Source organism: Cryptotermes secundus, unplaced genomic scaffold (assembly GCF_002891405.2).
Source record: "Cryptotermes secundus unplaced genomic scaffold, Csec_1.0 scaffold1051, whole genome shotgun sequence".
Taxonomy (NCBI): domain Eukaryota; kingdom Metazoa; phylum Arthropoda; class Insecta; order Blattodea; family Kalotermitidae; genus Cryptotermes; species Cryptotermes secundus.
Window position 1 is genome coordinate 35497 of NW_019729908.1, and position 71914 is coordinate 107410.

The 71914-nt window shown below is 40.4% G+C and overlaps 4 protein-coding genes and 1 long non-coding RNA gene across 7 annotated transcripts in view; 3 read left to right on the forward strand and 2 right to left on the reverse strand.

The window, feature by feature from the left end:
* Positions 1-7298: 7298 nt before the first annotated feature.
* LOC111865826 (glycoprotein endo-alpha-1,2-mannosidase) lies at positions 7299-14263 on the reverse strand. 2 transcript variants are annotated; one of them, XM_023854163.2, is made up of 4 exons: positions 14185-14263; positions 9991-10718; positions 8985-9110; positions 7299-8436 (listed from the first exon to the last, which is right to left on the reverse strand). In XM_023854163.2, exons 2-4 carry the CDS (start codon positions 10610-10612, stop codon positions 8030-8032), a joined length of 1155 nt encoding a protein of 384 aa, XP_023709931.1. In that variant the 5' UTR covers positions 10613-10718; positions 14185-14263; the 3' UTR covers positions 7299-8029. The 2 variants fall into 2 exon arrangements, with proteins under 2 accessions (XP_023709931.1, XP_023709930.1); XM_023854162.2 differs by having other exon boundaries at positions 8985-9392.
* Positions 14264-14343: 80 nt separating this feature from the next.
* Positions 14344-49330, forward strand: LOC111865825 (SR-related and CTD-associated factor 4). Its single transcript, XM_023854161.2, has 19 exons — positions 14344-14509; positions 15087-15215; positions 17074-17235; positions 17824-18195; positions 18983-19197; positions 20926-21094; positions 23413-23681; positions 24884-25075; positions 25856-25983; positions 26690-26898; positions 29126-29297; positions 30065-30418; positions 32877-33041; positions 33530-33754; positions 35049-35154; positions 36096-36887; positions 45392-45645; positions 47447-48121; positions 49269-49330. The coding sequence occupies exons 1-19, from the start codon at positions 14480-14482 to the stop codon at positions 49328-49330; spliced, it is 4680 nt and encodes a 1559-aa protein (XP_023709929.1). The 5' UTR covers positions 14344-14479.
* Positions 49312-59016, forward strand: LOC111865823 (basic salivary proline-rich protein 4-like). Its single transcript, XM_023854158.2, has 2 exons — positions 49312-49399; positions 57651-59016. The coding sequence occupies exons 1-2, from the start codon at positions 49339-49341 to the stop codon at positions 58319-58321; spliced, it is 732 nt and encodes a 243-aa protein (XP_023709926.1). The 5' UTR covers positions 49312-49338; the 3' UTR covers positions 58322-59016.
* Positions 59017-61869: 2853 nt separating this feature from the next.
* LOC111865827 lies at positions 61870-64325 on the reverse strand. Its single transcript, XR_002843048.2, has 2 exons — positions 63782-64325; positions 61870-62174 (listed from the first exon to the last, which is right to left on the reverse strand). It is a non-coding gene; the product is annotated as an uncharacterized LOC111865827 (long non-coding RNA).
* Positions 64326-65475: 1150 nt separating this feature from the next.
* Positions 65476-71914, forward strand: part of LOC111865828 — a 7577-nt gene continuing 1138 nt past the window's right edge. The window contains exons 1-4 of one of the 2 annotated variants that reach the window (XM_023854164.2): positions 65476-65739; positions 67685-67789; positions 68250-68370; positions 70317-71914. The exon at positions 70317-71914 is cut by the window's right edge and continues 1138 nt beyond it. In XM_023854164.2, the coding sequence (XP_023709932.1) occupies positions 65548-65739; positions 67685-67789; positions 68250-68370; positions 70317-71914 (2016 nt within the window). In that variant the 5' untranslated portion in view covers positions 65476-65547. Of the gene's footprint in view, positions 65740-67684; positions 67790-68249; positions 68371-68918; positions 69035-70316 lie in introns of those variants that run through there. The other variant, XM_033751980.1, reaches the window with a different exon arrangement.

Sequence of the window (71914 nt, forward strand, 5' to 3'; positions counted from 1 at the left end):
GCCCTCTACTGGCATTGGTACCCGATAACTTCCCCATCTACCTGAGGCATTGGAAACTACTTGGGCGGGAAACATTTTGCCTAATTTTGCTCAGAGGTCTCCTAGAAACATGAGGATCTTATACGTGCCGTAAATCTACAACACGGGACCCATGGCTTAAAGTCCCTCCCGGAGGACTTGTTCCCTGAATTTTTCTGCCCTTAAAAATTCCATGACCTCCGCCGGGTTTGAACCCGTGTACCTTGAGTCATGAGGTGGGAACGTTACCCCTAGACTACGGAGGCCGCTTTCCAGACAGGTAAATATAGACTTTGTAAATTAAATGGTAAGAACACGTTCCATACAGATGAAAATCCAAATCGTCAACATTTTTCAGTATAGCTCTACCTTAATTACATTAAATTTGACTGATTTTATGAAGACTACCACTGCGGACATCTTAAAAAAAATAACTATCATATGCAATACCCAGTTGTTTGTCTACACATGTCCAGTTGATACAGAATCTAATTTTACATATAATTTTGTATGATGGGTGTAAAAGTCTCTCATACTAAAGGAATAACATAAATGAGGAGGGCTGTAGGGTGTGCACTGGATTCGTCTGGTTCAGGGTAGGGTCCAGTGGTGGGTTCTTGTGAACACAGAGATGAATGTTTGGTCTTCATAAATTCCTGGGAATTTCTTTGAGTATGTGGGAGACTATCACCTTCCCAAGAAGGACTCTGCTGCATGAGGGTATGTCCAGTGGATCTAAGAAAGGTCATGCATGTGATAACACAATGTGGAGAACAAGTACACAGACAATACTGTGAAATTTGAGGTTCCTGTGGTTTGTGAATATGAATATTACTGTTTTCTGGGATGTAATGTCATGTAGTCTGCCAGAAGAGTACTGATGTTTTGGAGGAAGCTGCTATGTCCAAGCTCAGTAAAAAGGTGGCTGAGCTTTGTAAAAAAAGGCATGATTATAGGGCTGGAGAGGGCAGGTCCAGGACCCTGGTAAGAAGAAGGGTGTAAAAATACTGGCCATTTAAGGGGTACTTTTCAACATGCAGAGTGAATGCAAGAAATCTTGGCTCTAAGTGAACTAGTAGGAGGCAGAGGGAAGTCAGGAGAGAGAGAATAAAGAAAAATGGCCAGTTTTCAAAGGCAAAGTAAATGAGAGAAAAGATAAAACACTAACAAGGGCTGGTTCAGAGGGCCAAGTAAGAGGGGAATGAAGTGAGAGGAGCAGAAATATAATAAATAAAAAAATATGAGATCTGGGTCAAGCAATAGGAGGTGAAGGAAAGCAAGGAAAACATTGGCTTACATTTTGCCCTGAAAATGGAAGCAGCAGGTTCCTCTCAAACATTGGTTCAATCCAGCTGACCTCACAGGATCATGACCATGAGAACCTCAGATACAGCATACTGCACATTGTCCGTTCATTATTCTGGTATTTTAATGTGATGTTTCTGGGATGAGATACACTTCTGTGTACAGATAATTTGCAGTCTATTTAATGATGTCAGTAACTCAGGCTACAATGATGGCAAGATATTGGATAATGAACTGGAAGGATGTGGAAAGAAATGGGCATGGCCTCCTGTGAAGCATTATTTTGGAATTTGCCAGGATGGTTTGAGGAAACTATGAAAAACCTCAGCCATAGTAATTGGTAACCCAGTCTGTGTGCAGATAATTAATTTTCTTTATATTTACAAATAATGTTATTTAGTTTATCTAATTTCTTACAGTAGTACTGAGCAAGTTAACAAATGTGGTACATGTATTGCTGAACTATTTCCTACCCATTTCTGTGTATATCATCTTCTAACCCCATTCAGTGCTGAATCACCACTGTTGCTTATATAGCATCACTACATAATGCATGTAGCAGTCAGTTCAATTCCTCATATCTCAGAAGGCAGTAATCTTCATATCCACTGCCATGAGAACATCAGATCTAACAAGACAGAATAAAGTTCAAAACCAAGGTACATATTTTGAGGCTACCAGAATCGTGGCTGTTCACACTGTTGTATTCTGGGTTGTGACCACATGTCTTGTAGGTGATACATTTGTCTTCGCAGTTTAAGTGTGTACAACAAGAATTTGGTTCATTAGAAGTGGTCACACTAAGTCACAAGAAAATGAAGCCTAATCTGGGGTAATGGGAGCAGTATGTACATGTGATATACTGCATCCCTGGAAAAGGCCAGCCTTTCTCACAGTTCCTTTCATTTCCTTCCTATGATAAAAAACAATATGGTGCTCCTGAAAAGGTCTATTTTCCCTAACTACTATTCCCATTGGCCCTGTTCATGCTCCATTCTTGACAATTTGCCATGGGTTTCAGTACCCAGATTTCGTTACAACCTGCCCAAATATCGAAGCCTGCTGCTTAACCTACATACCTCAGCCCCCCAAAATGGAGGCAGTATGTGGCTTCAAAACTCGGTATCTGGCTATAATACCTCAATGTGTCTCAGTCAATTCTGAATCAGATACTAGGCAAAATGTGATTGGAACACTTCAAGAAAGACTGCAGTAATGAGATAATGGTATGGATGATAATGGGATTCTCTTCAGACCTGAAAAATTGTAATAATCATACCATACCATATCTCAGTCAATTCTGTGTGACCTCAGCATCAGAAAATATAGTCTTGTAACAAAAACCAGAATCAAAGCCGAAGCCGATGAATATCCCATTCAGACTGTGAACCACAATTGCGATGACCTGATTACTTAAGAAGAATAAAAGGAGCAGAACAAGATGAAGTAGAAAAGGGAGAAGATAACAGAAATGAGGGGAACAGAAGGAGAAGAGTTAGTGGGTTGCTTTATGATGTCATGAGAACCTCAGACTATATAACATGGAATGGCAGTATAACCTATGTATTGGATTCAGAAGGAACTGATCATAGTTTATTCAAGGGACTCAGGTTGTGTCCCAGCTGAGATTCTTACAGAGCACCTCCCAAGAGCAGTGTTGCTATGTCAACCCTCTCAGTAAATGGTGGGATGGAAAACGAGGAAGAGGTGACAATTTTTTTTGGGGGGGGGGGAGGAATGGAAACTAAACGAAAGGAGATGAAAAGCACTGCTTCATACATTATCTCATTTACTGCACTGTTCAGAAAACCATCACTCCACTAAATACATATATGGGTCTGAAAGGAATACTATCTTCTATCAGAATTGCTAGACCATGAAATAAATAGTCAGTACAATGACAGCTAGTCTCAATGTATCAAAACAACAGGTAATGTCAAGACATAACTGTCTTGGGTACAATGCAACATCCCACATCAACCTAGCAACACTACATTTCATGTAAGTGGTCAGATATAAATCCACAACTGCTAACACTGTTACCCAGATCAGTTCTAAAAGGTTTGAACAATAGTATATTATACTCATGATTACAAGTTTCATGAATCTGCCCATTGTCTGGCATTCCAAACAGATGACTGACAGAGTTTAGAAACTTAGTAATGATATTATTCAGAGTTGTAACTTATAATTCTAAGTTAGAACTGTACACAAAACATTTGCACAGTGCTTACTCCTCAAAACATTTCTCTTTAAAAATAATGCAAAATAAAATGGACGCACATGTTTAGTTGGTACCAGTGTTTATTGTCATAAACTGTGTGAGAGATTATTTCTTGTTATTATTAGAACAGTCTCTACTAAATTCTCGTCAAGTGTCAAGATTACTATCTTCTGGGATGTGATGTGATGTACGTGTATGTTGGTAGATGGGTAACACTGTTTCAAAAGGGTAAGGTAAGAAGGCAACAGAGTTCTCCAATCATTTATATCCACCTACTAAACTACATACCTTCATACCCCAGAGGATTGTAATCTTGTCATTCACTGCTACAAGAACTTCTGATCTCATGTTAAAGAGTTCAGTGTGTTCAGACAATTTGGTAATACTTGAATATGCCTTTTAAGGAATTAACTCAGAGACCCTCCAACCCTTTTCATGTTAAGTTTTGTTTATTAAAAATACCTTCTCTGTTTGTGCGTATCCATGGCAACCTACACATACTTTTAGTAATAAGATGACAGAACTAAACAGCTTGAATTCTCAAGAAAAATTCATGAAAGATATATTTCCATCAGTATTAGCCAAGACAGCTCGGTGAATATAGTGGCTGGCAATGAGCTGGAGGGGCAGGTTTTGATTCCCAGGAGAGAATTTTCTCTTTGCCCTGTGTCCAGCTCAGTTCTGAGTCTTACCCAGCCATCTATGCAAATGGTACCAGGGATAAAGTGGCATGACAGTGAAGCTAACCCCATGCTGGATTTAAGGCAGAGTGACTAGGGCAGTCGGCCCAGGGCCTCCACAAGGCAAAAATAGAATCCATAATTTGAGAAATTTGCTTATAAAAAAATATTAAAAAGTTAGTTTTGTATTTTTTGTTACTATAGGGAATAAGAACAGCAAAAAAATTCTCAAAACATAAATATTTGTTATTGATGGGGGCCCCCAAAACTGTAAATCTTGCCTGGAGCTTGTATTTTGTTTCCACCTAATGTCAGGGTTAAAAAAACTGTACATACAGATATACATCTACTTCAAAAGGTAATGCTTAATTCACTATTATTAGTTATTTTAAGCAAATGTGGCAGGTGCATTTTAGTAAGAGAAACTATTCATAACACAGAAAGGGTCAAAAACTGGTAAATAGATAACCATATGCAGAAGATACAAAAACATTATCATGGTTTGTGATCAGAATGTGGGAGAAAATCAAAGTGGTTAAAATACTTTAAAAAATGTGCAGAAGTTCATGTAATTAGCTACTATTCTGCTGTTATGACCCAAAAGTTGAACGAACACCCTAGAACCAAAATCTGCAGTTAGAGTCAATGTTGAGACAGCTCAATCCATTCTACATTACTTTAATTTACTCTGTGAGACTTGAGGTTCTCACAGAGGTTGCTATGAAGGGGATGTGATGCCATGTAGTCTGGTGGATCATTCCAGTGTTTTGCAGATGCTGAGGCCTGGACTGAACCAATAGAAGAAAGGAGAACAGTGCCACCAATAACATCTTCCCTCTTCCAAAATCCACACATTTAGACTTACCCTCCTATAATGTCGAAGCAGAGAGCAGCTTGGTTTCCCCATAACACTGGAACCCCTCTGCTAGACTACAGGGTTTCGCACCGCAGATGACAAGGACAGTCACTACCATGGCAACATCAAGGCTTACAGCTTGTAATTACTAATCATCCTCCGGCATAAAAAAAAAAATAATTTTCTAACCACATAAACAGGAAATATTTTTAGAACTATTGGGTTATTTCTTCCTAAAATATGTTATACATGAATCACACTGGTGGTTCAAAAAGATTACTGGCTCAAATTAAACACCTAATAAATTAATCTTTTTGGGATTTTTATATTTATAAATACCAACAAAAAATAAATACATTTATATACATGAATTTAAAAAAGTATTATAAAATTGTAAACAACAATAATACATCAGTCCAGCTTAAAACAGCCATGCACATGTGCTGACATCTATGTGAAGCTCACTGACAATCAAATATATCATTATATATATCTAAGAAGAAACTGGCCTACTTATCAGCCACATAAGATTGGTAACTTTAGAATATATGTATGTACATATGGTCTTCCAGGGTAGCTCACAGCGACAACGGTTGTGAATCACAATTATTACCATTCCTGGAATGGTTAGTGGCGGAAACCATTTCATGTTTAACCCTCTCCCAGCATAAATTATAAGCATCATCCAGGATTTGAGCATGTGAGTGCACTTATTTGCCATGCTATACATTCTGCAGTGACATACGGTGAAATCTTTCAGTAGCAGGGCTAAATGAACTGTATTATTATTATTCACCTTCTTCTGTAATGTCAAGGTTTAGTGTGCTAAGGCCTGCTCCAAGTCTTACTGCTGTTCCAACCACCTTCTACAAGGTCTGCCAACATGTCTTCTTCTCTGAGCCCCTAACTGTATTGCTTTTATAGGCAGTCTGTTATCTGTCATCCTTTCCATGCAGGCTGTCGACTGCCTTCTGCATTCCTCTGCATCCTCCACTATGTTAGCTACACAAAGTTGCTGAGTGTTTCATGTGGCCTCTTCATGTACGTATCAGCAGCTTGCCTCAGAAATCTCATTTGCTGTGCCTTCAGTGTCTTCTTGTCCTTACTTTTCAGAATTCACATTTCAGATACAAGCAACAGGCCAGGTTTCGTTCTTTCTGTGAAATCTTAGCTGAACATACCATGACATATTACTACCAAAGTTTCTTTGGATTGATACATTTAATTTTTTTTATTAAATAATTAAAGACTGGGCAATGCAGAACTTAATTACAATTAAAACTAGTTGAATAACTCATGATTAATTTTTTCTAAACCTAATATACTATGTAAATTAAAACTAATTCACTTCCACTGAATTACTTAGTACTTTAACATTTAACTAGTTTGAACGGTTTCTTTTTTTTATTCACCTTCTGTTTGAGTCGTCTAATGATATTGTTCACATTGCAAAGTCTGGACGCTTCACTGTTGACATGGTTTTGGAGTTTCTTTTCATGAGAGGTGGCGGACTTGGTGATGATATCTGTAACCGTCTTGATCCCAAGGTCACGATGGAGGTCACTGTTACAAACGTACCATGATGCGTTGACAATACACTTTAGCACTTTGTTCTGATAGAGTTGAATCACTTGAATATTGGATTCACTGGCACAGCCCCAGAGCTGGATACCATAACTCAAAACTGGATGTAGAGTTTGTATAATGTAAGTTTATTGTGGATTGATAGCTCAGAATTGTGTCCAAGCAACCAATACATTTTTCTGAACTTACTGTTGAGCTCATCGTGTTTCTTCTTGATATGCTCTTTCCACCGTAACTTGGCGTCTAGAGTTATTCCAAGATATTTCGCTGTGTTGGCGTATGGAACTTGAGTGCCACTGATGAAGATTGATTGTATTTATTTTAATAAATATACAATAATAAATAATGTGGTAATAATACTAATTTCTATAGATAAATAATTATGTTTTGAGTAGTACAGTATTCTTAGCATTACAATGAATGACAAGTCTGACTAGAAGCATCTTGCAACATCAGTCTTATAGCCATGTCTCTCTCCATGTGACATCTCAACACTCATTTTTCATCTTGTTTGATTGCAGCTCTAGTGGCATCTGTTGAATAGTTAACCAACAATGTTCACATGAACATACAATACGAAGTCTATTATCCGAGCAAACAGAGAGGAGAGAACATGAATAAAGAGAATGGATAATTCAAAGTTATGTAATTTTCAATTTATAAAGTGGTCATATCCTCCAGTAATAAGTCATAGGATTTAAAAGATAACAAAACATGACTGGTAGAAACACACAATGTTCCTGTAACATCACATTATTTGTAATAATCTTAAATTAAACAAACAATGGCACCTGAAAATGAACTTGTAAAAGAATAATTCATAATATGAATATAAATAATCAGAGGTAACACTGCATTTCTTGGAACCTGGGCCATGAACACTGGGCATCATGCAGTACTGCATGATAGATGAAATATCTCTACTTCAATACTGGTTTAGCATAAAAACAAAACAGTTTTAACATTTTGTAGCACAGATAAACTAGTCAGCCATCACTCCTGTAACGAAGTTTATGGTTTTCTGCGATGGGGTGCCATGTAGTCTGACATATATGTATCAACATATCAGAGGAACATGTTGCCTACATCTTTACAGAAGTGATCCGAAAGGAAAAAATTGTACGATATATGGAATTCCAGCTACAAGTTAGAGGCAACGGGAAATGCTCTGAAAATGTACCTGTGTAGTAGACTTCACAGTGTCATATCGCAGAAGCCAGTAATGTCAGTGATGTGAAAACCTCAAATCTCACTTCTATGTTTACACATCTTCAGTAAGCTGACACTTAAAATATACATATTTAATGCTTTATGGAATGTAAATTAAGACCGTAAGAGTACAGCATCAGTTGCTGTTTAAATTTACTGTCCCTCCTGTTTCTTGCTAAACTCACTGACCCACCACTTGGTGAGGTTAAGATAAAAATCAGGACCTTCTGGTTCATAGTCGAAATATGTAAATGATTCAGTGGCTCTTGGGACAGCCGGTTCAATCTGTGTTCCTTCATGCCACTCATTAAATGAAGTGATGGAGATGAGCTGGGCCTGTGCTGACTGAGCACTGCGCCACCCCACCTCATAATATTTGCCATGGCGACGGTGTCGAACGTTAGCCACATTCCAGGGACGGATCTGTGCGTCAATGTACCCAGGACCCACGGACGGTACGAACAGGAGAGAGTTTTGTCTTGCAAACTTATTGAGGCTCCGCCAGTTCTTCCATGATGACCCATATGTGAAGCCATTAGTCGCGAAGTAGGTGTAGAAGCCTGAAACGAGACATTCATTACTATCACTATGTATTCACACATTCAAACAAAGTTCCAATTTCATTTTACTGTGCTCATTTCTTAGTATATATGAGATTTGAGGTTCTAATGGCAATGAATGTTAAAATTATGATTTTCTGGGGGGTGATGTGTAGTTAGGAGTCAGAGTAGAAGAACGATTTATTTCTTAGCCCACTTTGTTTCCTTAAGGAAAAAAAATAGGCTTGCGAGAATATAAAGTGTGCTTGTATGTGTCTGTGTCTCAGTTTCAGTGTATGAACTGACCAATTTTCAATAAATTTTGTATGAACGTTATGCCATTGGAGGTTACCCCAACCTTACAATTTTAATACCCTACAGTCAGTAATAAGAAGATGGCAAACACAAGAATCTGTTAATATGGGAGTGACATTAATGCCACTAAAGTAAACTAAGAATAAGTAAATGAAACAGTACTTCAAGTTGACCTGAGATTCTTGAAATCACCCTTAAATAACCACAAATAAATAACCATTGGTCACTGAGCCTGTATAGCATCAGACACATACCATCAAAGTGTGACTTCTTGATGTCATATTTATGTTGCATGTCCACAAGAAGTCCCAAGAAAATTCCATCTAGATGAGTTCCTCTCACACTTAGGTTCCCTTTGGCACTCAGCAACTCTTTCCAAGCTGCAGCAGGAGTTAGGTATGAATCATAGACATAGAACACAGGAAGACTCCTGCCCCTAAGCCGCATCCGATAGAATGCTGGGTGTGCTCCATACTGGCTGATAACGTAGCGGAGATGTTCTAAGAGATTGATAGGATTGCGATCCCTGTAAGGTTCAATGTGCGCAGCCACTCGGAGGTCATGGCGCTGTGCAGAATCTAGCAGCAATGGCAGGATCAAGTCTGGAGAGCTACCTTGAGAGTCAGACATGCCTGGTGGGTACCAGGACACGACCACAACCCCTGCATTACAACAGTAACGTTCACATGCCTTAGGTATGATTATTTACTTTAACCAGTGTTCTGAATATATCGCTTACTTTTTTATGCATCAACTCATTATATAAAAGGTAAAGCTGTGGCTGTGTTTAATTTAGCATGTCGTACAGGCACACAGGAAAATGCAAATATAGTTTGGACATTCTTAATTTCAACACTAGATGGAGATGGGTGGTCAGCTAGGTATCCAAACTACTTCAAACCCTGGGAAAGAGCCCCTGATAACCACTGGATAGGAGGCTGGGCCCAAGCCAGTCTAGACACAGTGAAGAAAAGAAAAATATCTTGCTCTTGATGACTGTTAAGCTGACAACCTGACTGCTATTTGACTCAATTACTAGCAAGCTTGGGGTCCACACTGAGAAGTGTAAGCATTATACCATCACCCTAACATGCTGGCCTTTCCCAGAGCAGAAATATCATATTTTGTGGGCCCCAGTTGACAGTTAGGCCCCCAGTACTCGTCACTTTGTTCTGGAAGCAGGACAGGTCATGGTGCAAAGGTTGGTCATGCCCATTGTTCTTAATTTATTCTTTTATACAGTGTTTTCCAAATACATACCTACTTTTGTATTTCTCAACTGTCTCATGTGGTTATCAATAACAGTAGGATCTCTGGAACTGTAGCAACCTAGAAGAGGGTAAAAATTGGAACTGATGTCTCCAGGGGGCTCGTGCATTCCTGTGGGATAGATCTTCCTGTCTTCCTTCTTCCAGTTAGGAAGATATTCATGATTCCAGTGCTTCCACTGTCCATCCACAGCGACATTCCCATACCAGGCATAATAAAATATATGGACATTGTAATTGGGGTGTGTAATAGATCCTTCCTGCTCTACCAGCTTGACAGGTTGGGAACGCCTTACTTTCTGAGAAATTTTCTCAACTTTTTGACGTAACCACTTCAGTCTGAGTTCAGACTTGTTTGCAAATTTCTGTGATATAAGCTCCCTGGCAGTAAACTGCTGCAGTTTAATGTCCATTGTTTTGGACAAGACAGGACTGCCGAATGTTGTGGTCAGTGGTTCAGCGTTCAGTTTTGTCAAGCAGTCCAATTTGACATCTAACTCTGTCCATTTATATAGTAAGATGCTCAGAGCTGATGTGAAACACACAATCAAGATGATGGACAGTGTCAGGTAGCGCCTGATGCAAATCACACACCATCGTACTGGTATTAGCATGCTGTTGGGTTTAATATGATGGCTGTCGCATCTGAGTCTTGTTGGTGCTCAAATGTTGGCAGTTGACAGGCAGAGCTGTGATGCCAAAATCCATTTTTTTAAATTTCTGGAACAAGATTGGTATTTCATGACTTAAATAATTATATAATCAACTTCCCCTTAAGAAGGATGACATTAGTGAGATAGAAGTGAGAAGATGCTGTAAGGTTTCGGTTCCAGAATTTTAAGGTACAAGACCATTTAGGAGACATGGCATTAATCGGAAGATAATTCTAAAACTGGCATTAGATAAACAAGCTGCAAAGAACTGGACTGAAAAGGCCCAAGACACCATTCGATGGCAGACTTGTATAAACACAGGTAGAATATCAGAAGGGAATTTATTAACCAGCTAAATTACTGCTCAAAAAAGTCCCTGTGTTAGTTGCTGGCATACAGCTATGCAATACAGACACCAGCAGCGCTGTAAAATAAAATACTAGGCATAAAAATATTAGATCCAAAAAGTTGCAGAATTTGTCAGGGAAATGTTTATTTTCATAGCACAAAGCATGCAAGGTTTCAAAGTTTGGCTGTTGATTCACACACCTTTACATAATTTATAGTTCCTAAAACATTAAGAAGAAGAAGAAGGAGGAGGAGGAGGAGGAGTTCTTTTGCGTTATTTCGACCACAGGTTGTCTAAATTGCATTTTTTATTGTTTAAAATATTCTTTTATCCATAATTCATTATAAATGCACAGACATTGATCATTTGAATTTCTTTTAAATGACTGAATTAAAGTCAGATTCCAGTGCTCCCAGAACAAAAGTCTGGACTCTAAAGCCAAAGACCTTAGGCTTGAAATTGGCTAGTGTGGTCAGCTCTAAAGAGTTCTGAAGATGATGTATAATACTCAGCATTACTGAGTTTTTGGACTTTGTCCATCATCTGAGATGCCAATGAATGAACTGTTTTGGAAACTGGACCTGTTTTTGTTCTCAGGTTAGGGGGCAGAAAACGCCTATTCTATTCTGTCCATTTGGAAAGAGCAAATCTCACTCACTGCAGCCTAGCTTAGCTAGAGGTTAGCTCTTTCTCATGAACCCAACAGAGTAGGTACCTTCCACCTTTTCACCGGAGGATGAGAACAATCCAGTTTCCAAAACATTATGTTCATTAGAATACCAGACAGTGTGCAAAGTCCAAAAACCCAATAATCCCAAGCAGCTAGTGTAGATATTTCCATATGCTTTTCTGTTCTTCATATCTAACAAAGTCCAACCTTTGTGAATGTGGGGAACACTGTGTCCCATTTTAAATGGTAGGTCCTCTCCACTGCCTAATGTATTCATCATAGCTCAGTCGCTGGAAGGTAAATCGTACCCTCTGGACACTGAGTATTCAGCAGTGGCAGATGAAAACCAGATAAAGCAAAATACCATAATTGTAGACATTGGGGCTATTCACCCAGCCCTCTCTGAGATGAGAAACATGCTCATACAGTAATAAACCTATATGAAGAAGTTTTCCTGGCAAAATTCAGGCTAATGGCTATGCAGATAGGTAAAAAAGGTAAAGCTGTCCCTGTGCATACGCCATGAAGGTGTATGGGAGAGTGGGTGTATAGATCCACATTTTCTTGACCTCAGCACTTGCTGGAGGTGAATGGTCAGCTTCACGTCCCTGCTGCTTTACCCTGGGTAGAGACGCATGTACCCACTGGATAGGAGGCTGGGTGAACCTCAAGTCAGTCTGCATGACATGCAGAAAAGAAAATTCTTCACCCTACCAGGGCTTGAACTCCGACCCCTCGGTCGTCCAACCTGTAGCCAGTCACTATACTGATTATGCTATCCTAGCTCCTAATGGCTATGCAGATACAAAGTTTATCTAGGTAGCACAGTTGGTTGAGGCATTATGCTACAAACTGGAATGTCACTGTATTTTTCAATTTCCAGCGGCGTTATGGCCCTGGCATCAGCTTAGCCACTAACAGAAATGAGTACCAGGAATCTCTGTGGAGGGTAAAGGGCAGTCGGTGCATAAGGCTGACAACCTCACTGCCATCTGTGAGCCGACCGTCTAGAAAATGTGGGAGCCTCAACACCTCACAAACCTATGGGCCTCCACAGCCTGTTACAGGGATAGCTTTAATTTTTATTGGATGTTGGTATCACAAGCTCTTTTAAACAAAAATGAACCCTTGGGTTCCATAAAAAAAGATGGTGAATTTTTAGGAAAGCTGGTTAACATTAGTTTCTGATGGAGGATTCTGTTCCATAAAATTGGTTGCCATTATTAAAAGTCCTCGATCACATGGTAACTTTCATTTCTTTTTGTAGAAAGTGTTCCAGGTAGGATACTTAAAAACGGGTACTTTAATCCCTTAATAAAGGAATCTGTTTTTACTTATGGGGTTGGTTGATGTAGGATTTATGCTCATGGTTAAGTACATTCATGGAAGAAAAGCTTGCCCACTGTTCATGCTATCCATCTGAAAAGAACCAGCTGGGTATCCCTTCTATATAACTGTGCACTGGAATAATGAAACATCTAGTTTTCTAAGGCAGGGGGTGAGAAGATTCAACTTTATTCAGCTGTACAAGAGGTCTACTGACCGAATGTATATACACAGTTACTGAAACCCCTATATTGTTACAACCCCAGATTGTAATGACATTAACAGACTTACACACTGCATCATCCTATATCCAAGAACAGTCAACTGTACTTTAAAAAATGCTGACATGGAAGAACATTCTTCTCATGCATCTGGTTAGAAATTACATTATGAATGTACTCAGGAAAATAAATTACCATAAAAAACAATGTCAGTAACAGGTACACATTGCATGATAAAGAACATAGCAAGCACAAAATAAATCATAGGCAGGGCTGCTGCATATTTAGGTAGCATGCACACCATATGTTTAATGACAAGAATCTTGATGCCTTTTGGTAATTATTAATTGTGCAAAGACTAACCTAGTTAGCACCTACAGAATTACTGTTTTTGGACTTCTGCCATCATCCGGTATTTCAGAGAATAGAAAACACGACGGTTCGGAAACTGGATGATTCCGTGCTCAGGCAAAGGCGGGAGAACACCTACTCAGTTGGGCTCTTTTTAAGAGGCCCAACTGAGTACCAGACGATGGAAAAAGTCCAAAAACCCCTGTAATTCTGTGTGTTATACACCATCGTGAGAACCCTTTAGACTCTACTAGTTATAACATGTTTTGGCCATGTTTGGTTCTTATCTGTCGATCGCCTGGCCCATATAATTTGATTAGACTGCTTTGCATGTTCGCAAACATGTCAGCAACTTTACAGATAAGTCGGATAACGGTATAATGATCCATACATTCCACCTAATAAAATGTAGCATGCGAAGGGTTTATACAATACATAGTCATGCGAAAATTAACATTACAAATCTATAAAATGGCAATAAAGAAATGGGAGATGTAAAGCTGGGCCATAATGATTGCACATGTGACAAGCAAATCACTACATGTAACACTTCTGTCAAGTTAATCAATATTATACTAAACAAATGGCAGCATTCGCGTCTAAAAACGTAAATTACATTGTCAGTCCTCGGGAGTAGAGCACACGCTTCGATTACCACCGCTTAACAGTCGACATTGCAACGTCGCACTACTACGAAATAGCTAAATCAGAGGAACAGTGAAATTGAACCAAAATTCACCAATGGGTGTATCTTATCCTTAGCGGTAGCATCATGGGAAAAGAGCCATTTTGGAGCATGTTAGACTGTAGGGGATGGTGAAGTATTGTGCGTTTGCTGATAATTACATGAGCATGTAGGCAGTTGAGGACTTCTTGGACCGGAATTAAAGAGGCAAAAATAAGTGAGAATCATGGATGCAGTAAAAGCATTCAACGCGGAGGTTAGTGATGAACGGTTCGTCCGTTGATACATGAATTTGAAGCACTTCGAAAGGCGTTGATACGGAGAGAAGCCACTGAGAAATGTTATATGCGTACAAAGCTAAATAAACCTAATCCCTTATATAAGTTGCATCGGTTACCCCTTCTGTATGAGTGTTTTTGTTACGGACCAAGTAATTAGCTTTAATATATAGTCTTAAAGTATTTAGTCATATTGCTCGGCGTTGGGCTTCCGTTTCAGGCGTAGCAAATTTCAAGGAATACGTACTTAATCATTAATTGGCTATAATTTCCATTTCATATCGATGTGTTAGTACTGAAAATACAATTATTTATTATTTTAACGTTACATACATGTGTTCATGGTAATTGCTTATAACTTGAGTACGATGCAGTGTGTTAAGCTAATAGTAAAACGCGTTTGATCTTTAATTTCTTCCCATACACGTATTTCAATCTGTGAAATTATAAACGAAGTGTTACATAAAGAAAAGTGTATCGTCTGTGGCAGTGTGTTATATTTAGTGACGTAATGTTTGAACTTTTTTGTTTAAGATGGTTAAATTTATTTTGCAGCTTTCCGCCTTGTATGAGGTCAAACCTCCAATTTCCAAAGCAAAGATGACATCGATCACAAGAGGCGCAATTAAAGCTATTAAATTCTACAAGCATGTTGTACAGAGCGTAGAGAAATTTATACAGAAGGTATGTGTACATGGTTAAAAATATAGGAGGGTATATAAGACCACATTCCACAGCTTTAGATGTTCGATCTCTTTTCCTGTCATTTGTCTTGCAAGTCTTCACTTATCTCATGGATGTCAATTTTGTATGGAAGCATAAACCCATGGGAAGGGGACTGTTTTATTGGTGGCATTAGTTTAAGATTATAACCTTCTGAAATGGGATGCTATATAGTTTCATAAATACATACCAAATTTTGGAAAGCTGTTGCCATCATCTTCCGTCTTGTGTCTGAGTACAGAGGTTGCAATATTTCCTCAAGATGTTGGTACCTATCTATCAAGCTGCATGGTGCCACAACCTAGAAAACTATCCTTAGTACTCAGTGTCATGAGAATCTCATCACAGGCTATTTTACTGTAGTGTCTTTTATGTAGTCCATGTCATAGCTCAGGCAGTTAGTCCCCAGCTCCTTACTGCAGTGGCCATGGTTTGATACCAAGCCAAGCCATGTGGGATTTTTGGTGAACAAGGTGGCACTGAGGCAGGTTTTAACTAAGTACTTTGGTATCCCCTGCAAATTCTCATTCCACCAAACTCTCAGCATTCATTAATCATAATATTGTCAGCTTCATTAAATAACCCGCTTAAAAAGAACTGCAGAAACTCATATTCAGTATGGTGCCTTCATGTGATATTTATGATTAACAAAGTGGCACTGAAGCTGATTTTTCTTTGATTTCCCTCTGCTAATCATTATTCCACCATTGCTCCTTACTCATCTAATCATTGTATCATTGCCACAAGAATCTTCGGTATTTTGGCCAGTTCACAGAATCTCTGACATCTGACTATATTTTTTTTGCCCTCTTCATGTTGACCCTGCTAAAGACTTTGTGTCTACCTGAACACTCTCCCATAAAGTGCTCAGGCTTAGTATAAGCTTCATGTCATTTTGCTTTTTGTATTTTTCTTACCAGTTACAAGTGTCTCTTTGAGATAGCAGGGGTAGGAAGAGGAGAAAGCAAAGCAGTATGGATACAAGTAAGGGGAGCAGTGAGGCCGCGCCATAGCTCAAGCGGTTAGTCGCTGGCTTCCCACTGCGATGACCCGGGTTCAATCCTGGGTCTGGTCAAGTGGGATTTGTGGTGGACAAGGTGGTGCTAGGGCAGGTTTTCTCCAAGTACTTCGGTTTCCCCTGCCAATCTTCATTCCACCAATTGCTCCACAATCACCCTCACCTATCATCTGGGGCTGGTACAATAGGCCAGAAGTGGCCGCAGTACAAGGGACTTAGTCCCACCCCACTGGCGATAAAAAAAAGGGAATGGGAACAATGTGCTGGTCTCTTATTCTGCTTTAATGAGTTTTTTGTAAACATAAAGGTAAAGCTATCCCTGTAACAAGGTTGTGAGACGTTGAGGCTTCCACATGTTCTCTAGAGAGTTGGCTCACAGATGGTAAGGTTGTTACCCTTAAGTACTGGTCGCCCTTTACCCCCAGGAAGTTTCCTGCTGCTGCACACCCCAAAGATATCTCATCATATATGTTCATGCTGTTGATCTTCGGTGCGTTTTGTGCTTTTTGTATAACTTTGATGGTATTATTGTATCTCTTTTAGATTGAGGTATGGCAAAGCATAACCTTGTACATAGGTACCAGTGTGTCAGAGAAACCTGCTGCATCTATCTTCAGGGTAGAACATCTTGTACCCTAATGACAGGCAGCATTGGTACCTACCTACCAGACTGTATGGCATCACATTCCTGACAGCCATTATCTGTATATTCAGTGCAACCAAACCTCGAAGTCTCAGTTTTAAATGTGTAGGCCTATATTCTGTGTACCACTTTTCTAACATTTTTTATTCTGATTTCAGTGCAAACCTGAATATAAAGTACCTGGCCTCTATGTGATCGATTCAATAGTTCGGCAGTCTAGGCACCAGTTCGGCCCAGAAAAAGATGTTTTTGCGCCTCGATTTGCGAAGAACATGCAGACAACTTTTATAAATCTCTTCAGATGTCCCCCAGAAGATAAGGTGAGCGATATATATGCAACATACGTTGGTTCCAAGTTATCTGCTCTTGTTAAAAATCTCGTCTCAGCTGCTGTTAGTTAATATTCTACCTTTTCTCCATGTCCGAGTTCCTGCTTAATATATTAAAATATGTATGTAGTACGTTTTAAATACATTTTTCATCTTTGGTATTTCCATATCCAGTGTATATCCCTAGCTACATGTACTCCTAATTACACATGAGTGAAAATTGCAGTTTCACTGTAATACACCAAATTAATCCAGATCAGTTTCAATTAATAACTCTCACTGCAATTTGAATTATGTTCTGACTGACTGAGGTAAGTAGGGAGAAAAAGGATTAGGGGTGTTGTATGGGTGGCGGAAAGAATGCCAGGTGAAAAGGGACACTTATATTCAATTTATGCAATTTCACACTGAAACTTTTTTTATATGACTGTCACAAAGCAAGTAATATATGTAACTGGTAAAAAGTTTGTGCACTTTTACACTTCCTATAATTTTTCTTGTACTCTTTATACCACCCTCAAAATTGAAAGATTTGGAAGAAAATACAAGTAGGTGTCAGCAGTGTCTGTTATGTTTCAGAGTAAGGTAATTCGAGTACTGAATCTCTGGCAGAAGAATTCAGTTTTCCAGTCAGAAGTAATTCAACCACTGTTTGATCTTGCGGATCCAAACCACCCAATCCACAAGGAACAACAAACAGCTGTATCAAATACAAGTAATGGGTCGATATCAGGGATTCTGAATTTGAGCACTGTGAACAAGACTCCATCCTCTGCTGCGAACAGAACACCATCTAACCTCAGCAAAACTCCTATGAATGCTGGGAAACCAGAGGCTACAAGTACACCTATGTGGCTGAATATGAATCAGTCACAGATGGAGGTAACCAGCACCACTCTGATGCAGTTGTCAGGACAAGCAGGAATGAATCTCTTGTCCGGAAAATCTCAGGTAATTTCACTATATAACTGCTTTACTTAATGACTGCTGAACGGCATATGTTGTATCATGGTGAATGACTCCATGACTATTAACACTTTAAATCATGGTGGTTACTGTATGTACCAACTGGTATAACATACTAAAACTCTGCGTTGTGCCCACACAGTGTACCTGTGTGTTCCGTATGGATGATGAACTGTGTATGAGAGTTAATCTGGATTTACGGACATCTGGTAAAGACTGTTCTCTCTCATGGCTGCAAACACAAGTTAATCATATGAATGTTAACAAAGCTAAGAGTCTTATTGCAGGTAGTCACTGTGTTTCTAATTGTGCAAGTGAACTTCACTGTCGGTAGTGTGGAGACCTTCACATGCTAACGCCTAATTTGCAAAATGTGGACATAATGGGTTCCAAACGTGCCATGACATATGAAGAACCCCAATATTTTGAAAAAAATTACAGCATTTTTTTTTAAGGAAGAAGGAGAAAGCTCTAGATAGCAATAAGTGGAGGAATTGTTTTGGAAGAGATTGTAGACCTGTCGTCTGACAGATTACTGATGAGGATGATGATGATATATAAACAACACTGGTAAATATTTTATGCAACGGCTAGATAAGGTTTTGGTGCATCAGGTGCTACAACTATCTTAATTGCCCTAATACCATTAGGTGTATACTTCAAATGATTTATTATGTAATCTTCTCTAGTCATTTGTTGCATCGACTTTGTCACTGTATAAGGTGCTTATCAGTCTAGCTTAATTAGCTCTGTGATGTATTCTGTTCTGCAGACGTCAAACCAAACGAGTAACAACGTGGATGCAAATATAATCCAGCAGTTGCAGCATTTGCAGCAGTTGCTTATGAAGCAGCAGGACTCGTCAGCTCGGCAGGAAACGGACCAAGTGAAATTTGACAAGAAGCTCTTGGACTTTGACTATGGGTCAGATGATGATGATGACAATGCTCCATCCCCACAGCCACAACAGTCAACTGGCCTAGAAAGGTACGAAGCATGGAGCATATATGTCATAGTGTCAGTGCAGATGCCTGGTTTCAAGCTCAGGTTTGTAGTGGGCATAGTGACATTGAAGCAGGTTCTTCTGTGGGAACTTCAATTCTTCATCTCCAGTCATCTTTCTCCCAGTCCTCTGTATTTGTGCATAACCTCATGGGTGTGCAGTGGGTGTAACCAGCCTGCACAGGATTAGTCCCTTGACCTGACATTTTGCTGGACTCAGCTAGACTTATTGTAGTCACTGTGGTCTTGTGGCTATATCTGACTAAGGCCATGGGCCAGAATCATTGGGAAGCAAATTTTGCACCTCTTTTATGGAACCTGAAGGTTCATTGCCATTCACAAGAGCCTCCCTTCGGGGTATAGCATTGTGCTGTAAGAAAATTGCCCTGAATTGTGTTCCTCTGTAACAAACCTGAAGCCTCATAAAATCTTCGAGTTCCTCAGAAATAACAACTGTTCAATTTGTACATTGTACTGTACCCAGAGCGTTCCTGCAGACGTGAACTGCCATCAGAACATCATGTCTCGTATAACTGTATTTTTATCTGTCGGTCATTTTGAATCTCCTTGCAACATCTTTTCCATTTTGCATGGTTCAGTGGATGAAAAGTGTCTTCTCTCTTCCCATTGTCTTCCCTTTTCAATTTCGTGCAAGCTCTTGTCATCTTCTGGTACCTGACAAAAGCACCTTCTTCTGAAGATTACTGCCTTCTGGGATATGACACCATGTAGACTGGTAGATTGTTATTTGTGTCTTGTATGAAGTGGTGCATTCATCATCAGGTATACTAAAAGTGGAGGCCGCAGTTTCCTCTAATGTGTTGGTGAAGATCTGCTAGACTGCACAGCATCAGTTCCCAGAAAGCAGTAATCTTCATAGTCACTGCCGTGAGAATCTCAAATCCCACAATTTTTTTCTGCATTGTTTTCACTCTTTCCAGTATTAGGTGTAGTGAGGTGGATGCAGGTATTAAAGAGGCAATGCTGTCCCTGTAACAGGCAATGGAGGCCTATAGGGTTGCAAGATGTCAAGGCTCCCACTTTTTCTAGACAGTTGGCTCACATATGGGAGTGAGGTTGCAGCCTTACACACCATCTGCCCTTTACCCTGGGGAAGATTCCTGGTACTCATTTCTGTTAGAGGCTGGGTCAACCCTGGGACCATAGCGTGGCTGGAAGGATTAGAGCAATTGTAAAATTGAGTGGCCTCATCAGGAATTGAACTTGTGGCCTTCCAGCTTGTGACATAGTGCCTCAACCAACTACACCACAACATGGCCTGGTTACAGTTATTACAAAACAGAATCCTACAGTTGTTTCAGAGGTCTTCCCAGTCTGCTTCCTCTTGGTTTCGGATATTTAAAAATCGTTTTGTGGAGACCTGCCAGTATATTCTTTTCTGTTTCTTTTTTATTCTCTAAATTCTGTTATTTATGAAATTTGTAGTTCCTTCAAAATGTCTCTTGCAGCACATAAGGGTGTGTCATGCAGACCTCATGAAACACATTTCTGTTGGTGTCAGTCTTATCACTTAACTGTCTGTGAGTAAAGATGATGTTTGTCTAGCAAGTGTCTTATAAATTTCTATCTTGTATGCCTAGAAATTAATAATGGTTTGAAAATCTTATCCATAATTAATGGTTTGACAAAATTTGCAACTTTTACAGTCAGGTCAGTTTACACAAATTTTACAAAGTGTACATGTTTGTGCAGCATACTGGCAAACCCAGAAGTCATGCGGCAGCTGCAGAATTTACAGCAGCAAATGAGTCAACAGCAGATGAAACAGCAGCAGCATGAGATGGAGGAAAAGCTGCGGAAACTGCAAGAGATGAAGCAGCAGGAGGAAGAGTTCGACAAACATCTGGCTCAAACTCTTCCTGTGAGTGCAGCTTTTTAGGCTAACCAGAATATGGTCACATGCACTTAAGATGGTCTTGCTGTCTTGATACCCACTCCCTAGATGTAGGTATGGTTAGGCGGAGTGTAATTCAGATATGCCAGGGGATGACATATGATTATTCGTCTGAAAGTTTGAAGACACTTGGTGATGGCAAGGTTGTCAATAAATGCATAAACAATATTGTATTTAAGCATCCTATTACACTCACACAATTAAATTGTTGCACTTAAGACGGAGTTTGTCTCATATATAAAGTGCATAAACACTCGGTAGGCTCTTGATTATCCAGGATGGATAGGAAATAAATTTCCCTGGATAAATCATTATTATTATTATTATTAAAGGGGGTGGGTTTCCCTATGCACCGTGACTAATAGTCTATTGTACGTCCCCCTTTGATATTCTACCAGTCTCCATACCCTGCCGGTACTGGTGCTCGCTACTAGCCCCGTTCAGCCAGTGAGGCTGGCTGTGGTACCCGATGCTTCCCCATCTACTGGAGGCATTGGAAACTACCTGGGCGGGAAACTTTTTACCTAATTTAGCTCAGAGGTCTCCTAGAGACATGAGGATCTTTTACGTGCCGTAAATCTACGACACGGGACCCACAGCTTAAAGTCCCTCCTGGAGGACTTGTTCCCTGAATTTTTCCGCCCTTAAAAATTCCACGACCTCTGCTGGGTTTGAAGCCGCATACCATGAGTCATGAGGTGGGAACGTTACCCCTAGACTACGGAGGCAGCTTGGTAAATCAGTAACAGGAATGTGTAACTAACTTGTGAATTGGGATTTACAAAAGACTGACACATTTATAAGTGTTATATTGCTCAAATGTTATTGGTAGAAACATGAGTGTGGTTTCTGAGAAGCTCTTGTCCCCTTCCTGTATGTTAAAAAGAAAACCAAACAAAGCTGTCTTGAGTTTCCAAGTAAGTATTAAAACAAGAACTATAACTCTTGTTGTTCTGTCCTGTTCATTTTTAAAATACAATTTCACATGAAGTTTATCTTTGTTGGACATATCAGTCATTTTTCTGAACAAATCGCCAAGCCAATTGGGCATCTCCTGTGTGTCCTATCTCACACAGCCTTGTACACAGTTATTATATATTATTATTATTATTTATAGCTATATGTTTTGATCTTAAGGGTAATCACCAGGCTACAGTATATATTCCATCAAAACTGCTGCTATTTGCTTGTGTTCTTAATATTGTCTAGTAGTTCTGGAAGTTTAGTAATTGAACAAAAAAAAATGGAAATTAATTATAAAATGATCATAAAATGTGTTCTTTGTGTTCTAAAATGACCCATTTCCATCTCCATGTTATTTGTTGTACTTTGTTTGTTCTGATGCTGTATTGGTAATCCGTGCCACTGACATTTCAGGGCAGCGAGATCCTAAGTAAATTCTGTGTTACATTCTGAAGCTGTATCTCTTACCACATTTTGCCTGCATGCTTACAAAATAGTATCAAAAATAACTGTTGTACACATCTTTTTTTTTGCATCTGGTGGTAACCCTGGTTAAAAAAAAGGGTGAAACTATTCCTGTAACAGGCTGTGGAGACCCATAGGGTTGAGAGAGGTCGAGGCTCCCAAATTTTTCTAGACAATCGGCACACGGATGGCGGTGAGGTTGTCAGCATTATGCTCTGGCTGCCCTTTACCCCCCAGGAAGATTCCTGGTCCTGAGTCAACCCCAGGGCCATAGTGTGGCTGGAATGATTAGATAAATGAAAAATTCACTGACCTCATCAGGACTCTAACCCACAGCCTTCTGGCTTGTAGCATAGTGCCTCCTGCATTGGTAACCCTGAGTAACTTTTTGTGTTTCTTGTAATAAGGCCAGAACTCGATGTTTCAACCCTTTTCCATTATTCCAGTGCTGCTTGTGGTCTGGCCAGCTCGCTCGATATTGCATTATATTTCACTGCTAACTCCATTACCTTCCAAATTCAAATATGGCCACCAACTCCATAGCTCTTGGAGATGTAAAATCCTGTGTTCTCACATTAACTATTATCCCAAGTTAAAATTTGACTGCCACCCCACTAGTACCAGGGATTTTAAAATCCTCCATTCCCATTCAGTAAAAGTTAAAAGTTGTTGAGCACCCTAGCAGTCTCGGTGTATAGGAAGTGAGAAAGCTAAGAAAGTACTTGTTTTCACATTACTTTATCTTGAAGTTTTGCATGAACATAAAGTGTATTTGTTCACTCTATGTAGATCTTATATTGTACATCCTTTATGCATCAGAATTTGAAGTGAAATGCTTGTCATGTGTTTTATTCTAGAATCTTCCCTTTGCTTCGGAATGTGAATTGAAACCAATGGACACTGTACAGCCACCTCCACAAGTTATGCGATATGAACAGCATGACTTTGAGCAACATAAGCCGGCATATACATTTCCTGTAATGGACATGACACAGCCTCCCCCGGGATACCCGCCAACCCTTCCAGCTGACCACTCAGTAGGGGGACATTCTTCGCTACAGAAAGAGAGCCCTCTTGAAGATGGCGAGCAAGCAGATTCTGAGGTGGAATTTGTGGAAAGAACAGGGTGAGTCTGCAAAAGGATGTGTGAAATTTCAGATTTTTTCTTCACTTATGAGGGATCAATCTGAGTCCTGTTTTGTTTCTGTATTAATTTTTAAATATGGTAGGACTCTTTTTTGCAAGGTCTCTGCCTATGCAAAAATTAAAAAATACATCCATTAACATTGAGTGGGTTTCAAACCCAGGATCTCCATGTTTTAGTATCTAGTTGGTAATTATTGCCTTAATTACTTGTAAATGTACACAGCTTTGGGAAATAGCTTGTATGGTGTGAAGAGGATTTAATTGGCTCAGGATAGGACCAAATGATAGGCTTTTGTGAACACAGTGATGAACATCCTTTCTCTTCATGGTTCTGCAACCCAATTTGTGTCATAGCTGCTATGAACATTTTGTGGAGCTCCTTCTCCAGTGCCCTTCATCCACCAGATAAACTGCATATGCCATGTCATCTTTGAAGTGATGAACCTTTGGGTTTTATAATAACAGTGAATTTCTTGGATTGCTGTCTCCTGGTGCTTGACATCAGTGTTTTGGAAGAAAGTGGAATCCCAATTTGAAGTTCCTCGTCATATGGTTTCTCCCCCATTTAATGTTATACTCGTATTTCTGTGACTGGGTTAGTAATCTCATTGTTGAATTTCCTCCAGTAAAGATTTTTCGCTGCTCCCAAAGAACCTCAAATAGGAGTGTCACTGTAAATGCTGTCACAATCCAGATCCTTACCCCATGACACCTGTAAGTTTGATAAAGGAATTTTTTGATCAGGGTCAGCCACTTTGCATAGTGCAGTTAATGTTTTTGTTAATACCACCACGTGTGTTCAAGCTGGGTGGGCATTGCAGTTTGTCAGAAATAATCTCATTACTCCTGAGTTGAAGTAGGATTGCCAGCCCTGCAAGTACCGAGGAGTTTAAGTTTCCCTAATCCCAATAGGTAAATTGTTACATCAAACTTAATGTAGCTGTCAGCTCCTGTGCTACCAGGAAATTCAAAATCCCATTTTGTGAATGATAAGGGTTAGTTTCGTTTACTGGAACAGCTGATGGTAACTCACAGGTGTTGTACATTGCAGTATTCTTTATAGAGAACTTTGTTTTATTAAGTTCTTGGGATGACTGTTATTTTGGTTATAATATTATGTTGTGATGATGAAGCGTAATTACAGAATCTGTTGATTTATGACTTATTTGGTATCTTTAACAGCCCTGATACAAACTCTATAGAAATTATCAACTTAGACCGAAGTCGTTCAAGAAGCCCATCGTTGAGCAACTCCAAAATATACCGGCGGCGGCGGAGTCGATCAAGGTCTCGAGACCGCAGGCGTGGAAGGAGGTCACGATCAAGATCTGTTTCTGATGGAGGAAGGTCACGGTCCCGATCTCGGCGTAGGAGGTGAGTTCTGATAGACAAAGTATTGACACAATGCATATTTCTAACAGAGGCCTAGTGTTATAGGGTGTATCTGTGATTAGAAGGGAAGAGTACATACTCTGTGAGTCGAGATAAATAATTGTATTCCAAATCATTTAGATAGAAGCAGATTCTTAATGCAGAGAAGGGCACAGGTCGAGAAAGATCAGGTTGATGGGGCATAATACCACTCATGTGACATCAGAAATGCATACAGAATTTTTGTTAGAAAACTTGAAAGAAAGAGACCTTTTAGAAGATGTAGAGTAGATGGAAGGGTAATATGAAAATGGATCTTATAAAGAAATAGTTTTTTTGGGGGGGGGGGATTTGTCTGAACCATGATAGGGCCCAGTGTTGTGTGTCTGTGATGATGAACCTTCTGGTTCCCTAAAAGTTGATGAATTTCTTTAATGAGGGAGCTGTTGTTATTTGCTTTGTAAGATTGGCCTGCTACATGGAGTTAGTTAGGAGATGCAAGGAGTTAACCAAGAAACTTTTTTTTCTGAAATGTTCCACTAGATTTTGCAGCAGTGCTTTGTGTTTGCAGTCTTCTGATTAAAGTGCCAAGTGATACCGGGACACAGACAGACCCAGGCTCTGATATGTCATATGTGTTTTGCATTGACAGTGACCATTTTGCAGAGCGGTTCCTCTATAACAAAGTCCTCATATATGAAGGAAGTTGTGTTCATAAGAGATCAGTGCAGAATTGTATTTAAATATACGATAGAATTAAAACAAGCTTGATTTAATTTCTAGGACAAGGTCTCGAGAAAGAGACCGTGAAAGAGAGAAAGAACGAGAGCGGGAAAGAGAGAAGGAACGAGAGAAGGAAAGAGAGAGGAGAAAACGAGGGTTACCTCCTATCAAGAAGGATCATTTGTGTGGTGAGTTCATGTTACCTTGGAGAAGGATTATTACTTTATGAATTTCTTGTAAAAGCATTGTGTTTATTGTTGCATTAACATATTTCTCATTTGTAATCTCATACAAGAAATGACAACTAATATTACTTTACCTCTTGTGTGTTACATTATTGCAGCAGTGCATGCATGTTCCAGCTTGATGAGCATTATATTTTTGAATAAAAATACCATGAACTCTCAAGCTAAAATCCAACCACCAACCACATAGTACCATGGAGTTTGAAATCTGCTTTTCCTGGAAAATAAAGTAGTGCCCCAAGTTAAGATGACTGCCAACTGCACAGTATTGTGAGACTTGAAGTTTCCCTTTCTTAGACTGTAAATATTAATAAGCAAATTTGGCAGCAAACATGCTTTCATATATGCCAAGTCTGACCACAGAATTACTGCTGGAAATGCTTGGGCTGCTTGGGTAAATGTATTTACTCGGAAAGACCCCAGTACTTCCAGTTACTTTCCTGTGGAAATAAATATTTCATATGAAAGCCCATTCCTTCCTTTAAATGTTGGTCTGTCACCTCTGATGCTGTCTGTTGAGAAAAGTGATATTAATTAATTTAATGAACTTGTTTCATTTGTGGTAGTTTCAGTGCAGCTACCCTGAGCTAATCTAGTTGGTACAAGGCATACAAGGGATTAACATGTGGTAATTGTCTCTGTCGTCCAGTATGCAGTACCACTCTTTGGGTTGGGCACCTGTCAAAGTTGGTGCACCAGGAAGAACTATCGGATACATTTGGTGAATATGGAGACATCGTGTCCATCGACTTGATCCCTCCGAGAGGCTGTGCATTTATATGTATGAATCGCCGACAAGATGCATACCGAGCTTTGCAGAGGCTAAAAAATCACAAGTTGCAGGGCAAAGCCATCACGGTGAGTAGGACCCATTTCTTCTCATGGTATGGTATGTCCAGCAGATAGAGTCCATGTGGTGGATATTTTTCACTACAAGTTATGATTGTAAGATAACTTGACAGTGATCATTGTTCTGAGAACTTTTTCTCTGCTTAATACATGTGCCATAATTCCCCAAATGAACAGCAAGATGTTTGTTTGAATTTATACTTCGTCACTCTTATTTGGACATCTTGTCCTTGGACTGAATTGTCGTAGTTTATGTTTTTTCAATTTTTCCACTATACATGATTCAGCTAACAGCTAAGCCTCTTCATCTTCTCAAAGGTTCTCTGCTTCTCACTTTCTTCTCGTGTTATTTCTCCTTTTTTCATGACATTTTTCTTGATGTATTATTCCCATCTTTAACTCAATCTTTCTTTTGCCCAGTCTCCAGCATAATTTGTAGATGTGTTTCTGTCAACATGTTGTAATGTGTTTTGCCACTGAAGACTCCGTTCGGATTGTTAATTGGTTTATTTAACCTACAAGCCTTGGCTACAATTAATTATAACACTGTTACGGGTTTACACAATTTACAAACCCTACACATTTATTCTGTCCACTCTGTCCTCAGTAGTGTACACGTATTCACAGTACGATACGGGAGCTATTCCAGTGTTACCTGTATTACACACTCCCAATTATTTCTCTTGTGAGCCGAGCATCTGCTTCTCACACTATCACTTATGATCACACGTTCCGGTATTCTTCTTTCTGCTACAACTGAACTTGGCAACTGTTCCAATTCAGCTGTCTCTGGCGGCGGCTACATTTCAACTCTTTTTGGCGCTGCTGATCACTCACTCACTTCTAACTACTGACTGACTCCCTGGCTAACTTGTAACTCACTGTTGAATAGTATTTGCTGCTCCTTATTTAGCCTCATTACGGACAACACAGAAAACAGTTATGTAATAGGCACCACTGTTGCGTAACGTCTTGTTTACCGACTGCCTAGGAACAGTCGTTGCACGGACTCCCCGTCGTGTTTACAAAGGCGTTGCTGGGCTGCGCTGGTGGGAGTTGTTTACGGCTACGTAGCAACTGCAGCATCCCGTGTTACGTCACCGCGGGGAAAGGGGTGTCTACTGAGCGTTGCACACTGATGGACGGAGTGGGGATATGTGACGTCACTCGCGAATCACAGAGTTCACGCAACCCCTACCTCCCGCTACGTCATCCACATCACAATATTTTATATTGTCACGTGTTGGGTATGTCATGCGACAGATAACTTTATGTGGGTCTCGGATTTAACAAATCTTTATTGGACACACACACCTTACAGTTGTTACCACTTGCAGTGTCACTTGACTTCTGGCCCAGTACTCCAATGCAGTGGCTTTCTGAAGACTGACTTCTTGCTGTCTTCTGTCTGTACTCTGATCTTCCAATATTCAATATTCTCCAGTATTCTAATACTCTAATATTCCATATGTGTCTTAAGCTCTGCTTATGTAGGTGTTCTGCGGACTGGATACCAGACACCATACTTCACTGTTTCGTTTCTACTGCCCGCTGTTACGTAACGGGCACAACGAACTCTCTCTAGTTCATTTCTGGGGAGACGCGTTCGTTGCTTCTGCATTGTCTAAGCGGCAGCTCCCTGTTCTTTGTGTTACCATGGAAGTGCCTATTCCAAACTAACGTGTTGGCAGTCCGTTGCCTTGGGAACACTCCTTCGCAACGGTCTGTTTGTATTCAATTTGTCACTGTTGGAACTCAACAATTTCCATTGTAGCTGTTGCGTGGCGATGGACGTAAGGTAACGCAACGCGTCACAATAAGCTTAGTGTAGGTGGTGCATTAGTTGTTGTTAGTAAGAACCTCTTCTCTCCTACATATGATAACAGAAACCTGTTCTTCTTGCAAAGTGTTTTATTTTAGAAAGCGTAGTCATTGGGCAAAATAATAGTCACATGTTCAGGAGAGAGTGACATCTACTCGGACTTGCTGGAGTGACGTGTTTATTTTGAGGTGTTAGATGTCCTGGCCATATGATGACGCTGCTGCTGCTCTGAAGTACTCTGAGAAGACTTGCCCCAGTGCTGCTGTGGCCACTGCGGATCCAATGCAGAATGCCACAGTGAGAAGCCCCTGATACGCTGCCAGAGTTATGGCACAGCCACGTGGTGGTGTATGTCCTACACGTTCCTACATGCCTCGATGGCTTTATTTCTTCCGTTACTTTTTGTTCATGCAGATGGCCTGGGCTCCTGGTAAAGGAGTGAAGGGGAAGGAGTGGAAGGACTACTGGGAAGTGGACTTTGGTGTGTCTTACATCCCTTGGGCAAAACTTACTCGGGAATCTGATTTGGATGCCTTGGAGGAAGGGGGCATGATTGATGAAGAAACTGTTCCAGAGTGGATTAAGAGTGAGTGTGGTTACAAGGATAGCGCATCTCACCTGCCCATGTTATGGGCAGTCACGTTATTTCACCTGTACACAAATTATAAAACATGACCGCACCAGAAATAAATATCCTTTACAGATATTTGGGGTAAAGTGTAAGTAAATCTTCTTAAACATGAAATGCAAAGCAACAATGAATATGTCCAAATTATTTTCTTTCTTAAGAAGTTGAGATTTAATATGCACATGCATCACTGATGTAGCAGGATATGGAGCTGGCCATTAGCTAGCTTACATGCACGTGTTAGTGATAGTGGAACGGCTGGCATCATGGTTACTGTTCCCACCATATGTTAGGTCATGCAGTGTGTTTCCCTTATTTAAGTTGTTTGGAAAGTGGCCATCAGGCCCAAGTGCAAATAGACCCCCAAAGAGCACAGAAAATGTTCTTACTAAGACCTGATATTTCTATTGGGTGATATGGCATATTTATTACAGCTGTGGACCAAACAGTATCCATTAAAAGTGCATTTCAAACTTATCGCATGGGAGTCAATAGAAAAATAGGGTTTGCATCATGGAATTTGACAATATGAATGCATGTTGAAGAGCACATCCCTTACATAACACAGTGGGTGTATTGCATTTATAGGAGGTGTTTTTAACCCTTTCCTCCTTTCATCATGCCCAGAGAAATCTTAAGAAAAGGATTGCATCTAAACATAAATAAAAATACATTGTGACACTCAACACAGGCATCTTGTATTGATGCATGTGGTTCACTTTCAGGCCACATGCAGCAACAGCAGCAGCAACAACAACAGGAGCAGCAGCAGCAGGGCTCTGTTCCATCCACTCCAGTGCTTGGTCCTGACCAGATAGGTCCTGCAGATATGGGAGTGGCAGCACCCCCTCCTGGCTTCATTCCTCTTCCTGAAGGTTTGCCTGTTCCTGCCACCACTTCAGTGGCGCAAGGCGTAGGAGTTGACACATCACAACCTCCTCCCCTTCGACCACCAGAGGGAGGATTACCTGCACCAGGACTACCAGGAATTCCAGCTGGAATGCCAGGAACAATAACAGGTGTACCACCACCTGGTGCATTGCCTATGGTATCACCCTTTGCTCTTCCCAGCGTACCTCGTAAGTTGCGCTTTGTGCTGAGGGAATTGTTTTATATCTTACTCTCTTGAAAGACATATATATCCTGGTTATACTTGTGTTTCCATGACATAGAGGCAGCTGTTGTAAGTAAAGACTTTATTTTGTTTTGGGATGGCAACGCTGTATGAGATTTAAGGTTTTCATGATAGTAAACATGCTGTATTCCTCTCCATCTTTCCTGAAGATGGTAGCAGCGAGCTCCTTCAGAATGGCAGTAACATTGCATCATAACTGAAAAGACAGCAATCTTTGATACCATGTTTACCAAAATTTTCAGAGAGATTGGCAGTCTCTGTTTTGCAGGTGAAAGAGACTTAACAGGGAGTGTGGTTCTCGTAATATTGAACAGAAACTGTGTGGAGTCTTAGGTTTTGAATGCTTGATCTGAAAGTGTGTGTAGACTAAGCAGAACTGTTATTACTTGGAAGACACGGGGTGGTGGTCACAGTGCCTTCAGCAACAAAGTTGCCAGCTCAGAGATTGTTAAATATCTCAATTCTTCATCCACAGAACATGAAAGACACATGGAAACTACTGTTGCCTGAGGTGTGACACCTTCAGATTGATATGTGGGTGTTAATGTTAATGGAGGAACCTGTTGCCATCTCCAGGAGGTTAAAGTGAGCCAAGCATGGAAGGAAGAGGTGCAGATATAGGGAGAGAGAAGGCTGAGGGTGAACTGATAAGCATAAGGAGAACAGTGAAGAATTTGGGCACTTAGAACGGTTGCTTTTCAAGGGAAGATTGACCGGGAGAAATAATGACTCTTCTGTGAACCAATAGGAGACAGATGGAAATGAGAAGAAATTGAATAAGGAAAGAGTGCTCTTGGAGAAGGTCATTTAAAGGATCACTTGTTTCCTTACACGCCTCTCTCCTGACTTCCGTTATTTCTTTCAGGACCATTACTCCTTCCATTCTCTCTGCCTGTAAAAAGCGACTTTAAGGACTCATTCTATGTACTATTGCCCTTACCCATTCTTTTGCTCAGAACCCAGGACCTGTCCTTTCTCATCCTTATATCTATATTATTTTTTATGTTCTCAGCTTACCCTTTTCTCCTGAAAATGAAGGTAGCAGGTTCCTTCAGAACATGGTAATGATCCGCTAGTCAAAGTACCTTCACAACTCAGAGGAAAGTAATGTAGGTAGAGAATAACTTGTTTGTGAATTCATGATGTGGAACAGAATGAAATACAAAAAGACATAATGTGTGTTCATGACGCTGCAAGTAACCAGCAGGTGAGAGGACTGCAATTCCTCTTTACTTCTTGAGACTTGCTAGAGTGATGCGTGGACTTTGAGGTGTTGTTAGGATATCCTAGCCTGGCGATACTATAGGTGTTCTCCTACACACATGTCTGGCCCATTCCTGATAGTGTTTGACTCCATTGTTGTGTTGGAAACAGCAGAAAACTAGGTGTAACATACAGGTCAAAAATGTTTTGCAAATCTGATAAGCAGACATATTTTGGTCACTAGATGATGGCAGATGTGTATCTTCTGGCGTTCTGCTGTGGCTCACACCACTAATTGTAAGATATAGTAATAGTGTTTGTAACATCCATAGACTGAACATAAAATAATTATGAAAATAATCTGAAAAAGGGATTGTTAAGGCTTGCCAGTTACGTTAATCTCAACTTCTATAAATGTGATTACCATTTCCTCTGTGCCGCATGTGGTTAAATAAGATCAGCACATTTCCACAAAACAGTTTTTATGCAAGAAGGGGGAGCTTTTTTGGTCACCACTGATAATCATGACCTTATTATTCAAGCCCTGATCTGATATATAAACTGGAATGATTGTGGAGGGAAATATGTTACCTTTAGCAAGTGTAGTCACCTTTGGGTAGCCACCCTCTTTATATGTGCATTGCAAGATCTGTGCCTTGTCTAGAAACATTCTGGCAGTGTGTTTCTTGTGAATATTAGACTGAACATACGGGTTCCCTAAAAGGCAAGTAATTTCTTAAATATCAGAGAACTGTTACTTTCTCCAGAAGAACTCTACTCTGTGGAGTTCGTGAAACTTTGAATATTTCTTTTATTTTGGCTTTCACTTCTTTTTTTTTTATGAAATTGACTGCATCTCTAAGGGAAGGGCACACCAAGAAAACTGGCAACCGCAATTTCTGAGAATTGTTATCAGCCCGAGTTGAACACATGTTACTGAATGCAGCAGCGCAAATTGAGGAAATGGCAACACAGTTTCCTTGGTGGGCCCTCACCCTAAAGGAGTCAAATTCTTATAAGAATTGTTTTTCTGTCTCTGTGCTTTAGTTCTTTCTGCCTCTCCTTCCTTTTTTATCTGATTCTTTCTGTACCCTGTTTCTCTTCCTTTGTTTCATATGTTAATTCCAGTAGTATGAGTGTTTTCAGATTGTTAGTGACTTGCTGATAGTTTTATTGTTTCTATTCATCTGGTCTCTTAGCTCCAATGGGCATGGCAATGGGCCATGGAATGATGCCCAATGTCCCAATCGGTGTTCCACCTCCAGCCATGCAGGGACTGCTGATGCCACCTACTGGACAGATGATGCATCAACAGATGATTGGTGGGGTACCTCAGCCTGTGAACTCTCCCTTCAATGCAGGCCGTGAGTATTCTTACGAACATGTGGAACCATCTGGCACAAATCATTGATAGCTTAATGCTTACTTCAGTAGTATGTGACCACTCTTTTCATTCTCTGTTTTATGTACTGAAAAGTTGCACTCCTCTTTCATATTAGCAGATTGGAATGTGATTATCAGCCTTGAGCCTGGCTTTCCTGATTTCAGCTTGTGTACTTTTTCTTTTGCAATCCCCTCAGACAAATTCTGTGATAGTGACTTAAAATATGAGTAAATTATGTGAGCACAAGTGGTAATGTGCTTACAGGTTGTAAGGCTTGAAGCTTTCATGGTGCCTGAAAGTGACAAAATCTCTGATGACCAGCTGTTTCACTTCAGAGCAGAAGTCCAGCATTTTAGAGACCTTTACTTCCTGCATTATCAGAGTAATTTCCTCCAAATTAACATGGCTATCACCCCGGAAGGTTTTGTCAGGACCTTACAGGTTGTTTACATGAGATGCTTGTTCCAGCTGGTGCCCCAGTGAGTATAATAACTGGGCCCCACCCCCACGGCCAGTTAAGTCAGATCCCTCTGCCTGCTCCTGCAGCCCCTCAGGATAAACCTAACACTGGACTTCCCCACACAGCACCACCTGTTGGAGTGCCACCTCCCACGTCTGAGGCCAGTCTTCCAGGGCTGAGTGAAGCAATGATGCGCGTCCCTTTTGGAGTTCCACCAGGGATGCATCCACAAGGTAAATAAATATGGCCGGAAGTATAGACACAAAAATGTGGTATATAAGCTGATTCAGTGTGTACCTCAAGGACCAGGCCTCTAATTGCCATGTGCCAGTGTAGTAGCATTGATGCGTTTCAAAACAGTTTCAGAATCAGGTGAATGCAGAGAGATAAAATACCATGCAGTGGCATGAAATCGTTAAAGAAGCTTTGTAGGAATCACTGACATTTTTTGTCAGCAAATGATTTTCTTTGCATCTACAGAAACCATGAAAAGCACAGAAAAAAAAAGAGCAGGATCGTGGACTGACTTAGCACATATAGATCATAGCAGTTTAAAGAATTTGCCCACCACATCATGAAGGTGTGTGGGGATGAAAGCCCCATATGTTCTGCACTAGTGTTTCTCAACTGCCGGGCCCTCATCTGGCCCGGACTGACAAAGGTTGAGAACCACTGTTCTAGACCTTAGTACCAGAGTGATGTGAGTGGTCATGTCTTTTTAAACTTGAAAGAACCCCATTTTATTTTACTCACTTTAAGATTTTTCATAATTTAACATTCGGTTCCAAGGATTTTAAATTGGCAATCCTAGTATCAAATTTCATTCATTTAAGTGTGATGCTCATATCTATTGCTTGCAGAAGAAACATTACATGGGGTTTTGATGCTATTGTCATCATTTTATGCTGTTCTTCATGAACAGAATTTAATTGAAGGGCTTGGAATGCACGAAGTATTTTTGCAGTAAATGTACATGTGGTTGCCACCCTCCAGTTTGCAAATTTTGGTGAGGCTCAGTAACTAAGTAGGTGAGTGGGGGGAGGTTTGAAAACAAGTTTTCTAGTTCTAGTATCCGACCTTCAAGTAGTATGTCAGAGTGATCATTGACATTAGCTGTGTCCTGTGACTTGGATTTGTGTGTTGTTTTCAGGTAATACAGTATTACACTATGTGACTTAAGAGCATGGTGTAATTAAAATTTGCTTAGTGGGGGGTGGAGTCCAACTGGGTCCACTCAGCATGGCAGCCATTAATTGGCCTATTGTAGGCCAATTGATGGAGAATTTGGTGGAATGAAGATTGTCAGGGGGAACCGAAGTACTCGGATAAAACCCACCCCATCACCACTTTGTCCACCACAAATCCCACTTGACCAGACCCGGGATCGAACCCGGGCTGCCACAGTGGGAAGCCAGTGACTAACAACTTGAGCTATGGCTTGGCTAAGAGCATGATGTATGTCAGACTTGCTGATTTTTCTATGGCAGTTATACATATGCTGATATATTGTTCATTGTTATTCCTCAGTCCGCAACATTCCCTTGCAAGTGAACGCTGATGATGGGAACATGGAGGTGGATATATCTCAGGGTGAACAACCAAAGACAACTGAGCAAACAGATGGAGTAGTGAGGTAAGTCTGTGGCTATTCTGATGCTGCTATGGTTCTGTACATTCTCTCGCTCCTTATAAAGCTATAGCTATCCCTGTTACAGGCCATGGAGGCCAACAGGGTTGTGAGACTTTGGGACTCCCACATTTTCTAGACAATTGGCTCACAGATATTGGTGAGGTTATCAGTCTTGCCCACCAGCCACCCTTTACTGCCCAGGAAGATTCCTGGTACTCATTTCTGTTAGAGGCTGAGTCGACCCCAGGGCCTTAGTGCAGCTGGACCTCATCAGGAATCAAACCTATGACCTTCCGGCTTATAACATGGTGCCCCAGTCGACTACGCTACCGCATGTCCAAAGAGTACTAAAGTGTCACTCATTATATATTTTAGGGATGTCTGACATTTTGATTGACAATTTTAATGCTACTGAGTATAGTTGTACCACCTGTTTTAATATTCAGAATCTGTGCATTCTATTCACGCTGTATGTATGGATTCCTTGTGATTGTCACACTAAACAGTGATTATGTCTCTAAACGGCAGTAATGAGTTGGTCTCTGTAAAGGAAGTACAGTCATCTCTTTATTGGGGGGAGGTGGAGTTTCAGGCATTAGAAGATTAAAATTTTTTGTAAGTTATGTGAATTTAAATTCAACTGCTTCTAAATTTGAAGGAATTTTTCCACGTACAGTTCTCCAAGTTCGAATGCAGTTTTAACCTGCTATGAATTCATATTTTGTGTGTTGTATACAGTATAACAACCAAATTAAATATAATAAAAGTCTGCAGTTTCAGGCTGTTTACCATTTCAGTGTAATAGACGGTTGAGAGTAATTTTAGATCCTCAGTCAGCTAATGTTTTCGTAGAGCTGTCAAAAGTGAAATATTGATAATTTATTCACTGTGCTGATGTAATTTGTTTGGGGCAGGTAAATAATTTGACATTTCTGTTTCTTCAGGATAAATGATCCAATGTTGGCAGCTTTGGGTGGAAGAGGAGCCCCACCATTTGGGCATCCACTTGTAGGACAGCCGATGCAGCAAGGTCTCCCTCCTCACCTAACCACTCTTCAACCTCCCCCTCTCCAGCAGCAGATGCAGCAACCCCCACCACTACAGCAGCAAGACCAGCAGCAGTCACAGATGCAATCGTCACAATCATCGCAACCTGCTGCAGCTGAGCAGTCACAGCAGAAGGACAGCTCCAGTAGCAAATTCAGTCAAGACCAGGACTCCTCTAGGGATGACAGTGAATTTGCAGAAAGAAATCGGAATCGTGAGCGGAGAGATCGGGAACGTGATCGAGATCGCGACCGGGACCGGGACCGTGATCGCGATCGTGATCGTGACAGGGAAAGAGACAGAGATCGCGATAAAGACAGGGACCGTGATCGAGGCAGAGATAGAGACAGGGATCGTGATCGCGATCGCGATCGTGACAGAGACAGGGAGAGGGACAGAGAAAGAAGTCGGTGGGGTGATCGTGATAGAGATCGTGATAAGGGCAGGGATCGGGACAGGGAACGTGATCGTGATCGTGACCGTGACAGGGAGAGAGAGAGAGACAGGGACCGGGACTGGAGAGAACCTCAGCATCACAATGAGGACAGGCAGCAGGTTCCTAGTCCATGGGCAGACCAGGTGCCACCTCAACAGCAGCAAGGGGAGAAGTCGGAGAAACCAAGTCTCCTGGAACGGCTGCGTAACCTGGCAAATGACGGACACACTGGTATCGATAGGGATGACAGCAGGTACAGTAATAGCATTGTACTTTCACCAAGGAATTGTCATAGTCTTCGTAGAGAAGAACTCATGTTATGAAATCACATCTACTTTATTTGGAGTAAATACAGGGCTACTATAAATGATTTATTCGTTTTTAAAACGCTATATTTTCCAAAGCATTACACAAACAAATATGATTGATATATAAAAAGAACCGTAAACTCACCAAGTTTTCTTCACACTCTACAAATGTTCTGTGTGTGCCCCTTGGGTCACACGACACACATCCAGGCAGTAGTCGAGCTTGTTCCACACATTTTGTAGCATCATCCTGTCAATGGTCATCACTGCAGCATCGATGCATTCCCTCAGCTCTACTAGTGTTCTTGGCAGTGGGGGTACGTAAACACGATCCTTAATATACCCCCAAAGGAAGAAGTCACAAGGCGTTAGATCAGGTGATCGGGGGGGCCAAGTGAACAAAGCTACGTCATCCTCACCAACGCCCAATCCAGCGATGCCGAAGTTCATTGTTTAGGTAGGGACGAACATTGCCGATACCATCGCAAAATGCTTTGTTTAAATGGCGGTTCTTTTCCGTACTCTCTTTTGAATGCACGTTGCACTGCTATAACAGACGAACATCTCGCATATTCAAACTCTTTTCTTGCTTTGTCGCCATTTGGTAAAGGCACTGAACTCGTGCTGCCAACTGGTGCACACAATAGAAACTTGGTGAGTTTATGGCCCTTTTTATATATCAGTCATATTTGTACATATAATACTTTGGAAAATATAGCGTTTTAAAAACGAATGAATCATTTATAGTTGCCCTGTATTAATATTTGAGAAGATACAGCAGGTTTATCTAGGTCTTTGCAGTCTTTCGTGGCTGATATTTAGACATATTATTTACAGGAGTGGGGTAGGTTAGTCGCTGGCTTCCTACCGCAGCAGCCTGGGTTCGAGCCCGGTTCTGGTCAAGTGGGATTTGTGGTGGACAAAGTGGCACTGGGGCAAGTTTTCTCCGAGTACTTCGGTTTCCCTGCCAATCTTCATTCCACCAAATTCTCCATCATAATCACCCGGTGCAGGTACAATAGGCCAATCAGTGGCTGACATGCTGAGTGGAGCTTGTTCCTCAAAACATCTCGGTAGGATGCACCTGTCACTGTAGTGCCCTTTGGAATGCCTTGAGTAAGGATTACGCCATTGCTGTCTCAAAACATGGCCACCATCATTTTTTCAGCACTGGTGCTTGCCCGAAATTTTTGGTGGCGCTTAGTCTGTGTGCTTCCATTGAGCTGACGGGCGCTTCGTTTCAGGATTGAAAAATGGCATCCATGTCTCATCCATTGTCACAATTGATGAAAAGAAAGTCCCATTCATGCCTTCATCACGTGTCAACATCGCCTGGCAAATTGCCGTTCGCGCAGCCTTGTGGTCGTCCGCCATCATTCGTGGCCATCACCTGGAGGACACTTTCCGCATTCACAGGTCTTCATGCAGGAATGTATGCACAGATCCCACAGAAATGCCAACATTGGAGGCGATGTTTTCCGCACTCAATCGGCAATTGTCCAAAACAACTTTCTCAACTTGCTCGACCATGTTGTCAGACCAGCTGGTGCAAGGCCGAGATTGTTTTGGTTCGTTGTCACACAACGTTCGGTCTTCTTTGAACTGTCACACCGACAAACACACATTTTTCACATTCATGACACCATCACCACATGTCTCAATCAACTGGCGATGAATTTCAATGGGTGTCGCACCACGCAAGTGGAGAAAACGAATGATTACTTGCTGTTCTTGTAACGAAAATGTCGCCATTTTAGGTATTGAACACACTCCTCACTCTCGCCACCACCACTAGAGTTCTGTGTGCTGTACAGTGCTACCATCTCTGTCACACATCCACAAAGCGTGCACACACATTTTAAACTAAACCACATGTGTCTCTCTGCTCCCAGTCCTGAGAAAAAGATTGGAGACCTTAGAACTTGAATTCCCCTCGTAGGATGGGCATTTGTGTGTTTTTAATTGTCTCAAAACCTGTAAGATTTGTTCTCTTTCTTTCTACACAACTTTTTGCTTGACCTCCCCCCAGTAAATATGTACTGGGTGGTATTTTGTGTATGCAGGAGTGCTTGTAAGGCCACATGTAAAATTCGTTCAGCAGTTCTTCTTGAGTTATTACATGCACACAGGTGGACACATAGATGTGTTTTTTTTTTCTTTTGTGTGTTATTAAATGATGCTTTCAGTATTGAGACTATGCAGCTTTGGAAAGGATTTGGAAGGAATCAGTTATGCCATAAAAGGCATTATCCTGGCATTTGCCTTGCAGTACATATACAGCCCATCTGCCCCCCATCCCCCTTAGTGTCATGAGAATCTCAGACTTCAAGTATTTGTATCATTTAAATCAGAACCACTGATATTTTGAATGATCTTGAAATAACATAACTTTCATTAAGGTGACATTTTGTAAAGTACATAACATGTCTATTTATGTGTAGTGTTTGGTATAATAGTGATGATAATCCGTAGAATTTCTTCTTCAAGGGTGTAGGCCATTGGACTGTTTCTGACCTCAAGAGAATATGTCATGCCATCCAGCCATAGGTTTTCCGATACCCATAGAATTTACACTTGTGAAATTAGTATGTAGATGGACCATAAACAGAATAAAAACACCAGTATCTCTGTTGCTCATGCATTGCAACCAATAGTGATGTGTCCTGCATCCCCATTGGTAGGCCTAAACACATAAGTACAGATATCATATGAAGAAATTGGTTTTGTGATAAAATTTACAAAGAGGCAAGGGTTGAAACTTTTGAAGTTTTGTATAAAACCTGTCATCTTTTTGGAACATATACCAGTAATTTGTGTCATTTTATTAATATTGGCAGCATGTCTGTTTAGAGGCACAAGTATTATAAAATATATAGGCCCATCTTTGTAGAACCCGTTCATCAGTTTTTGTTGTTTATCTTATGTTGCTATCGTTAGTAGATCAGACTGTACAGCATTGAATGTAGGATGAATATCAACTAATGAATTGGAAAGGATTTGGAAGGAAATGGACATTGTACTATCCCAGCTTTGCCTGAGTGCATGGAGGAATGTCTATACTGTCTTGAGTTCTGAAAGTGAATGATAGGAAAGCCAGTAGAAGCAACTCACACAGCTATTGGCTGAAGTGGTGCAAGGTGCAACTTCCTTCGGTGGCCAGACAGTAGTTTACTGCTGTAGTTTTACTGTTTACAAGATATACTGGAGCCTATTGTAATTTCAGTAGAAAATTATCATGGTTATCAGGACAATACCTAGTCACACTGTGGTCCACTCTACATTATAGCCCCAGAGGACACTTTGGAATATGACTTCACTGAATGTGCAAGGTATGTACTTGAGGCAGGAGAAACAGTTGGATTTGGGCCTATAGGAACATATCTGGCTTTAGCTGTACTAAATACTAAAAAGATAAAAGTTGTCCCTATGCTTAACTAAGCACTGTGCTGTGAAGAAGTGGGAGGTGAAGGTATAGATCCACTTTTTCTTGACCTTTGCACTAGTTGTAGGTTAGGGGTTTGCTTCACACCTCGGCCACTTTTCCCCTGGGGAAAGGCCCCCGGTACCCATTGGATAGGAAGCTGGGTGAGCCTCAGAGCCAATCTGTACGACATGGAGTAAAGAAAATATTTGACCCTGCCAGGACTCGAACTCCGACACCTCAGCCATCTAGCCCATAGCCAGTCACTATACTGACTGAGATGTCCTGGCTCCTGCTAAATGTAGTTAGAAAAAAAAAGTATAACTCTCCCTGTACCAAAAAAAAAGGTAAAGCTGTCCCTGTACCAGGCCATGAAGGCCCATAGGGTTGTGAGATGTTGAGGGTCCCACATTATCTAGACAATCGGCTCAAAAATGGTGGTAAGGTTGTCAGCCTTACGCGCCAGCTGCGCTTTACTCCCCAGAAAAAATATTTAATTAATTCCTGGTACTCATTTCTGTTAGAGGCACTATGCTACAAGCCAGAAGGGCGTGGGTTCGATTGCCAATGATGTCATTCAGTTTTTTTCAATTGACCTAAACCTTCTGCCCACACTATGGCCCTGGGGTCGACTCAGCCTCTAACAGAAATGAATACCAGGAATATTCTTGGGGGTAAAGGGCAGCCAGCGCATTGGGCTGACAACCTCGCCACCATCTATGAGCTGATTGTCTAGAACAAGGGTCTCCAAACTATGGCCCGCGATGTGATATTATCCGACCCGCAAAAGAATTGCGCAGAAATGTGCCAGTTGAACTAATTTTCCAATGAGTACTGGTAAAAAAAGATACTTGTTCATAGATTTCAACTGATGGTTGTAATACCTCTCAACTATTAGTATTTTTTCGTGGCGTCGACGATGAACTTAATGTCACACAGGAATTAGCGTCACTTCACAGCATGCATGGCACTACAACAGGAGATGATATCTTCAAAGAAATACAAAAAACACTAACAGAATATAATTTGGACTGGAACCGTCTGCAGTGCGTGACAGTTGATGGAAGAAAAAACATGTCTGGTATAAAAATTTGTTTGGTTGGCCAAATCACAAAAGCTTGTGAGGATGCAGGAATATCAAAGCCAATGTTTCTTCACTGTGTTATCCACCAACAAGCACTTTGTGGAAAACACATTGATATGAGCTCTGTTTTAAAAACTGTTATTTCTATCATTAATTTCATTCGCTGTCATGCACTTAACCATCGCCAGTTTCGGTCTTTTCTCGAGGAATGTGATTCCGAGCTTATTGACCTGACATTATACTGCAGTTCGATGGCTTAGCTGTGGAAAGGTTCTTTCACGCTTCTTTCAGCTCAGTAATGAAATTTATATATTTTTTACCGAGAAAAACCATCATGAACCACTTTTATCAGATACCAAGTGGCTTTGGAAATTAGCATTTTTTTCTGATCTGGTGAACCATATGAACAATTTGAATTTAAAGTTGCAGCCTGAAAATAACTTAGTCTGTGATTTATTTGAACTTATCAAGGCATTCAGAGCAAAGTTGATACTTCTGGAAAGCCAAGTGAAAAATTGTAACTTTGTTCATATGCTGTACTGTGCAGAGTTGCATAAAAAGGGTGAAGCAGAATTTCCTTCCTCATTTGCAAATTTAGTCATTTCAGATTTCAAAGAACAGTTTCGGAAGCGATTTGCTGATTTGGATGCCAGTGCTCAGGAAGTTAGATTGTTTGAAAATCTGTTTGACTGTGATGCTGCAGATGTGCCAAGTCAAATTCAAGGAAAGAAATTTGATCATATTTTATAAATTTCTGAACTCTGAGCAATTTCCAAATTTAAAGAAATTTGCTTGTAAATTTATCTCAATTTTTGGGGCAACATATCTGTGTGAACAAACTTTTTCCCAGATGAAGTACATCAAGTCGAAATACAGGGCAAATTTATCCTATGAACATTTAAAGTCACTACTTGTGATTAGCTTTTCAAAATTTGAACCTCAATTTAATCAGATTTTAAGAATGCAAAGAGTTCCATAATTCACATTAATTGTTTTATTATAATTTGTGAAGAAAATATGAGCATTTGCTGCTACTGTCGTCATTAATATATGATAATTTATTCTCACGTACTTTGTATTTAGTTTATTAAATTCTGTGCTTTCAAAAAACTCATATACCTAGAGTTATTAATTTTTCATTTTATCCGGCCCATTGAAAGTGCTGAATTACCTAATGTGGCCCACGTTTCGAAAAGTTTGGAGACCCCTGGTCTAGAAAATGTGGGAACCTTAACATCTCACAACCCTATGGGCCTCCATGGCGGGTTACAGGGATACCTTTACTTTTTACTTTACTTGTTTACTTCTCATTCTGGGGCGTGCCATAGCTGAAGCGTTTAGTTGCTGGCTTTTCACCGCGCCAGCCTGGGTTCGATCCTGGGTCTGGTCAAGTGGATTTGTGGTGGACAAAGTGGCACTGGGGAAGGTTTTCTCCAAGTACCTCAGTTTCCCCTGCCAATCTTCATTCCACAAATTGCTCCACAATCACCCTCACCTATCATCTGGAGCTGGTACAATAGGCCAGAAGTGGCCACAGTACAAGAGATTTAGTTCCACCCCACTAGCAATAAAAAAATATGTCTCATTGTGGAACAATGTGAGTTAGTTTACATTGGTGCAAGTTACAGCAGGGGAGTGGGTTTGAGTTCCCCTTCACCTTCTTGTGGCTTGCAAGATGAATGGAGGAGTGTGAGGTGTTACCTTATCTTCATGACTGGTGACACTATATTTCTCCTCCAACAAAGGTTATAATGCTGGTGTGATCTCAGAAACTTAACTATTTCACTGCTTTGTTCCCAAAGTACATGTGCATATTTTGTTTTAGAATGACTGACCTCAGTTCATTGTACTATGCAGATTATCTTACAGTCTTCTGTGATGTACCACAGTGTAGTTTGGTAGGCAGGTATATCAAGGGAACATGCTGCCTCAATCTTCAGGGTAGAAATAGTACTTCTGGTACATCAGTACTTATCTACTGAACCAGTGGTTCTCAACCTTTGTGAGACCGTGGCCTGATAAATCATTTTTTTTACAAGACAAGGCCGCAGCCTGGTGGTTGAGGAAGGCTGTACTAAATGATGTGGTGTCACATCCCGAAATACTGTCAAGTTAATGCTCACCACTGTGAGAACTCCATCTTGTAAAGTAGTTGAAATCTTTCTGAAAGATCATTTTCAGATCACTTTGTGTGTGTGTGGGGGGGGGGGGTTATATAGCATTCTTATCCTTATGCTTATGTGGCCTGTGTCTGAAGTGTGACTTACTGTTTGGAGTTTGGTTATGTCTATATATTGCGGTCACCATACTGTGGCAGTGTGTGACATGGCAGGATTGAGTGGACTGCCATACAGACCTCAGCAATTTGTATTGAGTCCGTGTCTTCACATGCTGTTTCTGTATTGTCCATTTTAATATTATCACACCGAGATCTCCCAAGAGGTCACTTTTCTGTGGGTTTTCAGACAAATTTTGTATACATTTCTCACCCCTCTTATGTAGTACAGCATACCCTGCCCATCCTATCCCCCTTGATTTGTCTGTATGATATTATGTGAAGAATACATTTTCCACTGTAATCTGTTACACTTGTAATTTTTGACACAGTCAAATGAAGGAAATTGGGATGGGGAAACAGAAACATGTTCAGAATTTGTTGAGGATATCTTGGAAAGCAGACAAACTGAGGAGCAGTTGTGAAAATAATATTTAGTTGATCTTATGAAAAATAAGTAGTAGGCGTTAAAATTGAAATTACCTAATGAGAAACGTTGTGATATATACAGATCATTTTCTAGGATAGTGATATCCAGTCAATTATAGGCTGAGCATGTGTTTTCACAAGGGAGACAAGATATGTACTAGTATATGAAATTTTCTTAGGGAAACCCTCTTATCAATTGGCCTCATGAAAGACTGAGGAAGTGACATGGCAACATGAGATGGATCTTAGGGAAACAGGTTGTGAGGACAGGAAGTGGATGGAACTGGCTCAGGATCGTGTCCTGTTGTGGGCTTTGTTATTAGTAGTGTTGAACCTTTGGGTTTTGCTACCAGAAATTTAGTTAATTAGTAAGATGGATCTTAGGGAAAGAAGTTGTGAGGATGGGAGGTGGATGGAACTGGCTCAGGATTGTGTCCTGTTGTGGGCTTTGTTATTAGTAGTGTTGAACCTTTGGGTTTTGCTACCAGAAATTTAGTTAATTAGTAAGATGGATCTTAGGGAAAGAAGTTGTGAGGATGGGAGGTGGATGGAACTGGCTCAGGATTGTTCAAACTGCAGTTGACGTAACTAACTCAGTACCACACACATGTCAGCAGTCCTGAGTTGGCAATGATTTTTAATCATTTCACTTCATATCTGCCTATCCCATTTCCCGAAGACTCACCATACTTTTATTGTGTCTTCATATTCCTCAAAGTCTGTTCTTTATTTTCAAGGGATTTCCTAATCAATTTATATATGTATATATTGTTTCCTCATCCATTTGCACCGTGATCACTTTGATTTAGCTACTTTGACAATAATGGGAGACTATCTTGCATCCAGATGTGTTCCTGAGCATCTACTTTTCTGGTCCATGTAATTTATTTTTTGTCAAAGGAAGATGTGTTTCACTGAGTGGGATGGCATAGCAGTAACTGTTAGGCTTGAATTCAGGAGGTACTTGTTTCAGATCATGGCTGGGGCACAGAAGTTGTGATTTGTGGTGTTTGTAGGTTTGCTGAGTCCCTCCAGTCAAATGCTGGGATAGTACCTCAATCAGGCCACAACTGGTTCCTTCTAAGTCCTTTCTGATCCACCACTTATCTGTAATCCTATCATTTAATCTTCTATAGCCTAGCTAGTGGCAGCATCATTAAATAACCCACAGGAAGTGAGACACGTTTATGCATGCAGCATGAGTGCTGTAGAGGAATATCATGTTTGTTTTCTGTTACAGAAGTTCATTTGGTGGCCGTGACCCTAGGCCGCCACCTCCATCACGCCGAGACAGAAGTTCCTCTGCAGAACGAAGCAGTGACAGAGAGGGATCTTCAGCAGGAGCAAATGCTCCGCCATCTTTATTGGATCTCCCTAAAATCCCCCCACCAGCAGTTCAGGAAGGTGGTTCTGATAGGAAACCTCATACAACCGATAGCCATCAGGGACCTCCTGGACCAAGGTTCCAGAGTCCAAGGGGGCCCCCTGGACCAGGTAAAATAATGATTTCTTGGAGTTTTAAACCATGAAAAAACAGTGCTTTATGCTCATGTTCAGCAGATCTTCATAGCAAATAATGTCTTATGCTTTGTAACATTTTGGATGAAATTCATATACAGAGTGTCTCAGGAAGAAGGGTTAGTATTCTGGAAGGTCATAGTATTAGCCATTCTAAGCAAAAAAGTGAATGTGTACATACGTCGCATTCCGAACAGTTTCCAAGATCTATTTTGCTGTGCAATGCCCTGTACAGATGAGCAACATGTGATGTTACACTTTTTTTGCTTGGAATGGCCGATACTCTGACATAGAATATTGACATTTCCTCCTGGGACATTCTGTTTTTACATGGACATGAATAAACAGTACTGAACTCCTGGCATACTGTATTTATATAAGATGATCCCCTTTGAAAGTGTTAAATTTTATGGAGAAAATTATTTTATTGCATGCCCAAAATAATTTAGCGGTTGGCAGTTACCAACGATCATGGTTGAGCAGATGGAACTCATTTATATTGTAACAGGTCCCAGGTTTGGATCTGAGTTCAGAGACTGGCTGTCATGGCTGATGTTTCTGTGGGTTAGTGCCTCCAGGCAGAGGCCTCAAATTAGGCCACGACTCCTCAGCCTTCCTTTCCAGTCCATTATACACTAATCAGATCTGGTCATCTGTTGATATATGAGCTGAGCATTTCAAAGCATCATTAATCCTTTGAGACTCAAGACTTCAGGAAGTTTTGTCTTGTTGTTGTTATCCTACAACTCCTATTCCTTCCTCAGCTGTTCATTTTTCTCGTCTGTTCGTCCTCGGTGCTGTTTCTTTCACTCCCTGTCTTATCCCTTCTCTGCATCTCCTCTCCTCTCTCTCTTTCTCCTCATCTTTTTTTCATCCCCTCTTTTTCCTTTTCCTTGCATCTTCATAATAGCCAAATGTCAAAGGAAAGTGGAGGATAAATTCTACCATGAACAGCTATGAAGATCACAGTCTTCTGGTGTGCTATGTAATTTGATGGGTATTTACAATTTTGACAGGGAGCTTTGGGAACCAACTTCCTTATATGCTGATAAATATATACTATATTACATAGCATAACATCCCAAAAGACATTATCTTCACTATCATGAGGATCTCAAATTTTGTATGGCTTTGTGTGCTGCAGTTCGTGGCTTCAGATTTGTGGTGCATGAAGGTAATTCCTCAGGGTTCTACCATTTCCTGTGCCAATCATTCTCATCATTACCACTACCATTGTTGCTAAGTCAGTAGTGCAGTGGTTAAGGCACTATGCTACAAGCCGGAAGTTTGCGGGTTCAAGTTCCAATGAGGTCATTGGATTTTTTCAGTTGACCTAATCCTTCCGGCCACACTATGGCCCTGGGGCTCACTCAGCCTCTAACATAAATGAGTACCAGGAATTAATTAAATAATTTTCCTGGGGAGTAAAGCGCGGCCGGCGCGTAGGGCTGACAACCTTACCGCCATCTTTGAGCCGATTGTTTACATAATGTGAGACCCTCAACTTCTCACAACCCTATGGGCCTTCATGGCCTGGTACAGAGATAGCTTTACTTTACTTACCCTTGTTGCTAAGTGACCCAAGTGATGGGCTTCACAGAGCTCCCCATGATAACACAGTAAACATAAAGTATCAAAAACTCTTCTGTGTCCAGTTCTGAAGTTATTATTTTGCTTTCTTTTTTCTTTGTGGGTTTATATACAATGAGTCTGAGACTTGTGAGGTGGCATAACATTGCAGTAACATGGTAGCACATGTCTGGGGTATCTGTTTCAGGTGGTCCTGTGTTCAGTCCTAGGGGTCCGGGGCCTGATGGGTTCAGGCCACCAGGCCCAGGATTCAGGCCTGATGGTGTCCGACCACCTGGTCCATTCCCTCGAGGTGGACCCCTACCAGAGGGTATGATTGTGTCTCCTGGCATGGATCGCCATCCTGAAGGATATGGGCGCGATGTTTTTGAGCCAAGAGATTCTCGACCAGAAGAATTTGATTCTGAGAATGAAGATTTTGATTCCAGACATCCACGAGCAGAAGGTTCACAAGGGCCTCGGCCTGAAGGGTTTGATAAACGGATACCTCATCCTGATGAATACGAAGGTTTTGGCCCCAGGGGTCCTCCCCATCCAGATGACTTCGATATTCACCCGCCAGTCCCAGATGATTTCAACCCACGAGGAATTCATCCAGATGAGTTTGAGCCTCGTGGTCGCCGTCCCCCTGATGTTTTTGATCCAAGGGGACCACCAAGAGAAGGGTTTGATCCTCGGATGTCACATCCAGAAGACTTTGATCCTAGAGGTCCTAGACCAGATGGTTTTGATCGCAGAGGACGTGCACCGGGACCAGATTTCTTTCCTCGCCGTGAATTTGGCCCAAGAGGAATGATGGGGCCTCGAATGGGTATGGGACCTGATGGTTTTGGGCCACGACATTTACTTGGACGTGGACCAGGTGATTATCTTTTTATTTTATATTTTGTTGTTTAATAATAAATCTGTTTGCTATGGCTTTTTGGTTTAAAGAAAGATTGAAATGAATAAGAGATAGGTGTTCTTTGAGTCTTCTCTTCACTGCCAGACTCTCAACTGAGCACAGTTACAATTAACTAATTGCTCCAATCCTTCCCGGTTATAACATCTCGGCATAGACCACATAAAAAACACCATTACTCAGTTCCTGTACCATTGTTGTGTTCATGTCTCTTGATGCAGGAATATGTTTGCCGAGCTGTTGCGTAGAAACAGCTGTGGTATATTTGCTTATCTCGCAGCCATTACAGTAACAGTTCTACACACTACAAAATAAATCTGTAGTTGCAGAAATAATGCCATCATTGCAAACGAGTCATACTATGGAGTCTGGTGCTTACAGATATAAATGTCCATGTAGGCTATAGATCCTCTCTTCTGATCACTTGATCATTGTAGGTAACAGAACTGCCCTGTGGGTGTCCCACTACAGAAGTGGATTCTGAGTGCTTGCCTCATACAGATATTGTGGGGGGGAAGGGTTGATATAAAGTTTATCGAAAATTTCTTTGTATGTGCAACATTATTTACCAGAACTTCATAAAAAATATCCAACCCCAGTAACATGAAAGTTCTGCAAAGATGCCTGCAGCTTTTTTTTTAATTCGCATAGTGGGAGGTGGAGTCCACCTGGGTCCACTCGGCATGGCAACCACTGATTGGCCTATTGTAGCCTGCCCTGGGTGATTATGATGATGGAGAATTTTGGTGGAATTAAGATTGGCAGGGGAAACCAAAGTACTTGGAGAAAACCTGCCCCAGCACCACTTTGTCCACCACACATCCCACTTGTCCAGACCCGGGATTGAACCAGCGACTAACCGCTTGAACTAGGGCGCAGCCTATGCCTGCAGTTACACTAAGGTGTTAATCTTAATGGAAGAACAATGGTGACATCTGGTGGTACAATGTTGGAGAGAGGGGTGTGGAGCAGAAGTGGACACTGCAATACAAATTCAAGCATACCTACCATCTTCTGCTCCTCTTCATAACTACTGCCAACTCTGACTGCTGACATACACAATGAAAGAATCGCAAGTGTTAGCCTTTTATGTATATTGTGTGTGTAGATGTGGATTTGTTGCATGAGAACACTTTGTTGCCTGTGATGCTAATGCTGAGTTTTGTTTGACAGGGCCAATGGTCCATCTGCGGGGTCCACCAGGACCTATGGGAATGCGAGGGCCAGGACCTCGACCAGGTGAGTTACATCTTCCCTGTATTTCGCTGTAAAAGACGTAGGTATATCACACTGTTGTCAGATTGGTCATTTCTGCAACCTTCTAAACTGTGTCATAATTGAGGCTTCAGTATATTGTAAGTGTACAGTAGTGCCATTTCATTAGCTGTTTGTTACTGCTCTTGTTTTTAGCACACTTGTTTCTTACGCAGGAGGCCCCACGTTGAAATCTCAGCCCAAGACTTAGCTATTATGACAGGTTTTTGTTTCTCTGTCCCTCCAGACAAATTACATGTTAGTACCCCAAATTAGGCAATGATTGCTTCCTTCCTCATTCTTTTCAATCCATCTTTCCTTAACTCTTCATGGTCAAATTGCTGCCGCTCAGGTGAAGTGTAAATTGGGGTTCTCCATATCTATATGTTGTTATGCAGTTCAGTATGCTATGTGATCTAGCAGAGCAGATACTGCACAGTTATCATACTTGAGTCAGGGGAAGAATGAACACATGGTGTGCATTCATGTCGGCTGCCCCACTCAATGTAAATTGCACATGTGAACACCACTAACAAACCAAAAATGCAGAGAGGGACGGAACAAAAACCAAAATATGGTAGATGGTGGCAGAGGAGTGCAGCAGATAGACACATGGGTGGGGAGAAATGTATGTTCATTCTTTGCATGACCCGACATCAGTGCCTTCCCCTGCTTTCAAGATTGAATGGTTTACACTTCTGCTTCATATTGGCTAGTTTCTTTCTCACCTGTAGGTTGGATATTCTGGCTGTAGTTTCTCTTAAGTCCCTCCAGGCATCAGTGCTGCTTTTGCTGCTAGTGAAAGCATTGCTGAATAAACTAAGAAACAACAGATATCTTCACTGATATATTGGGTTTCTGGACTTTATCCATGATCCTGGTTTTTAAGATAACAAATAAAAACACGACGTTTCGGAAACTGGATCTGTTTCCGTCCTCATCACTGGTCCAGTAATTGAGGCTAGCTCTTTCTAACGGACCCAACAGAATAGGTGTTTCCCTTTTCCTTCACCTGAGGACGGAAACAGATCCAGTTTCCGAAACGTGTTTTTATTTGTTATCTTAAAAACCAGGACGATGGATAAAGTCCAGAAACCCAATATATCAGTGTGTTATACACCATCATCAGAATCCTATAGTAACTAACAGATATCTTTTAACTCCATATCTCTTGTTCCATTGGAAATTAGTGGTTTTATTATGAGGTCATGTGTTTGTTTTCCATGATAAATTTGGAATTCTTCTAATTTCTTTTCATGAAAATCTGAATAAATCTTTATGGTCTGGGAATAAGAGATTTGTATCCCCAGATACTACTGGGCTGGTGGCCACATTTAAACTTGGGTATAAATGCAGTGCTTTGGCCAAGTGAACTGTCATGTCAGCAGTCTGTAAATCCATGAGCTACAGACTTGTATCAATAATTAATGAAACAGAAGCTTTCAAATCATAGCACAGTGCAAAAGTCAGTCTCCTGTAATCCCACAGGCAATGTCTGTCAGTTACAGAAACTGAGAATGTGTTGTGAGGAATAAGAAAATCTTGGCTTCTGTTTGCAGACAGTTAGGATGCAGATAATCCTATCTTTCAACACTATATAATCTGAACTGTTGGAAGCATTGTTAAGTAAAATAAAAATATCTTTATTTTGTTGGTCCCCCTCTGTGGTCTAGTGGTCTAGTGGTCTGGGTTCCTGGCTACAGATCCAGAAGTCCAGGTTCGATTCCTGACGTATCAGATTTTCTGAGAAGTAGTGGGTCTGGAACGGGGTATTTTTAGCCTTGTGAAGGCAAGTGCTGCCCACGCGACACCCTCTATCTGCTAAAGTTAGCACCAAGTTCGCTGACAAGCGGTGGTTGCTCATTCGGTATAGTTCACTTGCAGACTGAAACCACGAATTTTTTTTTTTTTATTTTTTTGGTCCATATTTATAAATAGAGTGGGAATATGGCAACATATTAGGTGTCTCCCCCACTCACCTGAGGACGGAAACATATCCAGTTTCTGAAACATTGTGTTTTCTAGTTTCTGGGACACCAGATGGTGGACAGAGCCCGATGACCCAGTAATTCTGAACTGTGAAAGAGGCTCATGAATAGTGGAAGTTTGTAATGTAATATTTGTTAGAACACTTATAAAGACACTTAATGCTCCTCACAGTTTGTGACTTTGTTTGAGTCTTGTAGAATTTGAGTTACGAAGCACAACAGATCACTGTAGGTCACGGTAGTCTGGTAGAATTTGAGTTATGAAGCACAATAGATCACTGTAGGTCTCTGTAGTCTTGTAGAATTTGAGTTACGAAGCACAATAGATCACTGCAGGTTGCGGTAGCCTTGTAGAATTTGAGTTATGAAGCACAATAGATCACTGTAGGTCTCTGTAGTCTTGTAGAATTTGAGTTACGAAGCACAATAGATCACTGTAGGCCACAGTAGTCTTGTAGAATTTGAGTTATGAAGCACAATAGATCACTGTAGGTCGTTGTAGTCTTGTAGAATTTGAGTTATGAAGCACAATTGATCACTGTAGGTCGCTGTAGTCTTGTAGAATTTGAGTTACGAAGCACAATAGATCACTGCAGGTCGCTGTAGTCTTGTAGAATTTGAGTTATGAAGCACAATAGATCACTGTAGGCCGCAGTAGTCTTGTAGAATTTGGGTTACGAAACAATAGATCACTGTAGGTCGCAGTGCAAGGGCCGAGAAGGCCCGCCCCTTATACATTATACTTTTAGGTAAACCAGATAGAAGGTAACCAGAGAGATTGCTGTCTTCTGGAATATGATGCCATGTAGCATGTCAGGTCATTAGTGTTTTGGAGGAACTTGTTATCTCCATCTTGATGACAGAGGAGTAGATCTCTTTAGCCAGTTCCTCCAAAACACTGGTAACAATCTACCAGACTACACAGTGTCATATCGCAGAAGACTACAACCATTCAGCATTACAAGAAACTAACATTTCACAGAGAACTCTATTGGTGGCATTCTTAGGAATTAGGCACTAATAATACTGAGGAGGTGGGCGGATAATATTAAAATAAATCTTGGGGAAATAAATGTTGAACATGAACTGAATTGAGATAGCTCAGTATATATGTGGTGCAATCCAAAAGTTCCCAAAATATATTAATAAAAACTATTACATCTTACCTAGATCTTATCCTGCACCATCACCTTCAAAGTAGTCCCCTTGGGAGCGCATACATTTTTCCTGGAAGTCTTTCTTTGTTAGTGTGTTCAGTACCGTCTGCGTTTCCGCTTGAATTTCCTCAATTGTATCAAATCTTCGCTCCTTCAACTTGATTTTCATCTTGGGGAAGAGAAAGAAGTTGCATGGAGCTAAGTCTGGCGAGTATGGTGGGTGGGGAACAACTGCCATCTTGTTTTTAGCCAAAAATTCCTGCACAATGTAAGCCGTATGCGGCCGTGCGTTGTCATGGTGGAGTACCCAGTCGTTCGTGCGCCACTTCTCTGGACGTTTTCTCCTAATGTCCTCCCTCAAACGCCTTAGAACATCGCGATAGAACTCTTTATTGACTGTCTGACCAGGAGGGACGAACTCCTTATGAACAATCTTGTCAGTATCACAAAAACAGATCAACATGGACTTAACCTTTAACGTACGGACTTTTAAATTGCCAGGAGCCCTGTACGGCCGGAATTTAAATCACCCTACTTAATTATCACCGCAAACTTTCAGAAAAAAATGCACATTTTCCGTTCTATGCAACATAGAAATATGAACTAAAAAGACCCTGAAAGACAATAAAATTTTCTACATATACGTAAAAGAACAAGTTTTACAAATGAAAATTAACTGTGAATATTTTGTCATGAAATGCAAAACATACTCTTTATTATATATGTTATGAAGTTCCAAAGGACTTACCCATTGTTTTTTCTTCAATCTTGAATCATGATGATATTGTAGATATGATCACACTATATACAATAATATTTTGTTCAGACTGTATGCGAGTTTGAACTGCGTCACTTCACAGTTTATGCTATCTCACACTCTGACGCGTGTGCCATCTCTCAAAACAGTCTTCCACACAGAGCGCAACGTTACACTTTTTACAGCAATAGGCCGTGGTTCTCCGCTTCTTATTCTGAGAACAAATACGACAACATCTTTGTTTTCCTTTGGCTGGCCAGTGTTGTGAATGTTTCACCTCCAGTCGATTCAGTTGGGCCACAGATGAACTTGGCCTCCCCCGAGAAACGCCACTGACTGTGATATTCGCCTCGTGCGACTGAAGAATCAAATCCCGCACCAATATTTCGTGGAACTTTTTGTGTGTCATCTGTTGATTCCACTCGGAGGACCAGTGAAGTCTATTACCTTTGGCGAAACCTGGGTCTTTTATCACGAAACCTAATTTCCGTTTCCTCTGCCTCGTCTGATGATGATGGTGACGACAACATATGTGCTCGAGGTTCAAAGAACTCACTTATATCTTCTAGCTCTTCATCAAATTCCTCTTCCATCAATATTTCCTCCAGCTCTTCTGCATCGAGAATTTTGGAATATCGGGCACGTTTTTGAGGTTCCATCTTGGGGGAGGGGGGTTTCCCGCAAAATTGAATAAATTATGATGATTCACAAAGACTCACAAACTAGTGATGCAAAGTAACTGTAATAGTATGGTACAATATGCCAGAAGTGGCAGCAGTACAAGAGACTTAGTCCCACCCCACTAGCAATAAAAAATAATAATTGTAATAATAGTTGAAAAGGTGCCAGTCCGACACTGATACGGAAAGTCACAGTGACGAAGATGCCTTCTACTCACAAACAAATACTGGCTCAGTGGGTTTATACCTCTTCCGAGACACAAAACAATATAAACAGAAATATATGAGAGTCTGACACTAACTTTTTAAGTGAAAAAGAAATATAACACAATCCGACACTAACTTCCTAACTGATAATTCGCCACTGAAAACCAATCCTTGAATACGTCACACTTCCTTGAAAGCTCTGGAAGCACTGATCTGTAAGCACCTACGAATATTTCCTCTTCAGTTCTCAGAACAAAGCTGGGCTACATTTGGTTCACCAGGTCATAAACAGTCATATATAAACATAAATAGTTTCGAAATCAGACCGAGATAAACGATTTATTTGTTCAGAGCTAAGGAATGAACCACTGACATGACATCGCGTAGGTTTCTTTTGGTTTCAAACCCAAGGTCAAACTGTCAGCACTCCTAAAGAGTGCGCGTGTCCTGCAACTATACGTGTCATTTGGCCAACTCGGGTCCCTCCTTGCGACATGTATACGAGTCATTCAGCCGTTAAAGGTTAATGTTGCTCTTGACTTGTCGAGCTTTTTTTGGCTGAGGTGAAGAAGGGCTCTTCCATTGCGACGATTGCTGCTTGCTTTCAGGGTCATAGCCATAAACCCAACTTTCATCATCAGAACAACCTTCGAAAGAAAGTTTGAATCCTCTTGAAGCTGTTGCTGAAGTTCCCTGCAGACTTCCAAGTGATGCTGCTTCTGTTCATTTTGTAGCAGTCGTGGCACAAACTTCGCCGCAATCCTCCTCATGTTCAGTTCCTCTGACAAAATTCGTTGACATGTACCATAACTTAGTCCCAAGGTGTTACAGAGGTCTTGGATGATCAGTCTACGATCTTGCAGAATCAGATCCCTAACTTTCGCGACATTTTCTGGTGTTTTGCCTGTTGACAGCCGTCCCGAACGATCGTCGTCATTAGTCAATGTTCGGCCATTTTTAAAACGCTTATACCAGTTGTAAGTTTGTGTCTGGCCTAAACTGTTTTCACAAAAAGCATGCTTCAACATTTGGTGCGTTTCTGCAGCGGTTTTCCCAAGTTTGAAACAAAACTTTATACAGACCCGCTGCTCTCTCATGGCAGCCATCACAAAACTGCAGACTCACGGAAACACAACAATGGGAATATGTTCACCAACAATAAACCCAACCACTTAACTCGACACCGCTTGCCACACTGATTCAAGAAGGATGTGAGGAGACACCTAGCGGCATTTCGATGTACCCATAACCATTCGTGCGCAAAATTCAAATTTCGGAAACTTTTGGATTGCCCCATATAATTCAGTGGCGCATTCTTTTACTATCAGCTTAGGTGTATTTGCAATGGAAAGGTGCAAGAATATACCTATCGGCTTCACGATATCTGTCTTGTCTGTGCGAAATGACACGAGAATGGATTTTTGTGAAATTTTATATTGAAGATGTTTACTAAAATTTCTCAACACATTCCAGTTTCATTAGAATTTAAGAACATGTGAAGACCTGCATATGTTTCTTTGGACATATGGAACATATCTTGCAGATAGCTCAGCAGATATTTGTCAGGGTGAACAGTGTTTCCTACAGAGTTGTTGTAGAGAAAAATGAAACATATTTGATGCCCAAAATAGATTTTCTGTATGCGCCACAGTTTCTGAGAGTGAGCGTGTCAGAATTGATGCCCTATGTATACATTTCTTGTGTTCTCATATGTGGTTATTTGACAGTATTTCAACTGCAGTGGTTACACAACATCAAATGAGGTGGAAATATCATGAACTCTGAGTAGCTAAGGCAAGGAAAGGAGATGGTTGTGGACTGTTTGAAGTTGCTGTGCTGGCATTTGCTAGGAGGAACTGGTTGGGGGGGGGAGGACATTGAATATGTCATAAGTCAGAATGGCAGGTCTCTGGGACTGTCTGAATATGAATTTTCTGAGGGGTGGTTTATATGTTATCCTCCTGCTGGTGCCTTCTAACTAATCCTTATTCAGTGTTTGCCTCATTCTTTATCGGCCAGATTTAAGTGTTAAAGTGCTGGCAGCAAGGCTCCAGTGTGATAGTAACGAGATCTATGCTGTGCAAGATGCTGGATTAGCTCTGCTGGGACCCGCTAAACTAGTGCATCCACTGTCACCATTGTGTGACATACAGAGAATAAAGGCTGAAGAGATTATGTTTATTCCAGCACTTCGTTGTGATTGAAATAGAGATTAATTTAATTTAAATGTACTCACTTGGACACAGAGTATTGTTATATGCTTGGAACCATCCTAATAACATGGAAGTATTTTTTCCCTGACAAGGGATAGATAGCTTCATCAGTATAACAATGGGCTGCAGGCTGGACGGCCAAGGTTCAATTCCCAGCAAAGGCAGGAAATTTTTCTTTATCCCATACCATCCAAACCAGCCCTGTGTCCCACCTAGTCTCCTGTCCAATGGGTACAAGGGGTTTATTCCTGGGAGTAAAGTGGCTGAGTGCGGAGCTGTACCTCCACTCCCCCAAATGTCTTCATGGCATAGTGCTTAATTTAACACAGGGACAACTTTACTTTTTTTTACCTAACAAAATGCACAGCGAAATAATCCCTTATTAAGATACACACTATCAGAGTAACTTTTCTGTTTCTTACCGCACACTAGATAGAGAACATCCAAAGACAATATGAAATTTACTCCATACTATTGACAATATGTACAGTAGCCATGATTGTTAAAGCAAGTTGCAAGGAATTTTTTCGAGTTCTGGGATGCAATTCAAATATTATTTTAGTTTCTGATTATCATATTCTGGAGTGTGACATTGTGTGGTCTTTTAGGTGGATATTGGTGTTTTAGAGGAGAATGTTGCCTCTCCAGGATGCAGTCCTGAAGATGGAGGCAGTGTCTTTGACTGAAATTTCAGTATCCGCCTACAACACTACATGGTGTTACCCAGAAGCGTATAATTTGAACGGACACCGTCATGAAAACCTTAAAACCAAAGTTTTTATATATTAATTTCTGTGTATCTCCTGCTTTGAAGTTTTAGCTACTACAACGAAAAGGAAAGCAACAATATCATGGGGGAAGGACAGGTCCTCCTCCTTGTTAGCAATAAAATGTGGCTTTGGCATTTTTAAATAAATTGAAATCAAGTTTCATATACTCCAGTGTGCCTATATTAAAAGCATGCAGAACTTCTTACAGGCAGGGCCTGTGACTAAGTTGAGATAATACAATATTTTAAAATGTTCAGTAAGAATCCTTAATTTTTTGCTGTAACTTTTGTTCTGAGCTGTAAGAATGATTTAAGTAACCTAAATGTACTTGTAGTATATCAGGAGTTGGTTGAATCACGTATGGAACCGGGCTTGTGCCTTCACCTTCCCACTTGGTGGCTGAGGGCGGTGGAGTGTCTGGCTTTTGTTTCTTGCATGATGCACGTTGTTATGTTTGTTTTCAGGAATCTGGATGGATGGCCAGGGACCACCGCCCATGTTCCCTCGGGGATTTGAAGGCCCACCTGTGGACGGGCCACCGCCAGATGCTTTCTTCGGGCGCCCACCATTTGATGACATGGAACGTCGAGCAAGGGAAGAAGGGAGGCATCCTCGTGGCTGGGGGCCAAGAAGGGGACCCCAAGGGAGCCGTGATGAGGGAAGATTCCGAGGGGGAGAAAGGGATGGGCCAGGTCCATGGAGGAGAGATGAAGAGATGGGCCCCAGGAGGGGCAGCAGGCCTGAGGACACAGGTGGGAAACAGGATGAGGAGGAGAAGGAGGCCCCAGCTACACCCAGTGTGAAGGGAGAGAGGGACCGAACCAGGAAGTCTCGTTGGAGCAATGCTTCCCCCACCTCAGAAGCAGCTCCTGAACCTGTGCCTGTCGATGGAGGAAAGGATTCATCAGTGGAGACAAGTGTTGAAGAAAAGAACTTCAGTCTGTGTGCAGAAGGGCCTCAGCATGAACAGGGTGATGGTAGTGGTGATGGCAGTGGCAGTGTCACCAAGGACTGCGATTCACCACCTGTCGCGGAACCTCAGAGTGACGGTACTCCTTGCAATGATGAATTGCCGCTAAGTACTGCAGAGCCATGCTCGGAAAGTGATGCCGCAGGTGGGGAAGATGCAGGTTAACCCCCAGTCAGTACATTTAGCTGTGTTTGGTTTCATGTCACTCGAATAAAGTCATCAGTGAGTCATATGCATAATAGTGAGCCGAGAATAGTCATGAATGTTCCAATTGTAGCGGCAAGTGCGCTGTGTGTCCTATGTGCTGAGGTTGTGAATGAAGTGAACACAGGAAGTTGATCATTTTAGCAAACAGTGGTGCAATACGTTACACGAACGTAGTAGTCAGTAAGAATGCGTTGTGGTGCTGAGTCAACTATCTTGCTTTCAAGCTGTCACACCTGGTCACAATTTTATCCACATTTGATTCAGTACAGGGCCAGTAAAGTTGTGCAAAGAAATGCTCAATAAAAGAGAACTTTTATATTTTTATATACTAGAAAACAGTCTCAATCTTTTGGCAAAATTTGGAAATAGTGTACAAAACCCTCCGTTGATTTTTAGTTCTTTGTCTTTGGCACGCATTGATCCCAAGGTAGGTGTGTTCCTGTGTTCACGGACAACGCAGCCAGTCGGCTCGGCGCACACGGAGGAGGCACGCGCTTGCACTCAAATGGAGTGACAGGTGCAAGGTACTGTGGCTCTTTGACTTTGTTGGTTGATTGTCATGAACTTGTGCAACAGTGTCAACCAACGAGAAGGAACTGAAAGTGCTGTCGGAGTGCCCAACGCAATAAGACATTCGGAGTTCTGCCACCACATATCTCAACTTCATGTTTTCATGTGTTAGGCCTTCCCAAACTAGGAGCTAACATTAAGCACCTCCATGGTGCCATACACCATCTTGTGCAGACTTGTGGGAGGCTTTGAAGTTGGTGTTAGATTTTACAATGGTGTCCTCCATGATGATTTATGTCAATCGTAGAGGGTTAGGTGTGTTTCCTTTGCTTTAAAATTTAATTAGCAAGTTTACTGACATGGGTTTTACCTTGACATAAGAAAATAATATTATGTAAGAATGCACTCTGTTGGATCCTGAGGAGTGTTAGAACTCCTCATTGTATTTGGAATAATTCATTGATAGGAGAAAAAATGCTTATAACTAATATGTTGTAATTTTAATGATGCAACCAATATAATCAAACAAGGACAGTAGATTTATAACTGTTCCATTGCCTCTAGCATTATTATTCAAATATCATAATGCATGAATGTGTCTGTTAATGCTTTGCTTTTACACGTAATATCCTCCTTAGACAAATTAACTATTGTGTAGGATCAACTACATATAAGCAGTGCTATGTAAATAAGAAATATTTATAACAGAAATATTCTTTCTTCCTCCCAACCCTTCATTTCTTTGCATCAGAAATAGTTGCCTCTTGAGAACTGCTACTTTGTAATAATGTTATCCTCAAATTTATTTACCTATATTTAATCAGTAGGGATAGAATAAGTTTTATGTACGTGTATCAAAAGAAGACATCTAGCCTTAAGTTAAGAAGTTAAATTGAATAGTGTGTATTTCAAGTGTAAAGGCTCTTGTAAATATTTAATTACGAGTTACAAGAATGAAGACATAGTAAAATATTGATTCAGTGACTATATATATGCACTGCACCTTCCTGGCACACGTCTTAATGTTGCTGAGCGCGTATTTCAGCAGGAGTTGAACTTATATATGTATACATATGTACTCTTACATATTTCTGTAATGGAACTGAGACTGATTTTAGGGTTCAGGCTGTTGTATAGACCACAGAACCATTTATTAGGGTTCGTAGTGTTGTACAGCCCGCAGATCAATTTACGTGACAATGTGATCACATGAAAACATGAAGTTGGACTGGGCAAGTGGTGGACCACAAAATGGCTTTCATTGTAATTAGTGATTAAGAACTATAAGTTTCATTTCTTTCCCTACATCAGTGGAATGTTCTCTTAAGTTGATGCAAAATTTGCAAATTAGTACCACAAATGTATATGTGCTTGTGCCTTATTGGGTGTTGCAAATTAATTAATAAAATTTGTGTTGTGGGCAACAGGATTGAAGTTTTCGATTCACGTTCTGGGACATAGTTGCAATTAGTGCTCTCTCTTTTTCTCTAAAAAGAAAAAGGTTACAGTACATTCTGAGTTAAAGTGGGAAGATCAGTCCAGTCTGTTGTTCCATCCATATGTTTCTAGCTAAGAGTGGCAAGTCCATTTGGATGGTTGGCAAGACTGCTTTACATTTCTTGTAGCGCTTATGATATGCCAATCACATATCGTCATCAGTTTAAAGAAGATAAATCACAAGAAGACTGAAAATAAAATGTGAGTTGGAGAGGCTATTGGAAAATTTTAACCCCTTCTGTTTCTAATAAGATCTCCAAAAATATAAAAGTGCCAACCAGAGGAAGAAGATTCTTACATAGACCTCCAGAGACTTGGAAGCATTCTGTCTTGTAAGTCTATAACAGACCAACTAGATCTAATACTTGAAAGAAGATGGTGTACTGTAATGTATAAATATGAGCATGAAGTTTGAATTTTATTCTTAGGTATTGGTACAAGTATGTAAAGGATCTGAAAATGGGATAAATATTTGGAACAAAGAAATGTCAGTTTACAGTGGATTGTAAACTATGTTTCAGGGCAGTTTCTGGGGATTAAAACAATATTGACATGTAGCATTCGTGATGGTAAATTTCTCTGCAGGCCCTGAAAAGGTCCCTTGTAAGATCAGTATACAGATAGGCCAGTAGCAACAAAAGAAATTAATTGTGCTCTCATACAGATTAGGTGCATTACAGTATTTCCTATAGTTGATTATCTTGTAATAAAAAACCTCTGCATTTTGAAATTTTTTTATTTTTTGCAGTACATTTACTGGTTCTGAGTTGATTTCAGTAGAAAAAAATACAACTAGATTGCTTCTTATAACTTCGTACTGGAACTCAATTGGAAGAATTAAATAACTCCGTGGCCTGTAGTCTGCCAGCGAACTATACCAACGAACCAACTGCCGCCTGTCGGCGAAGTTAGTCCCAACTTTTGCGGATAGAGGGTGTTGCATGGTCAGCGCATTGGATCCTCATGGCCGTTAATCTCAGTTTTCTAGAGCGGAGAATCAATAACTGCATAGTGTTATTCTATAGTCAGATATCAGCATTCAGGCAGTTCATAGAGCTGATATCTTTGTCTGGAACTGTGTATCACATAGGTATTTGGTTTGTCAAAGTTTTGTTGTAGGTGATGGAATTCTGTGAAGGTAAGAAAAAGTGATTGCAAAACCCATTCACAGAAGGCCAGAGGCAGACAGGGCTGTAGTAACAATGTTGTTATGCCAGAATTATCCTCTTTATTTATTTATATATATAGGGATTAGGTTAACTGTCAACACAACAAATATACTCACTTTTTAAGGTTTTGCAATTTGACTTTTTATTCCTGCTACATGTTTCGGTTGTATAAGACCATCAAGCAGTTATATATAAGAATAAATATAGTTACTGAACTATCAATACGGATCCATACCAGTGGAACGTGTCGTATTATATAAGTACTAACATAAAATTTGCCTCAAGTTGGTGTTACAATTAAAGTAGAAGATACAAAAATAAGATAAAATATCCTCTTTACACTTTATTATGGTATGTCACTGTCTACTGACATTTCTTGCATTTATAGTTTGTACCTTTCAAATTCTGTTTAAACACTGTCCAATATTGTTAATCCCAGAATGCCAAAAAAAAAAAAACTCTAGGATTTGAGGTACTTGCAGTGGTGGTTATGAGGAGTTGTGTCTTTTGGGACGTAATTCTGTGCAGTGTACTGAAAGCGAACTGACATTCGGGAGAACACGTCACCTGCTGCTTCAGGCTAGTTTCTTGCTTGGCTTGTTCTTTGAACCAGAAGATAGAGATGACATATTGCTCTGAAACATTGATTGACTTTCATCAGATTATATGACGTGATATCCCCGAAGGCAGAACTTACATTGTATGTGTATGTCAGTATACACAAAAATACTAGTTATTTAAGTGAACATTAAAAATATTTCAGTATTCATTAATATTATTTTTTACTATGATTAAAAAAATGACACCCACTGTAAATGCTTCTGCCCTTATACATGTGCAAAGTATATTAATCATTTCTGCCCTGAGAATGGAGACAGTAAATAGATGCTTCCAAAACGTTGGTAATGTGTATCAGATTACATGCATCACATCCCAGAAAGCCATAATCTTTAACCTATTTCTGCACACAGAAAAGACTTACTGCTCATCCAATGTAACCACAAAGTTTCTCATGGCTTCAACATACAGAACAATACATCATACATACATCTTAATGAACTATCTCTACACAAAAATCACATAAGTAACAGTGGTTCATCACATGGAACTTATCTGCTTTTGGAGCTCCGTATTCAAAGCCACTACCAACTAGGAAGTTGTGCAGATGCCATGTTGATATTGTTGAGGGATGGGGATTTTAAAATATGAAGATTGTGTGGCTTCTCACATGATGCCTATACAAGTACAGTAGGTTCATAAATATCAATTGAAGGTTCGAGGGCAGGGACACTGTAAGCCATTATGATAATGTCTTGTCTTGCCTTCTTCTTCCCATATGTTCCCATGTTGAGAACTAGTAGCAGTAATAAAAGTTCTATCAGCGCAACTACTGTATACACCTGAATTGTACTCATATACAGTGCTTTATTATTGAAACATGTTTTGGCCTATTGGCTATCATCAGTCTATTTGTACCTTTACCATCAGCTTAACCATTATTAGCTAATGTTTGCCAGTGTCTGCAAGTTTTGGTTTCATATGTATAATGCAGATTATTCAAGAGAATTTTGTTTGAGTTGTTGCACATTAGAGAAGAAAGCATTATTACTCTATGTGTGATAGGATGAAGTATACAGATTGTGATGTCTCAATTGATTTTCATGCATTTTGACCCAGAGTGTAAAAGAGTTTGTTAAAACTCTAATTTTTATTTACTAAAAAAATAAAATAAAGTTTTGCCATTTGAATGATCTACTTAAAATATGATGTACATAGATTGTAGAGTATTGATCAGTACTTCTCTGTGCATTGAGTATTGTGAGCTACAGAACTAGAATCGTTGGTTCACACTACATCTACACGGCGTCACATCCCAGAAGACAGCATTCCTCATAGTCACCACTGTGAAAACCTCAAATCCTACATAGATTATAGATATTTTGTACTAACAGTATACCTCATCACACTGTCTCCTCCAGGTTTCTCTCAGCTGTATTGGTTTAGGCTATTGTATGTATATTGCTGTAACAGTCCGTGGTGGCCTATAGGGATACAGTCGGCTCACAGGTGGCATTAAGGTTGTCAGCCTTACATGCTGGCCATACTTGGGAAAATTTCTGGTGCTCATTTCTATTAGAGGCTGAGTCAATCCCAAGGCCATAGTTTATGGTATGTGTAATCAGGAAAAGCAACATAGCACTCATACAATATTTGTAGTAGTAGTCATTGCTTTCTGTCTTACCTGTGCCTCATTTGAAGGCCCTTGCATTGTCATGCCAGGTTATGATGTTTCCAAAAAGTGTATCCCTTCTTGGTCATGTCTTCTTGTCCATCATTTGGCCTCAGCTATGTGAAATAAGATGCTTTCTTTCATATCTTCTGTGATTCCTATACCTTGTGCTTTCCCATTTCAAATGACATTGTACATATGCCATTTCTTGTGGGGATGTTTGTTGTTATTAGTTAATATATCTATATGATATGTAAGAAACTGTTCAGTATAATATCTACTCAGCATATCAGAATTTCATATAATTTAAAGCAGGGTTTTTGGTGTGTCATACCATACAGTCTGGCAGATGGTTGTCCATGTTATGAAGACAGGTACTACCTCCATTTCAGAGTAGTAATATATTGTGTAATTTCTCAGTAGCACAAAATTACTATATATTTCTTTGAAAGTATTGACAAATCAGCATTTCATTTATTGGAAGAAAATTTTGGAGACATTTAATCTGTTAGAAAGAAATATGTGGGTAACCATGACAATTTGGCCCAGAAAATGAAAGTACTGTACCTCAACGTTAAAGACATTTGATTTGGGTACTTAAAGAAATTATAAAAAAATAATAGCATTATTTCATATTGATATAAACTTATTTTAGTTGCTGTCCCTTGTTTTTCTATTACACCAATATGAAGATGGGTCTTCATAATTAAGATCAAAACAAATCTTAAGGAAATCTGGAATGTTATTAAATTAAGAGATCCATATGAAGTATAGTGGTGATATTGTTATTGTATAACATTTCCAGGCAGTAGAATCCCTTGCAAATTAGGTATTTATGGTTTATTTAATGACACTGTCAGTGGCTCCAATGACATAGTGTTAAGTCTTAGAATTATTATTGAATAATGAATTGGAAATGACATGGAAGGAAGCCTTTGCCTAGAAGAACTGGAGAAAATCATAGAACCCTAAGAATTCTGTGTCCCAGCTGAGATTCAAACCAGGCACCTTCTGAATACAAATTAGTGTTAAAGCTTGGACCACTGCTGTGTCTCAAAGATTAAAGGACAAAAATATTGATGGTAGTAGTAATAAATAATAATAAACCAGACAGCCAATGCTTCCTGGCATAGATATTGAAACATACACCTCACCACCACATGGACTGGCTGCGAAGGCATTCAAAGCTTCAATGCAGTGAGTACCAGGAGTATGGTGGTCAGACTATAAATATTGTGTCTTGTGCCCAAACTATGCCTGCATGGAACCTTTTTCTCCACAGCCTCACACATCTCATGGTAAGGTGCTATGAGCACAGGGCTAATTTTATATTTCCGCTATAACAGTCAGGATAGCTCAGTAACATTTGGTTCGATTCTGTGAGGAGTTGGCATTGTCTTTTTCTCTTTGGTACCAGACGTGCACTGGATCATATTCTATGCAATGGATGTTTGCTTCTCTCTCCCTGCTGGCGCTGGCAGTATGGCTGGAGCTTGAAACTAATAACATTTCATAGAATATAGAGGTTAAGAATGCATGGAGTTTACTTCCAACTCCCCTGTGTGCCCTTATTACATCCCTAGGCACCAGGAAAACTTTATCATTTCAACAGAAGATGAATCCCATAACGAAAGCAAAATTCTTTGTACCACTACCATGACCAAAATTAAATTTCAATAATTATGTCATTTGTCATTTCGAGTACGGACCATCTACAGCACGATATATCGTTATCGTTCTATTCCTAGTTATTATAGTGATTATAGTTACGCGACTGCATGGCGCATCAAATCACTGAACCAGACAAAGAGATGTGGAACAATGTGGAACGCAGGTGGAACGTAACAGAAGAGAACGGTTTGGGAAACGGGACGAAGGTTATGTTAGGATGGTTTCAGTGTAGGGATATGCAGAAGGTGACAGTAGGACGAAGTTGTGAAAATTTTACCGCCAAAGAATGTTCACATAAGGTAATTTGTTTTCGTTTTCATTACTGAAATCGGAATTATGTAGTCTAGAATGTGTTGCTTAAAAGTATGACGTAAAATCTAAATAAGGTTAGGTTCAAAGGGCAAGTCAGGTTGTTGGTTTTCGTATTATCACAGCCTCGTATTCTAGGGAATCTGCCCCATCTCTTAACTAATATAATTAATAATTGACTTGGACACAATACCGTAATTTCTGATTAGCCTTCCAAAGGTGTTAGGCCGTGTTAAATTCTGAAAGGGCCTTGCTCGACTTTACTTCCAGTTGTAGGCATAATAAATGAAAATGGTAAATATGTATACTAGGAACCGAAGGAGCTGCATTTCCATTAATACCCGAATTTTTATAATTTGTGCTCATGAATGACAATGCCTTATGTAAAACATTACTTTGTCTCTTTCTTGTTCTTCTGGCATCATTTATATTTTATATAGATCAGTGAACAAATAGTCTCCAACCTTTTCCTTTGTCATAGGTATTCCCCTTTTGATTTCTTGCCAGTTCTGCCCTGTCTTCTTGATGCCTTATAATACCAGACTGAACCATCTTCCCAAGTGATCCATAGGTTTCTTTCCTTACAGGTTTTAATTTTAATGTCCTCTCAGTGTCCTTGTTCTAACCACATTTTAAGTGGCAACCCGTTGTTATTTCTGTGAGGCAATATAAAGTGACAAAAGGGCCATTTTATGCATAATATATGAACATTGTCACAGGCCGGATTGAATTTTTTATGGACGTTATTTTGTCCACCTCTCTTGTACCTGTTTCCAGGGCCACTTACTCTATTAGACCCTCCAGGTAGGTGCTAGAACTGTAGGCCATGGCTGCTTCCTCCCATGTCTCCTAACTCATGGTTTATAATCAAAGAAGGAAATGTTCCCAAAGACTCCAAAGATGTATAAATGTACCATCTCTGAAACATGAAAGTCAGTTTTTCAGAGTAACTATCTGTCAGTTAATTGTGCCCAGATTATCTGTGTGAAGGTTATCCACTGCTGTAGATTACCCCATAAATGATTAAATACCTTGCAATGAGGAAAAGGTATAATAACCTACTCTGTGACATTTTATAACATGCTATTTATTTTAGAGTGAGGGATTGTCAGCACTGTTGTCCAGTGTGTAATCTGGACCACTACCCTTTGTCAGGATTCCACAGCTTTCTAGCCTGCCTTGCGATAGACATCTCCATTTGCAACCTGCAGATGAGCCATGCTATTACAACAGGAGACCTACTGAACATGAGCAATAACTACTGTGCACTCCTTTTTAATTTCTTTATAATAATATAGTTCATTCAGCATAGAGCATGGCTGTGGAACTGATATCTGAGGCATACTAGATTCCCAGCAAGGATATCGGGAATTCTCTCTTTACTTCCATGTTTAATATAGCTCTGAGATCCACACAGCATGTAATCTTTCTGTGGGAGGGGTGAAGAATACTAGAGCATGAAGCTGATTGCTGACATATATGTAATATTGAGGTGTAAGGTGATGTTGTCCCTGTGCTTAACTAATTAAGCACTATGCCATGAAGATGTGTGGGGAATGGATGTATAGATCGACATTTTCTTGACCTCAGTGCTGGATGGAGGTGAGTGGTCAGTTGCTTTACCCCCAGGGAAGGAGGTCTCTGGTACCCATTGAGTACCCCAAATCTGGTCTGGATGACATGGAAGAGAGAAATTCTTGATTCTACCAGGACTCCAACTCTGTCCCCTCAGTCTTCCAGCCCGTAGCCAGTTGCTATACAGACTACACTATCCCGGCTCTTAAAAATCTCAATTGCCTAGCCAGCAGACCCCAGCATTCCATCCATAACTCTTATAATCATTATTTTATGTTTATTTAATTATGGTGCCAACTGTGTAGTGTCAACATATTGTAATTCATCAGTAATTCTTACAAGCAAATATTTTCCTTCCAGATGTCAGATCTCTGCCCCCTTTGCCTCTCCAAGGGCAGAAAGTCTGAGCTGAAATATTTTCAGATGAATCTCACAGAAGTTGCCAGAATGTGTGCAGAAGCTACTGTAAGTGTAGACATACAATCCTGATGTGTATCATACCTGTATCATTCACATGTTTTCATACATATGATAAAAAAAAAGTAAAAAATAAAGCCCTTTAACAGGCTGTGTAGGCCCATAGAGTTGTGAGATGTTGAGTCTCCAACATTTTCTAGACAATCGGCTCACAGGTGGCGGTAAGGTTGTCAGCCATACATGTTGGCGGCCCTTTACTCCCAGGAATATTCCTGGTACTCCTTTCTGTTAGAGGCTGAGTTGACCCCAGGGCCATAAAGCAGCTGGAAGGATTAGGTAAATTGAAAAAATTCACCTCATCGGGATTTGATCCCATGACCTTCCGGCTTTTAGCATAGTGCCATATTTGAATGAATTCTGGCGGGAAGAGACTGTAAAGTTCAGCTTTTGTGAAGCTAGTCAGGGTCAGAATTTATACAGTATTTTAATGTCGTGTTTGTATTTCCAGTGTACCTATCCATTTGCATTGGCATATACTGATACGCTGATAAAGCGGAATTTCATGGACATGGATCTTGATGATGGCATCAAATTGGATGTGGAATCTCTTGAAGAGCAAGAGCCAGGAGGTACTCTTTTAACTGTTCACCTTGCGTTTCATTGCTAGTTATACGAGGTGTGTTCAAAAAATGACGGGAATTTCCGTATTTTGGNTCTTCTGAGGTGAGACTCTGTGTTCTCCTGTAGGTGGATACTAACATTTTGGAGAAACATGCTCCTTCCATCATCATGATTGAAGTGCATGGTGTGAGGCTGTGGTCAGCTCACTCACTTCAGCCCTGAGGGAAGATGGCAGCAACATGTTTCATTTGAATTTATGATGAATTAGAAACTAAGAGCTTGGTACTGGATCCTCCTCCATTGGTTGAGAATTATTTAGCTGATCAGTAAATCCCTTGCTTTTACAGACCCTGAAAGTCCATCTACAGACCCTGAAAGTCCATCATCAAAAATTGCCACTAGAATATATCCTGAGTCAGTGCAGTTGATTTTACATATTCACACCTGTTATATAGGGTGAATCATATAGAACCGGCGCAATGAATTTGCTAATAATTCCGCAGGTGATGCATATAACCACTCACAATTACGACATAATAATCCATGGGCAGTGCTGAGTCGAATGGTGTGCGTATGATCTGGCAAGTGGCAGCCCTTATGCTGCAAGTCAAGGACAATTCCAAAACGTGTCTGCTGTGCACAGGCAACAGTCATGGAGTACACTGTTGAACAGTGAGTGTTTCCAATGCCTATTTGAAAACGGCGGACACTTTCAGCACCTGCTCTGATCACGGCACACAATCCAAGATGAGATATGTGTAAATTACTTTAATGTCTGTATGGTATATTTTATATTACAGCTCATTTCATTGGGCTGGTTCTATATGAATCACCCTGTAGAATAGTACATTACTCTGCCTTCTTCAGCTTTATCTCTTCCTCATGCCTCACCTTCTCCCTAAAATACTGTCATGTGTTTGTGACTAGACATGTGGTTTGGGTTGATAATTGGATTTATTGAACATTTATAACTTGTAACTACAAATGATTATAATGCTGTCACTAATCTACACACTTTGCAGATCACTACTGCAACCATTAAGGCTTCTGTGTCCTTACTAACCATTGCTTGGTAACTTGCTGCCAAGAATGGAGATTCTTCAGCTTCCGCACTCATGTCCTTGCTGGCTGGTGATCATCTCACAGCTCATTATAGCTTGCCTTGTTCATCCTCACTATAAAACCTTGGCATGGACCACATAGGAAACACCATTTCAAACAATTCCTTTGTGGTTTTGTGTTGATTCATTGCTGTTTTTATCGGCATACACACAGGGAACCTGCGCAGAATAATACGTGAACGGTGCTGAAAGCAAGAAGTAGCTGCTGCAGCACATGTAGACATAGAGCAGGTATCCCTGTGATTAAAAAAAAAAATTAAATCAACGAGTGTATATTAACAGAGATTTAAACGTAACTGACAAAATCAACAAGGAGATTCTGGTATATCGGGACCAATTGAAACGCAGCAATGACAATTGAGAAAGCTGGTGTTTTTAGATTTTAAATTACATGCAGTGTGACAGCTACGTAAGTGGAATACACCTAATGATGGCCAGTTAAGGCTGAAATATGTAGTGTGAAAGAAGAAAGACAAAGAACTACAATAAACTGTTGCATTTATGATGGTATTTATATTGTACATATAGAAGTGTAGAGTGCAACAGGATACTTAAATATAATACAGTTTCACTATACCCATCTTATCTTCTTAGTTATCCAAGTGGTGATTTTCAAGAAATATCGCACAAAATGTTCTGTACATTTCTTGTCGCCCTAATCTAAGCCCTTTGTCCAGGCCACTGCAATCTCCTGATAATACAGGGTGACATGTATAGACCACAAAAGCTCCATACAAAGGAGTTGTATTCATTTCTTCTGTACACTGCATCAGTTATGAGTACTCTATAACTGAAGATATTTCAATGCATCTTTTTTGGTTTTATCTTTTCAGTTCCATTCCACTCTTTACCAGAAGTGAATGAGATTGAAACTGAACCAGTTAAGGATGCAAACTTGCCAAGTACAATCCAGTCAGTATCAACAAAAGGAAATGAAAATATCTCTGACTTCATTGATCCATTAGATTCTTATGACTTTTATAATGAAAATATGAAAGATTGGGACAGTTTTATTCCAGATTTGGAAAGTTTATTTAGAAGCCTCGAAGAAGACACAGTTATTGTTAACGGTGAGAATGTATTATCAATAGACAGTGATGTGACAAAACTCAACAATGGATTATCAGCAGACAGTGACATGAAGAAATTGAACAGTGCATTATCAGTAGGTGATGACTTAAAGAAACTGAACAGTGGATTAACAGTAGATAGTTTTGTTCCACAAGCTGAAGGAACAGTAGGAAATGATGTGATATCAGAAGTTCAACTGAAAGAGTTGTTTGCAGACATCGGGGAAGATAAAGATAACTTGGTGATGACTGAATCATGTCAGTCAGGATCCACAGATATTTGTACTAAGTGGTCAGAGGCAAGTAGCTATTTGGAGGATACTGTGGACAGGCATATAACTAATGGAAATTATAGTCAGGAATTGGCTTTGACTTTACTGTGTGGTGAATCAGAACATAGTGGCAGTACTGCTGCAGGGCACCCAACACTCAACAGATCTACATCTCCTGCAACAAGGACCATGCAAGATCTAAATATTTCACAGCATTCAGTGGCTTCTGAAACTGTAGTTACAGATGATTCAGTAGTGCATGCTGGTCAAGGAACAGTTAGTGGAGAAATCCCTTCACAGCCTTTCACAAAAAGGAAAGTCAGAGCTGATGAAACTTCTAATTTAAAGACAGCTATTTTGACTTCACAAGAAGAATCATGTGGACAGCTGAGTCATACTGAAATTTTACATTCCATGACAAATGATAATAGAACTGAAACTGAAAACAGGACAGCTCTTATGACTTCTGAAGTTTGTACACCTGGGGTGACACCCTACACAGTGAGAGAGGTACAGGATCACTCGTACTCCAAAGTAAAAGATGAACACTTTATTTCAACTTCACAAGAAGAATCGTTTAAATTACCAAGTCATGATGAAACATCACATTCCTTTTCAACTGTTGATGATACTGTCAGTGGAAGAAGTATGGGTGATATAGCTGTAGAAGTTAGTATACCTGGGTTGACAGCTTCTGCAGTGAGAGAAGGACTAGCCCCCTCAGCCTTCAGCATGAAGGATCAGAATGTGACTGATCAGTTGAATGTTGGGACAGATTGTCCAGTTATCACAGAACATTCATTTCCAGTGACAGCTGGCATTCATGATGTGAGTCAGCTCCTTTCTGAAACAGATATTGGAGACTTGACTGTTGACATTTTGAATTTGGCATTAAATGACATACCTGTTGGACAAAATGTAACAGTTATGTCTTGTGACATGGAAAGTATGGTCTCTGGCACTGAAACAAAGGAAGCATCATTTAAAGCACTGGAGACAAGTCATCCATATATGACAGAAAATATGTTAAGAGTAAAAAATGATAATACAAGCACAAGCCAATTGCATTCAATAAATGAAGGCATTCAA

What these genes read in the sequence shown, in the direction of transcription:
- LOC111865825 (XM_023854161.2), top strand. Translation starts at nt 14,480, where the DNA reads ATGGATGCAGTAAAAGCATTCAACGCGGAG. An exon ending in GATGTCCCCCAGAAGATAAG is followed by an intron (nt 17,236 to 17,823) that starts GTGAGCGATATA and finishes GTTATGTTTCAG; the next exon opens with AGTAAGGTAATTCGAGTACT. An exon ending in ATCTGGCTCAAACTCTTCCT is followed by an intron (nt 21,095 to 23,412) that starts GTGAGTGCAGCT and finishes GTTTTATTCTAG; the next exon opens with AATCTTCCCTTTGCTTCGGA.
- LOC111865823 (XM_023854158.2), top strand. Translation starts at nt 49,339, where the DNA reads ATGGTCCATCTGCGGGGTCCACCAGGACCTATGGGAATGCGAGGGCCA. An exon ending in AGGGCCAGGACCTCGACCAG is followed by an intron (nt 49,400 to 57,650) that starts GTGAGTTACATC and finishes GTTTGTTTTCAG; the next exon opens with GAATCTGGATGGATGGCCAG.
- LOC111865826 (XM_023854162.2), bottom strand. Translation starts at nt 10,612, where the DNA reads ATGCTAATACCAGTACGATGGTGTGTGATTTGCATCAGGCGCTACCTG. An exon ending in GTTGAGAAATACAAAAGTAG is followed by an intron (nt 9,393 to 9,990) that starts GTATGTATTTGG and finishes GTTGTAATGCAG; the next exon opens with GGGTTGTGGTCGTGTCCTGG. An exon ending in CAAGAAGTCACACTTTGATG is followed by an intron (nt 8,437 to 8,984) that starts GTATGTGTCTGA and finishes GTCTCGTTTCAG; the next exon opens with GCTTCTACACCTACTTCGCG.